This window comes from Bactrocera tryoni, chromosome 1 (genome assembly GCF_016617805.1).
Source record: "Bactrocera tryoni isolate S06 chromosome 1, CSIRO_BtryS06_freeze2, whole genome shotgun sequence".
NCBI classification, from domain to species: Eukaryota; Metazoa; Arthropoda; class Insecta; order Diptera; family Tephritidae; genus Bactrocera; species Bactrocera tryoni.
This window is the reverse complement of record NC_052499.1, coordinates 83,251,409-83,323,497: the sequence shown is the minus strand read 5'-3', so window position 1 is coordinate 83,323,497 and position 72,089 is coordinate 83,251,409. Positions and strand designations below refer to the sequence as shown.

At 37.5% G+C, this 72,089-nt stretch overlaps 2 long non-coding RNA genes across 4 annotated transcripts; one reads left to right on the top strand and one right to left on the bottom strand.

Moving 5' to 3' along the window:
• Positions 1-27,597: 27,597 nt before the first annotated feature.
• On the top strand, positions 27,598-30,800 carry LOC120766251. 2 transcript variants are annotated; one of them, XR_005704586.1, is made up of 3 exons: positions 27,598-27,938; positions 29,028-29,687; positions 30,142-30,800. It is a non-coding gene; the product is annotated as an uncharacterized LOC120766251 (long non-coding RNA). The 2 variants fall into 2 exon arrangements; XR_005704587.1 differs by having other exon boundaries at positions 29,028-30,469; positions 30,528-30,800.
• Positions 30,801-43,345: 12,545 nt separating this feature from the next.
• LOC120766252 lies at positions 43,346-44,103 on the bottom strand. Of its 2 annotated transcripts, none has more exons than XR_005704588.1 (2): positions 43,702-44,103; positions 43,346-43,593 (listed from the first exon to the last, which is right to left on the bottom strand). It is a non-coding gene; the product is annotated as an uncharacterized LOC120766252 (long non-coding RNA). The 2 variants fall into 2 exon arrangements; XR_005704589.1 differs by having other exon boundaries at positions 43,720-44,103.
• Positions 44,104-72,089: the final 27,986 nt, after the last annotated feature.

Here is a 72,089-nt window from a genome sequence, read left to right as displayed (position 1 = left end):
GAAATCTGAAATATTTTGATTAAAAATATGAATTTTGGAATATCAAAGGATGTTTCATTTATTCAAGAATAGAAAACTACTACTAAACATTACGGAGTTTTCGTCTCTTGTTACAAAACCTACAGACTTGTCGGTCCACGGGCCGAACAGAATTACACACCATTAAAAAGACAATACGCCATGTTTTATAACTTTTCCTCGATAAAGGCGAAAACCCAAGCCAGACGACTAATGATGAGATTGTGGTTATGGTGCGGATATTGTTACAGGCAATCACCCGAAATTTCGCTTTCGTCGAACCCAAACCGATAATTGTCATGTCAAATATGTACCCAACTCTAGTAAAAAATTGTCGAAAATGGCGATAAAATAATGAAAGTTGTCGAGTGCATGACGTTCGCAAGTTTCGAGGAGGATTATCTCAGCGGTGCATCGATAAAATTAATTATTAAATTTTGGCGATGAAGCTTTATCAAGGATCAATATTCATAGATGGTATGGTTAAACCAGGCGAGGTCGCAGTTCACTTCCAAATGAATTTCGTGTGAGCCAAGTTTTAAGTATCTTTCGAGAACTTCTTCTGCAATGATTTCAATGTTATGATGCGTTTGCAATAACGCCAGTTCGATCAATCTATCCTGAAGCATGTTCATCCTCATCCTCAGCCACATTTTCACGCTGCGAAGTATCGTAAAAGAGCGTTTAGAGCTCGCATTCATCACAGGAAGTGTGCAGAATATGCGAAGTAAACTATGAATTATGGGGTAGGCCTATACCTCCCATCGCAGTTCCCAATGACGCTGTCAGTGATCAAGTTCACCTTTGTGCTTCAAACATCGCACAACGTTGTCATTATCAAAAAGGCAATTGATCTATCTATCAAGCAATCAATAAGATTTTCCATTTCTTTGGTTTTCAAAGCACATACCTTTTCTGGAAGCAGCAAACTCAGTTGAAATCCATCCAATACTTCTCTAGAAAAGAGCGTCTTCAAATCTTCGCCGATTGTATCCAACAGAGGAATGCTTATTTTCTTGTCTAAATAAAGGGATCGAAAATGTTGGATTTTTGTCTTCGATTTTTGAAAGTCACACGCAGCGTATCTATCATATTTGATGCCTATCTATCTATCTATCTATCTATCATAAGACTGAAATATAATAGAAAAGTACTACCTCCTAATTTTTATAATATACATATCTCACAGATTGTTCGATATTTTCGATAAAAAGTTCGCAATTGTAATTTCGATCCATATATTATTAAATAGTTTTGTTCTGATTTGGACATAAGGTGGCCAACCGTAAACGCACTATTCGGGCAAAGTTTTAGCCCCACACATTCTTTGGTGGTTGATTTTCATACTAGAAATCAGATGGAATTTAAAATTGTGTTAAAATTTGGTATATATGGTCGAGTAGATATCGAGATATGGGTTTTCATCGAAATGTGGGCGGTGCCACAGCCATTTTTTTAACATTTATAGCTCACAAGTGACTTGCTACTGTAATCTCGTCATTCGATTACGCCCATCCACGAACCTGTCTCCACTTTTTTGCTAACTTGTATTCAAGTTTCAGATTACAGCTCATTTTATCATACTGATCATTTATATACACTATACATAACCCTATATCTACTCTATACGAACAACCGTTAGGTGTAGCATCATGCTTCAACAGCACAAAAACAAGAACCAATTTGGTGAAATTGCATTAGTTTTGTGCTCAAAATGTTCTCGCTCATATCTAGTTCCTTTCAGTTCCTGAAGTATATGGCATATGGGCATAAAACATGTCGACAATCCTTACTGTGTAATATTATATTATATACAATTGCAATTTTTATTGTGAAAAATCTGAAACGCAATTTAGTTTTAATTTATTCTTTACAAATAATGATTTTGATGCTTTTAGATGTCATTGGTGGTTGCTGATGGTTTGGCGTGCACTCGAGCAACTTGTTCGGAGAAACTTTTTATTTAGCGAATTAGCATAACAAATGCACACATTTTGACATTTTAATTCATTGCCGTTATTTTATTTTTATAAAAATATGCAAATATGTATTCATATATGTGTGTACAGAATCACTTAACATCAGCGCAGCGCCGCAAAAGGGGAACAGACCATTTGGTGGTGACTTATAGGACTCTCAGTAACATAAATGAGGGGTGAATGTGTTTCTAAAGTTCACCTTGCTTTGGAGGTTATTACCATATTTTGCATATGCCAGGATATTCGGCATTTACGAATGTGCAGGCATGTGCGAGTTTTACCGGCGGCAAAAATGCTGAATGTTAGCTGCTTTGATGGACTGCCGAGTTTGTTGATTATTTTGTGACAGGTTAAATTGCTTAGGGATCATATTCATTTCTACAAATGTTAATTTTTTATACTTATTTAATGCAGTGTTCGTAATGAAATTAATGAGAGGCAGGTTGAGTTTCTCTGACTTTTCATAACTTTCGCTGTATCTTTCTATTCAGCGTGAGGTTTTTGAATTAAATCAATGAAAAAGCGATGCAATAATATTTTTAGCGAGCTTTTAATTAACTTTTCCCTCCCTACTAAAAAATAAAAAAAATATATTGGAAAATTTTACTTATAAATGTGATTTTAGTTTCATTTTTTTTTAGTCCAGATGTGTACTCTTATTGACTTAAAGACTGGTTATGGAATTCAATTCAAATTTGAAATATTTTGGATATTATCTGCATAGATATTTTTTTGGATTTTGTTAGTTTTCTTTAAACAATCTGTGCATACTTCTTTCTATGATATTTTTAATGGAATCTTTGAAAATTTGAATTTTTATGCCCAGAACAGGCGAACTTACTACCGCCGTAAAGTTTGTAACACGCAGATTTTTCTCAGATTCGATAAAGAATAAGCGTATATATTTAGTTATGAGTTGAGCCAATTTAGATGTGTTCGTATGACTATACATACGCACACTTGTCCCTCAATTTTTAAGATATCGTTCTGAAATTTCGACGGTTTGTTTTCTAAGAAGCTGCTTATTTATCGGAATCGACAATATTGGACCAAGTTTTTTGAAGGATGCCGTACTAATTGTTGGCCAGCCATGCTTTCAGATTTATTTAAACATTAGTTGCATGTTTTGATTTTATTCTTCAAAATTTATGTCGTCCCACTCAAAGTAAATCCTCTTGGCCCCAATACCCTTGTATCAACGTTTTTTCCAATTCTCGAAACAGTTGTTAAAGTCAATTTCCGGAATAGTCTTCAAAGCGCTTAGCGATTCACGTTTCATGCCAATTCAAAAGTACCTAATCAGGCGAATTCGGTGATTGTGGTCGGATATTAGTTGAAAATCTGACGAAGAGCTCTCGAAGAATCAATGTGGTATGCGACGGTTCAATATCGTGGCGTAAAAACCAAGAGTAACACTCAAATAGTATTCCTTGTTGACAATTTCGATAATCGAAGACAACTGTCGACATAACCTTGATTTTTGACATGACTTGACGTATTTTTTCGGTTTCGGCTCAACTTTGTGTCGATATTCAGCCGATTGATCGTATGTTTTCAGGTCGAAAGCATAGTTCGAAGACTCATCGCTAGTAATAATATGTAACATGAGTTTCACAAATCTTAACACGGCTCTGTCTTCGTAAAAAAATTGAGCGATTTTGGAATCAATAGTGCTTTCACTTTTTTAGGCCCAAATAATATTTCAAAATGGCTTTCACGTAACCTTCCGATATTACAAAACACTCGCTCGCGACAAACAATTATCACAGCAGGCCATTTCCAACATTTTGAACGTTTCGTCACCAGAAATTTGATTGGCACACAAAATTGAATAGAATTTCTTTGCTGAATAAAATCAGTCATCGTAAAGATAGCCGACTGCACATTTGGCACATACATATGTATGTCGCTGGCAGTCATACCAACCTAGAATAAAAATATTGCGAAAAATGAATATTCGTGTTAAATTTAAATTGCAAAGTATTTTGGTTGTAAAACGCGTTCATGCTCGACTCGTCCCGCTAAAGCTTAATTTTTTTCAAAAAGAGTACGATTGTGTCCGAATTTAAAGCCAAAAACGTAATGAGCGCCATCGTTTAACCCCCGTGTTAACCAGATTTGGCTCCGAGTGATTTTTCTTGTTCCCCAAACTGGAATTGCCTTTTTGTGGAAACCGCTTTCAGTCCATCGAAGAGATCAAACGAAATTCGCTGAAGTAGCTGAAGGGTGTTCAATTGAAAGAACAATACTTTAATTACATTTATAAATTATACATTTATAAAATGGTTAGAGACACGCACCTCATCTATCCTAACTTCTTACTAATTAAATATTTTTGTTTTTTGGTTGCAACTACTATTTTTTAGTATAAGCAAGTTGTTGGAAACATCGTAGTATAATAATGTCAAAAAAAGTTAATTCAAAACTATCAGAAATCGTTTTTAGGCGGTTCAAAACTTGTAGATCACGTCGCCTCATCTGGCAAAAAATTTTTAGACTCTTTAATTTGCTGTTAGTAATTATTCTGAATTGGTTTTTGAAATGTGGTCACTACATTATGATCACTGTATCAGTAGTAATGCGGGCACAAATCGGAACTAATAATTGTGTTTGACAATATTCGAGTCACTAAGCGATTTCATTATTTTATAGAATGCCATTCGAATTTTGCACAATTCGGCACTTGAGAATTATGTAATATTAACCAGTTAGATACTTATCTGCGATGCGGAAAGAGCAATTGTCTCCGAACCAATATTCAATTGGCTAATTCAACGAGATTAAATTGTAATGGCTAACAACCGAGTGGAATTTTCATAAATTAATTACAGTTATTACAAAATGAAAATGCTAATAAACAATAAAATACTTGCTGGTTAGGCTTACACACACACATACACATATATGTACATAAAATAATTACAAGACAAATATGAATAACAGCAAAGGTAATTTCCTAAGTATCTTATCTGCCGATCTTTGTGATACTTGTATTAATTAATTTCATAATAGGCATTAAATTGTATTTGTTGTGCATTGTTATAGTTGTTGTTGTGGCAAAACTTTGTCGCATTTGTCCATTGAATGGAGCTTGCATTATTTAGAATCAACAAATGTGTAATTAATTTTCATTTGAGCAAATAATTCATGCGAAACGCTCGATAAGCGGGCGCTGAAACCACAAAAGTACCGTAGTGCCGCACACAGCACTCCATGTATGTGTGTGTGTGTGTGCTGCTTGTGGCGCAATAACAAAAAATAAATTTATTTGCATGATAATAAATGCATTAATGGAAATGTGTGTTTGTGTGCGTTTCGCTGTAATTAAGCGACATTTAGCGGGCTTCCGCTGCGCCGCTGACGACCCGCAGCGACCGCTTGGCCTCGCACGTAGCTGTAATCATATGCTAACTGTTGCATGCTGACTCTACTGCTGTTGCATTACAATTATTTAGCACAGCGGCGTACGTGCGGCAGATTTGAACTGACACTTCCTAAGCTCTAGCTCTTCTGCTCCCTCTTCCACCAACCCTTTCCGCCATTTGCACTATTTGCCACCATTTGCCCAGCTGGCCGTTTAGCACTTGCAACAGCGCGTTTTCGATGCGCTGACAGCTCAGCTTTAGCTGCAGTTATCTCGCTGCCAGCAGCTGTTGCTTTCACATGCACAAACACAAAACATTGCATATGAAATCGCAAATCGCGGTTCGCAGCGAAGTCAAATTATGATGAAAGCGTCTATTTAAAGTTTTGCAATTGCACACATAATTACACTGATGGCGTGTATTTATTAAAAACAACTATTAGAATGCCAAAAGCAAAAAGTTTATTTAAGTAAATCACTTGAAGTTGAGTACAACTCATTATCTTTTGTAAGCATCCTCGCTTATTTCCGCTTATGAGTTCTCGAGCGGCCTAACTTCTCCCTCAACTGACCGCTAACTACTTTCGCATACGCCCTCTTATAGCCCACTTCAGCAATGCTATTATGCCAGCGCTCTCATTCGGCCATAGCCGTGCACTGTGCGCGCATATTTCTTCGGCAAGCTGACGGCCACCGCTGCGTATACGTAATTTACTTTTCTAAAAACGCCAAGAAATAACAAAAAGCGAAAATAGAAAATATAAAACAGCAAAGCAAAACAGTTATTAATATTGTTTTATAATTTGCGCATGCTGCGTCTATTCACTTAAATGAGCTACAAAATGTAGTTCTAGTCGCTGGCAATTATGGCACTTCTTCAAATTTACTACAAGTACAACAAAAACATAAAACTTTCATCTTTTCCATAAATTGTTTTTGCTGTTTTTCTTCGTTCCTTCCCACCCCACAAGCTGCATTGTGTGCTTGTGTGTGGCAGCTGCAGCGTAAATTGTTGCCGGTTGTCTGTTGCTTTGCTGCTTTGTATGCTGTGGAGCAGCCACATTTAGCCGTCGGCTGTTTTCTTTCATTCTACACAAAAGTTTCGGTGAGTTATTGTCTTTGAGTGGATTCATTGTTTCCACATCTTCGCACACACACACACTTAAAGCTTTGTAATTGCAGCACAGTTATTTTTCTTGCTCGTGGTTGTTGTTTTTGTAATTATATAAATATGTATGTATGTTTGAAAGGGCGCATTAATTTTGAGTACTTTACTATTTATTTAATCTGCATAGGGAAATAAGAAAGCATAATTTAAACACGAGAGACAAAGGATATTGGGTCACTCTTAAGGCACGTCACTCAAGAAAACGTAAAGTGAGAAATTTATGTAAAAATTTTGGAAAATGAAACTGATCCGCCATGGCTAGAACACATAGTATTGCCCGATATATGCGGTATATGTAAAGTCGGCCGGAAGTGAGAAAATCCTTGTATTAGGTATATGGGGGTTAAAGGAAGTATTGACCTCATCCAATCCATTTGTAGCACACAGTCATACTATTGTCAGCAAACGATTGTCTCTGAATTTTAATTATAAATCGGACACATTAACCAATATTTTCGATCAAAAGTCATCTATACCCACTGGACTCCACATTTTCGATATTTGGAGCTTGAGCAGTGTGGATTGGACTTGAACAGCTTTTGGTCATATGCTGGCATACTCGAAAGGGTTTATTCGTGCAAAGTTTCATCCCGTTATATTAATTGTTTGTTGATTTGAACTCTCGAAAGTATGGTATTTAAAACTGTGTTGTATGGAAAAGAGTCCGATTTCACCCATTTTCTTAGTATAATATAAAAATATCAAAAGAATTCCACGTACCAAATTTGTCTGAAGTCGGTTGAGCGGGTCTTGAGAAATGTGATTTTACCTAAAAGTGGGCGGTGCCATAACCATCGTCCGATTTGACACCGGGCCGTATAAAGTCCTCTCATACCATCTCGGGGGTAAAATTTAACGCCTCTGGCGTATTTAATTCTTGATTTATTGCGTATTTAACACCTTATGAGAGGAGGGGATTAAACTTATTAGAGGGCGGGACGACTTTTTAAAAAGTTTTTGACCACAGGTGCTTTTTGCTACTGCGATCCTCTGCGCCAAATCAGAGTTTTATATCGCTTAATGACTTTTTTGGGGACAGTGGTCCCATAACGCCCATTTACGAAGTCGTACCTTTTTTTTCCCAGAAAAGCGCATACCAACTTTCATAAATACATCTCAAATCTCGTGGTTGTTGTAAATATGTATGTTTGAAAGGGTGCATTAATGGTGTACAGCTGCAGCTTTTACTCATTAAAAAACTTGAAAAATACATTTTAATATATTTTAAACCATAACTTTGAAATACATCCTTACCAGAAATCAATAATATTATTAATAACAAGTAAGGAAGGGCTAAGTTCGGGTGGCACCGAACATTTTATACTCTCGCATGATATAGTGATAATCGAGATTTCATTATCCGTCGTTTACATATTTTTCAAATACCGTGTTTGTGTAAAGTTTTATTCCGCTATCATCATTGGTTCCTAATGTATATACATATTATACAGAGAAGGCATCAGATGGAATTCAAAATAGCGCTATATTGGAATAAGGTGTGGTTGTGAACCGATTTCACCCATATTTCGTACGTGTCATCAGGGTGTTAAGAAAATATTATACACCGAATTTCATTGAAATCGGTAGAGTCGTTCCTGAGATTTGGTTTTGGTCCATAAGTGGGCGACGCCACACCCATTTTCAATTTTTAAAAAAAGCCTGGGTGCAGCTTCCTTCTGCCATTTCTTCCGTAAAATTTAGTGTTTCTGACGTTTTTTGTTAGTCGGTTAACGCACTTTTATTTATTTTCAACATAACCTTTGTATGGGGGGTGGGCGTGGTTATTATCCGATTTCATCCATTTTTGAACTGTATATGGAAACGCCTGAAAGAAGCGACTCTATAGAGTTTGGTTGAAATAGCTATAGTAGTTTCCGAGATATGTACAAAAAACTTAATAGGGGGCGGAGCCACCCCCACTTTTCCAAAAAAATTACGTCCAAGTATGCCCCTCCCTAATGCGATGCTTTGTGCCAAATTTCACTTTAATATCTTTATTTATGGCTTAGTTATGACACTTTATAGGTTTTCGGTTTCCGCCATTTTGTGGGCGTGGCAGTTTACCGATTTTGCCCATCTTCGAACTTAACGTTCTTATGGAGCCAAGAAATACGTGTACCAAGTTTCATCATGATATCTCAATTTTTACTCAAGTTACAGCTTACACGGACGGACGGACGGACAGACAGACATCGGGATTTCAACTCTACTCGTCATCCTGATCACTTTGGTATATATAACCCAATATCTGACTCTTTTAGTTTTAGGACTTACAAACAACCGTTATGTGAACAAAACTATAATACTCTCTTTAGCAACTTTGTTGCGAGAGTATAAAAACTAACACCCTGAGAAATTTTAGTTCTTTAAACAACTGTTTCTAATTAGCTGTCGCACTTAATTCACCTCCTATATCGTAATACGTTTATTATTTGGGAAAAAATTAAAAGAACTTTAACTTTACAACTACGAAACTGAGTGAATTTAGTAGTAAATAAAGTAATACGGACAAGGCAAGACTTTTAGGAATATAAATAACGGTATATCAAAAATGTTTATCATTATACTCATCAGCCACCTCCAAAAAAGGGAGCGTTTCTAATTAGCTGTCAACAGCTGTATATATAACCCTATATCAATCTTAATATCAATTGTTTTTGTATCCATTGCTAGAAGCGCTCGAAATTCTATATACTAAAAAACCCCATTCAATGTCTTAACAAAAACTAGGCCACCGGGCATGATTTCAACTTCACTCACTAAGCTATTTATAGCAACGACCTTGGAAAGTACACACATGCAACTTTCAGATTCATAACTTTATCTGTCTTTCCTATTTCAACCTAGAAAACGGTATTTAAAAATAACATACTTACATTCAAATCGGTATCTCAAGTAGGTTTTGAGTTACAGCTATTTAAAGAATAGCCGCTCAGTTCAGTCCGGCCCAGAGGGTTAGTTTTAAACGTGTTTTTCTCCAAACAATTTTTTCGAACTTGCAACCATAATAGTTCGTAAAAAATTACCCGATCATCATTTTCTGCCATTTCTGCATTTATTATTACATACAAGGTGTGTTCCAAAGTAAACAGGACTTTTTGAATCTAGCGCTCCCTGGTAAGGGTTAGTGCGCTAGAATCTGCGCTATATTTATCGATTGTCCAGTGAGAATTTCATGACATTTCGTCAATTGGAAGTGAAGTCATTGCTTTTTAAGTGTCAGTATGTTTTGTTTTTTTTTGTTTGAAAATTGGTAAAACTTTTACCGAAACGTTTCAATTGATGAAACAAGTTTATGACGATAATTGCCTATCCCGTAGCAGAGTGCACGAGTGGCTTCAACGTTTTCAAAAAACTCCATCGAAACTGTGCTTGAAGTCATCAAACATCAGCCGAAATCATCTTTGAAATGGAATTGAACATCTCCAAAACATCGATTTATCGCTTTGTCACCGAACATTTGGGCTTACGAAAGGTGTGTGCACGGTTTGTTCCGCACAAATTGGCTGACGTTCAAAAATTGCTCAGAATCCAACATTCGAAGGACGATTATTTGACCAAAAATTACTTGCTAACCGTTAACCTCTCCCCGTATTCACCTGATATGGTGTCTGTCTGTTTGTCCGTCTGTCTGTCTGTCGGTTGTCCTATATACGATGTCTGTCTGTCCGTCCGTCCATCTGTCCGTCGGTCCGTCCGTGCAAGCTGTAACTTGAGTAAAAATTGACTAGTCCTCAGAAACTTTTTAAGATATCGTTTTGAAATTTTGCAAACGTCATTTTCTAATCTAAGCTAATCATTTTGTCCGGAACTGCCAACGGCGTCGCCCATTTATGGACCAAAAACCATACCTCAGGAACTACTAGACCGATTTCAATGAAATTCGGTATATAATATTTTCTTAACACCCTGATGACATGTACGAAATATGGGTGAAATCGGTTCGCAACCACGCCTTCTTCCAATATAAAGCTATTTTGAATTCCATCTGATGCCTTCTCTGTATAATATATACATTAGGAACCAATGATGATAGCGGAATAAAACTTTACACAAATACGGTATTTGAAAAATATGTAAATGACGGATAATGAAATCTCGATTATCACTTTATCATGCGAGAGTATAAAATGTTCGGTGACACCCGAACTTAGCCCTTCCTTACTTGTTAAGATATCGTTTTGAAATTTTGCAAACGTCATTTTCTCTTCAAGAAGCTACTCATTTGTCGGAACTGCCAATATCGGACGACTATAGCATATAGCTGCTATACGAACTGAACGATCGGAATCTAGTGCTGGTATGGAAAACTTTTGCATTTGACAAGATATATTCATGAAATTTGGTATAGATTGCTTTCTAAGGCAACAATGTAATCTTCGAAGAAATTGTTCAGATCGGTTAACTATGGGATATAGCTGCCATACAAACTGAATGATCGGAATCAAGGTCTTGCATAGGAAACTTCCTCATTTAACGATATATCGTCACGAAAATTGTTATGAGTTATTGCTCATAGAAATAATGTAATATCGAAAGAAATTGTTCAGATCGGATTACTATAGCATATAGCTGCCATACAAACTGAACACTTAGTTACTAAGAGAAATGCACCTGTGAAGGGTATATCAGCTTCGGTGCAGCCGAGGTTAACGTTTTTTCTTGTTTTTCTGTAAGTTGGTAGTACTGTTAATGACATCACGTCAAAATATTCATTAGTATTTAAGATACGCGTCGTTTTGTGAGGCTCTAAAAGTGAATTCCTCGATTTTTGCTATGTCTTTTTATTAAACAAAGAAGAGCGATAATGTACCTTCCCATACTGCATTGGCTGTTCGTGAACATTTCGCCACATTTTTAACTAATATCGTGCCGCAATCACCAAATTCGCCTGAATTACTTTCGTGTAACTTCTGGCTATTCAGCAAATTCACATGACCACTCCGAGCACACCATTTTGACTCAGTTAAGGGTATAAAAGCTGAATCGCAGAAGGCTATGATGGTCATCACGATGGAGGATTTTTCCAAGTGCTATGATGACAGGAAAATTCGTTGGCATAAGTGTATTGCAGCGGGAGATGATTACTTTGAAGGAGATGAAATGGACAAAATTCACCTTTCAATTTGGTAACAGTAGTACATATCTTTAACATACATATATCTTCTACAATCTATACATATTTTTCTAAATCCCAAAAAAAAAAACACGTTTTTAGGCTGTCACACAGGAGTGCCCCATAAGAAGCCGCAATAATGATATTTATGCGTCTATAAAAATACTAAATGTTATAGAATAGATTGTTAATAAAGCCAATTAACCACGAACTTTTTGTTGTTGTTTTACGCAATACAATTCTATACTTCTAAAATGCTGAAATTGAAAGCTCCGAGTTGTTTTAAGTAACCAATTACTAATTTATTAAAGTATTTTTAGTTCGATAAAAAAATATCTCTCAATTTTTTCGGAAATTAAAAATTTTTTTTTTTCACTTTTATAAAACAGACTCACCCCATATAGTATATATGTACATATACACGAATTATACGCTCGTAGGCGATAACAATTACATTTAATGTTTGCCAAAAATTCAACAATTATACTTTGAATTTATTTTCGAAGTGGAAAGACCCTTAAGAGCACTTTGAAAATGAAGCGCGATGGTGGCACTGCATCGCTTGTGAGGGCAGGTGCGCCACCGTGTTCCCATACCAGCCATATACGAGTATGCATATGGACGGCAGGTGACATTAAATTCAATTTGTCGACAATTTTTATGGCAGCCCTTTGGCCCTTTTCGCTGCGTTTCTGCGCTTTTCAATTTAGTGCGCTTCGGTTAACCTGAGCACTTAAAACTGAATTTAACTGAAATCGCTGGCAAATCTACACACACTCGCACCCACACCAACACCAACAACTGTGTAGTGCAGCCACATTATTAGCCATTAAATTAAATTGAAATACACTTTTATGTGTGGCCCGAAGTGTGTGCCGCGTCGATTGAATTTGTACCCATGAAGCCATTACAAGCTACCACAAATTATTGAACACACACACATCCACACATATGCGCGCACGTGTTGGCTGGTAGCAGGCGGTGCGCTGAAAAGTATGCAACGCCATAGAATTTTTTGCTTTATGCTGTAGTTTCACCAATGAATATGGATTGTACCGTTACGCGCGGCGTATGAATGAAATGAAAGGAAAACTATTGAGGCGTCGCTGTGCACAAACACACACATACTACATACATACACACAACCGTTGCAGTTTATGAAACCATTCAGGCATAAGTACACTTTGATAGGTGTGTGTGCGTGTGTGCGTGTGGCCGTGCTGTCTGTCAGACGCGCTGAAGGAGCACACAAAAGAAGGGCTAACGAAGCTGCGGGGCATTAAAATGTGAATGCAAAAAGTGCAAAGCACAACACAAAAGGAAATCGAAGTGAGAATGAGCCGGTGTGGATGTAATAAAATTGCGTGAGAATTTTTCAATTTTCAATTCATCTGCACACGGCTAAAGGATATAATTATCCGTATGTGCGCCTGTGTGCGTAAGCATATTAATAAGCGATCCATTCAATCGCCAATCTGGCATCGAGTGCCTCCATTCGTTTCGCCACTTCTCGCACTCACACTCGCATAAGCGCCGAGCCGAGCAAATCCTCATACTTTGTAATCATTATCATTTGGATTTACGCTCTGCCGCTTCCGCTTTTGTCGTGAAAATTCTTTAATAACATCAAATGAATCGCATTTTTCTTGCCCCATTTTTCGTTATCTTTTCTGTTGTGTTCTTCTATGGATGCCATTTGGGTTAATGGTGATCCTTTTGCGGAATTCGTCTCGTGGGTGGTGTTTGGGTAATTGTCAACATTTTCAAATATTTTTCCCAAAACGGAAATATTTATTTATTTAGCCTTCAAATTCCTTTTATACGTATGCATGTACATATAAGAGTTCTTTTTAGGCTTTGCGTAGACCCAGGTTAGTCATATTTTCAATATTTCTTTAACATATTTTATAATTCAATAATTTCATTCATTTTGGTGGAAGTTATGGAATATTAGTTTAGAATAATTTTAATAAAAAAGAGAAAATGTTGGGAGGTTTTTCAATCAATAAAAAACATTGCTATCCTGTGCCACTGCTGGGAACTGCAGCATTGAATTAGAAATGTTGCTCGTGCCACCTCAAGAGCTGTCCATCAGATGTTTATATATATTTTTTCGGAGAAATATTAAGTTAGTAACTTTTATTTATCGAGATAAATCTAAATTATTAAAAAGAAACATGATTTTCATATAGACTTCTCCGCCTATACTACTGTGAACAAAAAACAGTAAGACTTTCAAACATTTTTTTCTAGGTTGGTATGACTATCAGTAACATGGGTGCCAAATGTCCCACCAAATTACTATTAGTGTTTAGTATACGCTTATCATTCTGAAGTAAATAGGTGCAATTGGGGTGTTTACGATAATTGAAGTTCAATTAAATTTTGTGTGTGGAATCAAATTTCAATATTCAAATAAGATCGCGAACGCGTTGACGACGCGTCACGTCCAGGGTGGCCATCAACATCTTATAGTATGGTGATCAACACGTCAATAAAATAAATTAATTGGAGCTTGAGAATGGACGATTAACAGTCAGCGATTTTGCTGGCATCGTTGGAATATCGGAAGGATTAGTGAAAACGATTTTTAGAGATCATTTGAGTTTAAGAAAAGTGACAGTATTGGTTCCAAACTCCCTAATTTTTTTTAGAGAAATAGCGTTGCGTTAACGTCTGTGAAAAAATGCTTCCCAACTGCCAGGATCTCATGAAACTCATGCTGGCGATGCGTTTTAGATCTATGCTAAGGGCCCGGAAACAGACGATCAAGCGGACGAATATCGCGGAAAAGGTGAGCCGAAGCCGAAAAAAACCACGTCAAAGCAGGTCTTCAATTATCGAGGTGTATTGCTCTCCGAATTCCTTTCGAACGGCCAAACTGCCAACAAGAAATACTATTTGAGTGTTATGCGTCGTTTATCCGTAACTATTCGTAAAAGGAGGCGGGAACTAAAGGCCCGAGAACTCTTGTTTTGCACCACGATAATGCACCGTCGCTTATTGCGTTTATTTTTCGTGAGTTTTTCACCAAATTTTCAGCCAATATCGTGCCGCAACCACTTTATTCGCCTGATTTAGCTCCGTGTGTCTTCTGGCTATTTAGCAAACTCAAATGGCGCCTCCAGGAAAAACCGGTTTGAGTTAGTTGAAGATATTAAGCGTGAATTGCTACGCTCGTTGAAGGCTATTTCAGAAATTGACTTTAACAACTGTTTCGAGGTTTGGCACAAGTGTATTGGGATGAAGGGACCGACATAGATTTTGAAAAATAAATTAATAATTTTGAAATTATGTACAAAGTCTTACTCTTTTTTGCTCATAGTGTATATAGCGCATGCTATATCACAAGAAATTAGAAAGCATTGGTAAAAATAAGTGGCCGTAGACTCTTGCTTCTTTGTATGGAATTTTTTAAGATCCAAATATGAAGTATTTTCACAGAGGATGTACTTTTTCCTGGTTAATGCTCGGTATTGGCTTTGATAATTATTTAAATTGCGGATTACATGATTTTTCTTTAAGTTTTTAAATAAATCCATTATTATTAATATTTTTTCATAATTTTTTTTTTTTTATCATTTTTCCGTTGCACCGAAGTTGTAATACCCTTCACATATACAAACGATTTTTTACACGAACTGTGATCTCGCAGTCTTTAACAGCTACTGCTATAGTTACTTGATCTGAACAATTTTTCGGAGGTCGCGTCGTTGTTTGAAGCAATAGTGGTCCGGTTTCGACTGAGCTCTTCATTCTGATCATTTGTACAGTGAAGTCTGTGTATAGTGAACCCCCGGTATAATGAACACCTCGATATAGTGAACGCCTAAAAATTTACATTGAGTACTCTAAATAGTGAACTATCGAAAACTCGAAATAGTGAACAGAGTTTTAAACGCAACGGCAAGCATAAACTGTTAAAAAAAACTTAAACAGAAATAAAGTCGGGTATTCCCTGAAATTGCTCATTTTATGTTTTTTTACTGGAAAAGCTGCTGCTATGTATTTGGTGCCAGTCTTTATTTGTCTCTTATCGGGTGCAAAGCGCTTCTGAGTGAATGTGTACTGTTGTATGTATTTTTAAAAGTGTTTATGTGATAATAAATTAAGTGTTATCATGCCTGTGAGGAAATTCCTTCCATTAAAGCAAAAACTTGAAATTGCTCAAAAACTCGAGAAAGGTGCTAGTGTTTCATCCTTAGCAAAGATTTGTGGTGTGGCCAAATCAACAGTTTCGGGAATAAAAAAAAATGCTCGTGGTATTATATCCCACCTGGCAGTCGGAGAATCTAAGCGGAAGACTCTTAGAAAAGGCGAGTATCCCCGCATGGAGAAGATGTTATACAAGTGGTTTATAGCTCAGCGAAACAAAAATTGTCCAGTTACTGGGGAAATGCTTAAGAAAAAAGCAATGAAGCTGCACGCTGACTTTAAGGAAAAAGAAGATAGCTTTCATGCCAGCCCCGGTTGGTTATCTGGATTTAAAACTCGCTTTGGAATCCGACTTTTAAAAGTGTGTGGCGAGAAACTTTCATCGGATATCCAGGCAACTGATCCCTTTAAGCATAAACTCAGAAACATTATTTACGAATTGAAGCTTTGCGAGGACCAAGTATATAATGCAGACGAGACCGGCTTGTTTTGGAAAATGCTTCCTGATAGAACGTATGTCAGTCAAACAGAAAAAACAGCTCCGGGAAGAAAAGCGGAAAAGGCCAGAATTACTTTTCTTGCATGTACAAATGCAACTGGTCAGCATAAAGTCAAACCGTTAATAATTGGGCATGCCAAGAAGCCGCGCTCTTTTAAGGCTTATGACATCCCGAAGGACTATCGGAACTCTAAGAATGCATGGATGACTGCCAACATTTTCAGAGAATGGTTTCACCATTGCTTCGTCCCTCAGGTACATTTATAATGCAACTTCTGACATTTTTGCAGAGCATTTTTCGATTTTAATTGATATTAGGTTCATAAGTATTTACTATAGAAAGGATTACCAGGCAAAGCTATCCTTTTGCTTGATAACGCCCCTTGCCATCCTCCAGAAGATGAACTTAAAACTGCTGATGGATCCATATTCGTGATTTATATTCCTCCAAATGTAACGCCTTTAATTCAGCCTATGGATCAAAATGTGATTCGCTTAACTAAGCTGTATTACAAAAAGCATCTCCTGCTTTTAGCTGTAGTAAAGGATGACATCACACAATTTCTAAAACATTTAACTTTAAAGGATGCTATATCAGTTTTAATGCTTGCTTGGAATCAACTGCAGGCAAATGCAATAGTAAAATGTTGGAAGCCTTTATTAGAATGCTTAAATACTACAGAAGCAAATTAAAGCGAGGATGAATACGATGATATTCCTTTGAGCTTACTTCGTCAAAAAATATTGTAGGAAAAATGGAAAGAAGTTCATGATATACAGGGTCTGCAGGGTCTGCAGGGCTGCATTTTGTATTACCGGAGGTAATTTTATTCACCCACTTGACAAGCACCTGTTAATAAAGTTTTTATGTGAACATTATTTGTTTTAGGAAATCTACACTGAACAAGATATTGAGAAGTGGAATTGAATCCAAGTTGACGAAGAAATTGATTTAGATAATTATGCCATGGATACTGAAGAATCTGGTGATGACAGCCAAGGCGAAGGACAGATCGGAAATTTAATAAAAGCTACTAAAGCCATTAAAAGCTTCGATATAGCTATCGCATGGGTTGAAGCTAACACTACTGACTATGCTGGCATACTAGTACTGAAAAGTCTACGCGAAAAAGCGGTCCAAAAGTCAATTTACAAAATCAAAAAGCAAATATCTATTCGTAAATTCTTTCAATAATATGTATGTATTTTTCAAAAAATTACTTTATAAATATAACCTGTTTTGTTTACATAAACAAACATGAATTTAAAGCTAATGAACCAAGTTAAAAAAAATGTTAACCTTAACATAGTGAACAACCTCGATACTGCGAACGGCCTTGCAGAAATTAGTTCACTATATCAAGACACCACTGTATATGTATTTTCATAGGGTTTCCTTTCATTTCAATAATAAAAAATTGAGGAATTACAACATAGTTTAATTAAATTAAAATTGATCCATGCACTTTTTCATTAAAGTTTCCATTTAAAATCTGAAGAAAAAACAACAACGATATTCATACTTCCTTTATAGAAATAGACATTATAATGATTACCCAATGTTGCTGTGCTTATTTTCAGAATTTATCTCATCCTATATGAATCACTAAAAATATAAATATTTGTATCTTCTTTATTTTATTTATAGCTTTGTTGTTGCTTTATTCCGGCTGCAATGTCAACACATAAGAAAACAAGGCAAGTCAAGCACGTAATTCGACACCTGATTATACTCCTCTACATCACTTGTCTCTGCTTCTGGGTTAACGAGCAATTTTGGAGCGACCAGCAGCAACGGCCAAATGGGCAGCCATGACAAGGATAATATAAAATTCCGATGTTAAGCAAATATTGTCTTTGAAGCAAGATAAAAGAGACAAAATATTATTATATGCTTTTAAACTGGTAAAGAAAGCACAATATTTCTGCTGGCATTTTGCCTTAGATAGATTGCCATGGCTATCAACAAATTCGTAAAATGACGCTTCGATTGGCTTACATGTACTTATATGTGCGTGTTGTTACATATTCTTCTTTTATAACCTGGACAGCATTCTTTAAATTTGCAAAAAAGTTTGGACTATAAAGAGATTTTAAGCTCCATTTAATCAAAAAATAATAATAGTAAAATCAGGGAAGTTGAAAAAAGTTACAGCTTTTCGAAAATGAGTGAAAATAATGAAGGAATTCGCTATATTTTGCAATTTTTGTATAAAAAAAGGAAGAATGCCACGCAAGTCACCAACGAAATTTGTGAAGTTTACGGAGACGATACTGTATCAGTTCGTGTAGTACAACAATGATTCGATGCACCTAACTCTGGTCAACCTATCGTTGAAAAAGTCGATGAAATTAAGAAAAAGATTGACCAGGACCGTGACGTAAGCAGCCATGACATCATTAAGGAACATAACATTCATCATCAAACGGTTTTTAATCATTTAAAAAAGGCTGACTACAAAAAGAAGCTCGATGTTTGGGTACCACAGAACTGCCTGTGAAAAATTCAATAGACCGAATTAATATCTGCGATTCTTTGCTGGAACGAAATAAAATCGAACCATTTCTGAAACGAATGGTAACAGGAGACGAAAAGTGGATCAAGTACGACAATAATGTGTGAAAAAGATCATGGTCCATGCGTGGTGAAGCTTAACAAATGGTCGCAAAGCCAGGATTGATGCCTCGAAAGGTTATGCTGAGTGTTTGGCGGGATTCAAAAGAAATCATCCATTATGAGCTGCTCAAGTCTGGTCGAACGATTGATTCTACATTTTACTGTCAACAACTGATAAGATTGAAGCAAGCAATCGAAAAAACGGCCAGAACTGATTAACACAAAAGGCTTCGTCTTCTATCAGGACAACGCTAGACCCCACACATTTTTGATGACTCAGCAAAAACTGGAAGAGCTTGGCTGGGAAGTTTTGATGCATCCACTATATAGCCTTGACCTTGCTCCATCGGCCTGCCATTTGTTTCGGTCAATGCAGAACTCCTTTAATGGAGTAAAGTTGGCTTCAAGAGAAGCCTTGTGAAAATTACTTGTCGCAGTTTTTCGCCGAGAAAGCAAAAAAGTTTTACACTGATAGAATAATGACTCTAAAAAGAAAAAGTAAAAAAGTCTAAAAAGTACATATTTGGGTAGTTAAAGTTCATTATAAATATAAAAAAATAAGTTGAAGTTTGACTAGAAATACAAAAAAACTTTTTCGACTACCCACTACATTAGTTATATATAGTCAGGGGATATTTAATAAAAATGTATATATAGAACAAGTTGAATATGATATATCAGTTCCTGGTCATAATATGAAATGTATTGTAAATTAATATTCTAGATTTGAAGTGAGTGGTAAGTATGTATATGAACGCTAAATATTCCTCTTAAGTCGCATACTTGAAGTTTAGGATTTTAAAGTAAAATTTTAAAATGTTTAGCTCAGTGAATCTTTCAATTAACTGTACTTTTGGTTTATATATGTATATGTACTCACAAATCTGATGCTGATTTGATATATTGACCCGAAATATTAATTTTCAATAAACAAAAAAAATTTATTAAATAATCGGTATTTTACTATTTTTCTTCTTATTAATGCATTTTACCATAATCCGGTAAACTACTGTATTTTTCTTTGTTTTCAACTTATTCAGCAATGCATTACAATTCACATTTGTGTTTTGCAAAGCTCCATTGCGCCAGCGTTGCATATTGCTTAATCTGCTTAGAGACATATGCCGAGGCGAATGAGTAATTAGTGGTTTTTGTGCACTTAAAATTTCCTGGTTCGAGCGAGAAGCTTTGACAGCGAGGCGAGGCATCTGGCCTATCCTGTGGCTGTAAAACAATACTTTTGCACTCAAAGTATCAGCGGACACTGAATTTTCGATGCGCAGCACAGTGGGGCGCTGGGCAAAATTTGGAGCGAAAAAAAGCAAAATTTAGTAAAAAAGTATTTAATGAGCAATGTTTGATTTGTCGTCAACTGTACCAGGTAAGGTCGAAATTTCTTTTATTTAGTTGAAAAATATTAAAATAAATCATTATTTAAATGGTTTCAAAGAATTCATCATCATCACAAAAGAAGAACTTCAGCTAGCAGAAAGCCAAAATATTTAATCCAAAAATGTCTTACTTTATTATTTATTCTATATACAAACATTTTCTTATCGAATTCCAATAATATAAATGCACTGTGCAAGCATAACGGCAGCGCACAACCACACAGTGGCACCAGAGCACCAATACCGACTGAGGCCACCGGTGCAGCAGTGGCATTGGAAATCAAAAATTCTCATTTGCAGACGTCAAAAAAGAGCTTTGCCCTTGTTTTGGTGAAAACAATGGTGCAATGTGTGCAATGCAGTGCAAATCGGCTTAGAGGCGCCACCAACAGCTGCATTCGCACTAACTCCGTTGATGAAGTCACCTTTGGGGCAAAACACAAAAGCCCAAAATGAACTAAATTGTAAGGCTTGTTGCACTGAGCGTACCGTGTGTACAAGTGTTTATGTGTGTGGGTGTGTGTGGGGGTGTTAACAAACACATACATAGATCTGTTCAACACTAAATTTCATTATGCTGACTTATGCTAACCCGGGTCTTGTATGTCCATTGTTGCGAATTTTATACCAGTGCCACCCATGAGCTAACTGTAAACTGACACAGGACACGCTGCGGGCCAAATGCGTTGGTCAGAGTGCAGGTTGGGTTGCAACAGCACCGCAGGTATTGCAAGTATGGCTGGCAGCACAATTTCTACGCAGAAGAAAAATAATTCTGAAATTGAAATTCTCCCATTGGTGCAATGCAGCCAAGCGCAGCCTCAGCCGGTGCCATGGAAAGCAAATTTGCCAGTGAAATAGTCAATGGGAAGAAAGTAGTAAAGTGCATTATCTGCGTAAGTTTCTCCTCTGCTGTTTTCTGTGTTTTTTCCAGATTTTATATAATGCTATTTGAGGTTTTACCTTCGATAGTATTTGCCTGCTTTGCTGTTGTTTTTGTTGCAATGTAACGGCAAGCAAAGCAATAATTGTGCAAGTATTGCAGCAAATTTTTCCTTATTGCATTTGGACTTTGCAATGAGCTAATTGAAAAACACAAGAGCTCAAAGTTCACAAAGAAATTAAGAATGGCAAACATCTGCATTTGTGGTCCCGGTGTGTGGTCTGTGGGAGAAGGTAGGTATTGGATATATGTGCATATATCACTGCATGTATGTATGGATATTCAAGGCAGCAAAACATGCTTTTAATTACAAAAGTTCAGTATTTATATTAAATTCGCAATTATATTGGCATTTGAAGTAATTGCGAGAAGTAAAAATATCTGTTTGTGGGAAAATTTTAAAGGCATTTTATATATACTTAAGTAACCGGTGATTAATTTGATTTGGCTCCACTTGGAGACTTCCGGTCCTTCTCCACCTGGTCTTTCCAACGGAGTGGTGGTCTTCCTCTTCCTCTGCTTCCCCCGGCAGGTACTCTTAGAGCTGAAGTGTTTTCATCCATTCGGACGACATTATCCAACTAGCATAGCCGCTGTATCTCAATTCGCGGAACTATGTCAATGTCGACCTATATCTCGTACAGCTCATCGTTCCATCGTCTGCGGTAATCAACATTTTCAATGCGCAAAGGACCAAACATCTTCCTCAGAAACTTTCTCTTTAAAACTTGTAACTCCGACTCATCAGATGTTGTCATCGTCCATGCCTCTGCACCATATAGCAGGACGGGGATAATGAGTGATTCGTAGAGCTTGGTCTTTGTTCGTCGGGAGAGGACTTTACCTCTCAATTGTCTACTCAGTCCGAAGAAGCACCTGTTGGCAAGAATTAGTCTGCGTTAGATCGCGATGTTGACGTTGTTGTTGGTGCTAATACTGGTTCCAAGATAGATGAAATTATTTACGACTTCGAAGTTATGACTTTAAGAGTAACATGTGGGAGAAGTCGCTTATGCGACGACTGCTTGTTTCATGACAATCCTTTCGCCGCATTGTTGTTCTGCAGACTGGTAATTTTTATTCAAATTCCTACATGGTCGGACAACGGAACGTTTGCTACATCGTCATCGATTGGGGAATCGGGTTCACCTTCTAAAGCTGTTATGTTTTCCCTGCCATTCAGCAGGCTAGGGAAATGCTTCCTTCATAATTTCAGTATTCTCTGGTCAAAAGTCACTAGACCATCACTGGGGTTCTACAAGAGTATGTTACCTTTTACGAGTCTCCGCATCTTTTCATAAAATTTTCCAGCATTACCCCTTATCAAGCTCTTCGTACTCACGCATATTGGCCCCTCTCCTTTTTTGTCTGCAAATGCGTCTCGCTTTCCGCTTCAACTCTCGGTATTTATCCCATACCGCACGTTTTGTGGTCGATCGTAATGTTGCGAGGTAGGCAGTCTGTTTTCTTTCCGCTGCGACACGGCACTCCTTGTCGTTCCAGCTCTTCTTTTTCAAAAGAAAAATCCAAAGTCAATGTTTTCGTTTGCAGCTGTTCGTAAGCAACTTGAAAAGTCCCACAGGAAGGTTTCAGAAATGTGGATCTCGCGGGAGCTCACGACAAAAGTGTATACCGTGACACAAATCGATTGAACGAACTTAAAATTTTAGGAATTGGATTACGAATTGATTACGAATTTTCCTTATTTTCAGATTTTGAGAAAAATCTCGTAAAAAAATTAGCGCCAACGAAGGTGTAAACGGCGAGACTGAAGCCTAAGTTGAATCAAAATACAAATCGAATTATGTACAAAAATTTTATCCAAAAAGTTGGAAGACGTAGGCTGCCATAATTCGCGGATCGTCTTAACTATTATAACTATGATAAAAATTAAATTCTATTTTGTCTAAAAATCTTAAAATTTCTTGAGCTTTTTAGCCAGCTTGCTCCATGCCTATTTTAATTGAAATACGATTAATGACCACGAAATAAAAAACATGTACAAGTTAATTTCAAAAAAATAATGAAAATCAAATTTGAAAGACAAAGCAAAGCACATTTAAAGAGACAACACAATTCACGCAACAAAATTGATGAGCGAAGGTAATCAGGACTCACCGAGGCACTCAAACAGTGGCAGACAATTCCAGAAGTACACATTTGCATAAGAAGTCATAAAGAAAACTTAAAGCAAAGCGCTGCCGGGAGAGTTGTGAAGTAGATTCAATTTATCTCGATTTCCAAAGTGTGTTTCCCTTGTTTTTAATGGAAAAGTTTATTCGAATCGCAGCAGTTGCAAATGTAATTTTCATTAGCATTTGTTGCAGCTATTTGAATGCTAAATTAGCGGTCTAGTGGTGGTGCGGTGTGAAAGGGGAAGTTTGACGTGACGTGACGAGCCATTGCAGAGCATGCAGTTGCTGCGCCGCATTCACCACCTGTCGGTGATTAAGCAAGCGGAGCGAAAGTTTTTTCCTTCTAATGACACTAAGAAGCCACTCGGGATGGACCCACGCTCACTCGACGAAGCGGGCGTGCAGCGCGCCAAAGTCAATTGCTGAGCAAATTAAGCAAATATTTTCGCTTTTCAGCAGCGCTAAAACGATTTTATGCTTTCATTAATTCTTTTCACATTGGTTTTGCCCAGAGTGAGCGCTGGCGCCAGTGCGTTCAGCTCAAATGCAAGGGTTCTCGTCTTCTTTGATTTGTGTAAATACATTTTACAGCACTAAAAACGTAAATTAAATCTGTGCTCTCTCACACCCTCCCGCTAATCGTGCGCTCAAATTAACTTTAAAGCAAACTTAATTAATTTCTTTTGCTGCTGCTGCTGTAAAAATTGTAACTGTGTGGCTGCACATCCCATTTGCTAGCGACTCACTATTTATTATGACAGCATTAAATTAATTAACCGAGGTAATTACTTACAAGCGCTCTTCTAGGCGGCAAATGAGTGAGTGGCCACTCGAGCGGCGGCCGCACAAAAGATAACGGCAAGTATTTGTCATTTAATCGCGTCCAAAGTTGTTGGAACTACATAAAAAAATACATACAGACATACTAGTGTGGTGAACCTACTAAGCAAGATTTGTAGAACTACTCATGCATTGTAAATGTGTTGCACTGGACGTTGCAATTTCCAACTCCACTGGTGCACTCAGTGGCCTTCCGCATTAACGCAGAGGGTTGGCCATCTTCCGGTGGTCCATGTTCGTAGCGCCACTAAGATTTGTTATTCTTCTTGTGAGCTTTTAATTAAAAACTTTAAAGCAAATGTCTCGCTACTCACCATAATTTATACTCAGCGATTCTTCATTTAATTTTTGTATTTCAAAAACATTTATTCTTTCTGTGCAAGTCCGCAGCGGTGTATCTAGGTAGGTTGGTAACGCTTTTAGGCCGCTTTCGTGTGTGTGTTATACAAGTATGCTCTAGTGTGAAAGTAATTTTTAGAAATTACAGAATATTTCAATTAAATGGTTTAACTTAGATATACGTTGAGAGAAGCGGTTGGGTGCGAAAACTTAAATGTATGAAAAATATGTGTCTAAAATTGTTAGAAGAACTGAACAAAATAACCGAAGTGATACGTATGAGGAGAGATCTAGGTTTTTTCAACGCAATTCCATCTAAATCTATAAAATAAAATAATATAATATTAAGTAAGAGCTATTAGCCAGAGCTGATGATAATCGGAGTTCAGCGGTTTTTGACATCAACTTATGGCTGCACGAATGAAGTAGGGAAGAGGAAAATAGAGGAATCTTTATAAGAAATGTATTGCACCTATAAGGGAAGTGAGAAAACCACAGACACATATCCACCTAAGTAACATAAAATTATTAAAGAAGGAGTAGTTAATCGGTGGTAACAAAGCAGTAAACTTTTAGATGTCTGATGGTATGTATGAAAGTTCTGCGTAAGATTTATAATCATTTGAGTATTGGCAACGCTGAATACCGCAGTCGATGGAACGATTATTTGAGATATACGAAGACATTGGCACAATTCAGCGAATTAAGAGACAGCGGCTACTCCGGCTAGGTCATATCGTCCGATTAGATGAAAATACTCCAGATCTGAGAATTCGACGCAGTGCTCCCCTGGAGAAGGAAGGAAGACCTCCACCAAACCATAAGAGATGTCGAGATCATCTGCTATCTCTCTGATGCCAACACGACAATTTGAAAGCACTGTTTCTTTAACTTTTTCTATGTTATTGTCATTAAAAGAGGTAAATGTATCACACGTTTGAGAGAAGTTTTCGTTTTTTTTCGACTTTCGCTGAAAGCTTCGTATCACTCAAATGTATGTATTCGTGGTAAAGTAGAGCTGCAGCTGATACTTTTCTAGCGATTCAGTGGTACAATTTCATTGAAAACATAAGGCAAACTACACTTTGATGATAAGAAACACCAAAAGGCTTACCTTCTCCGCTGTAAAAGATAAAAGGAATAATAAATGATCCAGTTCGACTCAAATGGGAACAGATGGTATAACCTGTTTGTTATTTTTCCAATCACGAAGAAGTAGGTTGCAGAAGTTCTAATTAAAACTTATGAGAGGATTCTTGCAGGGATTTGTCTAAAATTTCAACACTTCGTTTCTCTACCGATAAAAGGAGTTTTGAAGAAAAAGTTAAAATAAAGTTATATCATTGAAATGTTGATGGGCTTCAAAATCCTGCAAATATTGTTTTATATTAAAAATTAACTTTTTCTGGAACCTTCAGAATGGCTTATAAATAACAATTATAAGAATATAAAATCTCTATATGTACATGTTTTGTAATTAAGCTTCTGTTAACTAATATATTCCAACTATCAATCTACACTATTCTCAAAACAACATTTTTATATGACAATAAATCATCGTTTCATTAGCTCCAACCATTCCTACTGGGCACTTACATATGAGTTCATCGAAACGCTCTACAAGTGAAAGCGATAAGGCTGACTGCCAAGCTAAATTATGTTACTGCTGTTCGTGCAACAGTTTTCCATAGCGCGTCACCCGCACAGACCATGTGATTTCCACAAATGGCAAAGAGCACAAACACCACGCGCTCTCACATGGCCCAGCTGTGCTCCGATTCGCTAGCGACTCTCAGTAAGCCGCTTCGTACACTGTGGTGAGTTCGCTGTAAGGAAGCTGATGTGTGTTCGTATGGCCTATAAATATAAGTTGCATATATTTTGCGAAGGAACCGTTGTCACTAATCTGTATTACTAATTTTAACTAATTTGAATCATTTTGTTTCTCGACTCAAAAAATGCAATGTACCAAATTAAAGAGGAATTACGAAATTTTTCGACCCGACGACGCTTGTTGTCTTAAGCTTATAATTAAAATATACTTCTAAAATGGTTTCGATGACAACTTTTGTTAGATAAGTCATTGTTAATCATCATACATTTAGTTGAAAACTCCCTTCATAAATCCATTTGCAGTGTCACTGATTTTTTTTAAATTTTTCTACATAACCTATAAGCTTTGGAGCTCAGAAAATTGTTTTGCAAATCTACGAAATTCCGTCCAAGGTACTTTGAAGTCAAGCAAGTGTGCTTCTTCTTCTCCCTCGGCGCTACAAACATGCTTTGGGTCGGGAGAACACGTCAAACAAGTGTTAGGTCTCTACCATTCATTTTGAAAGTTTTTATTAAGTAGACACATTTTTGAAAAAATATAACAATTTTAAATACATTGCATGCTCGGTGAAACAAATCTAGAATTTTTGGTCAACAACATCTTTTAATAGATTACAACTTTACTTAGATAAATCTGGTAGGCCACATATAGACCAGTGGGGTTCTTTGAGATACCAGATGTAGTTTATTTGCTATGTCCAAGAGTTGTCGTCATACTTAGGATGCCTGCGCTTGACGTGAATTTTAATAGACTCTGAGGCCTCACTATCGATACCTTTTCCAGTGTATCATACCAGATCCCCAGATGCTTACAGCGTAGTCTTTCCAACTTTGTCACTTTTCTTAAGTTTTTCTTCAGAAAATTATTTCTTTCAGTGCTTTTGCCATAAGATTCCAACTTCGGAGAAAAGTGCGCAACCGCTGAGAATCTTCCATAGCGAGAAACATACAAAATATTTGGTAAAACCCAACAGCACACCGCCCTCCGGGAGACACATTTCTGCAAAAGTTTACGCTCGCCAACTTGAATGAGGTGAGTTTATATACACCACGAGAGAGCCGAATGTCAGAGTAAAATATAACAATAATATGCCAGCGAATACAAAGGTAAATACGAATGTGTTGTCGTTGGTTTGGTGAGCGAGCACACAGTGGAAAAAGTAACAGCTGCAGCATTTAGTTCGAATACTGAAGGCGCTGCAGGATTCATGCGGGTTTCATATTGTCAACCGAATATCGCATTTATTTTGTGAATAAATATTCTTAATAATTAAATGGCTTGACAGACGGACACGTTGAAAGTAGCGAAAACAATTTGATGGAAATTAAAGGTGAAGTGTTTTGTGAGCAAAGTGAAAATCTAACAAAAAGCTATCAAGTGATAGCAACAACTACGCGCAGGAAACCAAAAAGTGCAACAACAACAACAAGAAATAATGGCAAACGTATGGTCACAGAAAGCGTCGTGAACAAGTGAGCTCAGTACAAAAACACGCAGAGCGTGAAGTGAGTAGACGCCGAGTACGAACGGGAGAGTTTCAGTGAGTGTATTTTCAGTGCACAAACACACATGCACATACACACACACACAAGTGCACGCGTACAGCAGCAGGTTTAGCGAGGTGTAAGTCCACTGGCGGCCGGGTGTGCGTGTGAGTGAGCTTGTGCACCGCCACAAGCAGCATCAGGCGACGAAGCGTTGACTTTCGCGTTACAAACGTGCATGCAAAGCACAGGCTAAATCTAAAAAGTGTAGAAAAATAAACGAAAATTCACAAACCAATTCATAGGTGGAAAAAAACGTGCGTGTATTTGTGCGGTGTTAGCGTGTTGCGAAGTAATTAACACACGCTACTGCCGAGTGATTTCTGACTTGCCTATGATGCGGCAAGCAAAATGTTAGGTTGATTAGCTGCCAGCGCGCAACAACAAAACAAAAGCACCTGTGCACCAGGCAGGTAATTCGCCACGAAAGCAAATAAGCAAGCAAACCGAGCAAGCAACCACCTCACACACACGCCCAAACCCATCTAACCCACCTAACCCACGGGGACAAGCGACAAACGTGTCAGGTGAGGTGAATATTGAACTTTGCCACAGCAGTGGCGCAACAAGAGCGCGGCCAGCGCTTGCTGTGTACGTGTTGCATATACTGCTGCACGTTTGGATGTGTGTGTGTGTGTGCGCGCGTATGTGTGCAAAGATCCTGTTGCTTGATTGTCAACGTGCATTGGCAGTGAAAATGCCTCAATAGTCATTCGAGGGCGACTCATTGGCATGCCCCAGCGTAAGCGCCGCTTAATGACTACGCGGCCACAAAAGTTCATTTGCACCGTTACGCCCCTGCCGCAGCAAATGAGGTGCGTGTACTGAATTAATTTAATTGTAGCCTGCAATAAATGTAAAAGTATGCATGGCATATTGCTTCAAGGATAAGTTCTACTTGCGTCCTCCTCCGCGCCCGCACCCGCTCGTGTCTTTTTTTTCGTGTCTGTGTGTGTGCATGTGTATGTGCAATAAGTAGGTGAAAGCGAAAAATTGTATTCGTCAAATAATTACGTAGCATATGACGGCAGCTATTTTTCTATTTCTCTACTTTTCATGTTTTTTTTTTTTTGCTGTCGCACAAGCTGACAGTTTCAACACGTTACCTGCACGCACAATAGTTCCACTTACCCACACACAGTTACCTAGACAAGTACAATTGTATGTATGTGCATACGAACATTTTTAACTAAGCATATGCAACGACGACGCCGAACAACTCAAGCGACCACTCAATCATCCAGCCCACCTAGCAAAGTGCGAAGAGACTTGTGAAACTGTCGCGCCCAGTCAAGCAGTCAAGCAGCCAAGCAGTCAAACACCGACCCAAAGCATTTCGTCATAATTGCTGTCGCCCTGTAGAGTAGCAGTGCCGCCTGTCGGCCCGTCAAACCTACCGACCGCCCCACTGACGGCCTCACCAGCTGGTTTAGGGCACGACTCGTCAGTCGTCGGCCGCCGTGCGACACCGTCTGTCGCCGCTAATACTTGCAAGTATAAAAGTCAGCAACAACGGTGACATAAAGCAGTGCGAAACCCACCACAAACACGCCAGCTGAGCGGCAGCCGAGCAAGCTGTAGCAGCAGCAGTGGATTTAACGCTGACGCTTAGCATTCATAGGAAGCCCTAGAAAGGCAACTCACACACGTGTTGTGTGCTTTGTATTTCTCGCCTTCGTTTTCATTGAAAGGACTCTCGCCGTGGCCACACATACTCAACGCGTACACGTTGGCAGCACAGGCAGGTAAGTGCGCTTAATTTGCTTGTGAAATTAGTAAGTCTAAAAATTCTCAACTAATCTGCTCTGTCACTCTACAATCCACTTACTATTTGGCGTAGCATTTTCTCTCTTAAAATGTTCTATTTTGCGTAGTACTTCTTAGTCTCTTAAAACTCTAATGAACTATGTTAATCTCTATACTGAAACTAATTTTTGTACCATGTCGTCTTAACTATTTGTAACTACTGTGTACCTTACTTAGTCTCTAAACATCCCACTACCAAAAACTCTAACTGAACTCTAGAGCTTTTGGTCGCTGTCTTTTTATTGGAAAAACTCTTCAACAACTCTTCTTTACGCACTTATTTATGCACCTACATTTGACTCGTATGCACGAACACACATTGACATATCCGTTCTCTGTAGTCTCGTGTATTACCAATTCTATTTACACTTTCGATTCATTTCCGTTTCCGAGTGTTTCGTTTCCGTTGCGAGTGTCGACCCTTATCAACAATCGAACAGCACAGCGGGCAATAAATAGCCAAGCAGCCAAGCGGCCAAGTGAGCAGCTCGCCCACAAAGGTAGCAGCGCGCAGCGAAAAGCCCAGACGGACGACACATTTAAGCGGCTCAGGCGAAAAGCCAAAGCTACCGGATATCATGTCCTTGCCTATTGACTGGCAAGTGGTCTCAACTTAACTCATTCGTTGACTTTTCGCTCAGTCGGCGGCATGAGACGCACTCAAAGCCAAAGCATAAATGATGAATTTCAACAGAAAACTTACGAAAGTCACAATAAAGTGGTCTGCTGTACGCTCTTCGTGAGAATGACAGTCGTTTTAACTTGTCAAACTGTTGCAGAAATTTCGGCGCAGCCTTGAAGTATGCAATGCGTGTGGTGAAGGAAATCAAACTTGTTAATCGCAGTCCTGCAGGCGTCTAGATTTAGTATGGAAATCGGCAGCAAAATAAAACAGTGCGAGCACAGTGAGAAACAGTAACATTAAAGGATGAGCGAAAAGTGGATATAGCCAATATAATTTCGAAGAATCGGTGCTTTAATACATATATTTGTTAAACCTGCTTTCAAAATAATTGATTGTAATTTTTATTGTATATTTTTCTAAAATAAAAATGCGCTAAACTTTCTAGTTCTTAGTTTTTTTTCAGAAGATATAGGAAATTTTAATTGAAAAGTCCTTCGCATAGATGGCGCTACTAGAATTAGATCCATATCAATTTTAGCTAGCACTAACCTTCAAAAGGCATGTGTATATGTAAATAAGCTGTCGGATCATTAGTTTGAAAAACATATCATTTTGAGTCAAGAAAATTTTGTTTTTATGAAAAAAGTGGATAAAAAGGAATTTCGTGTATTGATGAAATATTGCCTTTTGAAGGGAAAATACAGTTGAAGCAAAAACTTGGCTTGATGACGAGTTTCTAGACACTGCCCCAGGAAAAACATCCATCAATGATTGGTGTGCTTAGCTTAGACGTGGTTAAATGAGCAATGAAGACAGTGAACGCGATGGACGTTCAAAAGATGTTGTTACCGACCATAACCTCAAAAAAGTCCACAAAATAATTTTGGATGACTATAAAGTAAAGTTTTTCGAGATAGCAGGCACATTAATGATATCAACGGAACGTCTGCATCATATCATTCACAAATATTTGCGTATGATAAAGCTCTGTGCAAAGTGAGGGCTGAAAGGGCTCACTTTTGACTAAACTCAACGACAAGTTGACAATTCGGAGCAGTGTTTGGAGATGTTCAAGCGTTATAAACCCTAGTTTTTACGTCGATATGTGACAATGGATGCAACATGACTCTATTATTTCATTCCTAAGTCCAATCGACAGTTACACGTTGAATCCGTTCCAAAGCTTGGAAAAACGCAAGAGTCGGCTGACAAGGTTATGAGGTCTGTAGTTTTTGATGCGCATGGAATAATTGAAATTGTCTTGGAAAAGGAAGTACCATCAATAGCGACTACTAAATAGCATTATTGGACCGAATTCTCGAGATCTGGGCCGAGCGACAATTTTCTGTTCCCGGATAGCAAAAGAATGCACGCTGGGAAGAAAGTTTCGTCGAATAAAGAGGTGATCGCTGAAACTGAGATCTATTTTTAAGCAGAGAACAAATCGTACTCAAAAATGGCATAGAAAAGTTGAAGGGTTCCTTAAAGAGAATAAAAAAAAAATAAGAATTTTGGCAAAAAAAATGATCTGTTATGGGACTTGGTAACCTTTGGAGTATTACAAAGCTGAAACAAAAGCGAGTATATAACTTCTTTCTGAAGAATCGAAGACTGTATGTAATTTCAATGTTATGAAAGGTATAAAAATGAGGCACCAGGGTTTTCGTATATAAAAAGTAAATCTCTCAACACTTTTCTATTCTAAAGAAGGGAAAATGATTAAATCTCTTTCTACTAAAAACAACCCAAATTTGAATACATTGATTAACTAAAATGTAGCATAAATTGCTGGAAAAGTTGGAGAGCCCCATGAAATATGTATAGATATTTACGAGAGCGTCTTATGATCTTTCAAGTATGCCGTTCGTATGTATAAGAAAAGTAACCTAACAATATAAAAGCTAAAATTTCGCATAGTACCAACTTGTAGACAACAAATTTTGGCACAGAAGCCTCACATGACATTACTTGATCCTTCAATTTTGACGGCAGATTTGAGAAAAATCTCTATTCGAGTTATTCGTCCAAGAAGAATAAAAATGATGACTTATATTTTAAGCGCAAGTGCCACAATATTTCTGGTATGACATTCCTAGCCCACAAAACAATGGCTTATCATTGAAATCTGCCCTCGCGCGCCATTTTTCACTTTCAAACATATGTTTTCCAACCCATTGTACAAGTGTTCGCCGAGTTTAACAACATTTGCAGTGTCGAACACACACAAATCGACACAAAAACTGTTACACAAATCCAGCCCAGCGGATCTATGTAATACTTTTGGATATTCACAGTTATTTATTCACCACCATACCCAAAAAAGGTATTTTCCCACCACAAAATCCGGCCAAATTTTTATTATTTCTTTCGGGGTTTTTCACACATTCACTTTTTGCTTCTTTCCCTTCTTAAGTTTCTTTTTATGTTCAACACATTTCTTGTTATTGTTGTAAGGGCTTTCATATGTACATACACTCAAATGCTTCTTTTGTTATTTTTGTAGACTTTTGGTGAAATTTTCCTTCATAAACGATTGGGTTGTCGACATGTGAAGCCAATTTGAGCACTCATTTTCTCGATTGTTTGCTCATTCTGACTTGTGTCGTGATGTGAATTGGCTCTTTATGTGTTGGCCAGTGTGCTTGCGTGTGGTGCTTTTTAAAAGAAATCCCCATTAGAAGTCCATTAATTAAGTTCACTTTCATTCATACCCGATAGGAAAGTGAATTAGTTTTGAATAGTGAAATTTAAATTGGATTTTGAACTAGTTACATGACTTTCTTGTTTGCTTTCAATTCTAGAAAGAGGACAAATATTTCTAAATCGAAAATACATCCAGTACGCTTTTTTAGAATTTCTTACTATGGGCCAAAAATAGTAAGAATTTGTTCGTAATTTTAAAATTTTGAATTTATACTTCAAAATCTATGTCGTCCCCCCAAAGTAATCCCATTTGGCCACAATATACTTCAATGTGCCAAGCGATTCAATCGACTCAGAACGGTTTCCCCAGAGCAGTCGTTAGAGTTTGCTTGATAGCCAGAAGTTACGCGTGGGTAAATCAGGCGAATATGGTGTTTGCGGACCGAGATTGGTTGAAAATTTGGCGAAGAACTCAATGCCGAATTATCCTGGTGCAAACACTAAGGTTTGTCGGTTCATAGTTTTGGTCTCTTTTTACGAATAGCTTCGTGCAAACGACGCATAACACTCAAATAGTATCCTAGTTGACAATTTGGCTGCTAGGAAGGTATTCAAAGTGCTCTACACCTCGATAGTCGTAGAAAACTGTCCACATAACCATGATTTTTGACCAGCTTCGACGTGATTTTTTCGGCTACAACTCAGATTTGCCACAATATTCGGCCGATTGATCATGTGTTTTCGGGTCGTAAGCATAGATTCAAGTCTCATCGTCAGTAATAATATGTTTCATGACATCCTGGTAGTCGGAAAGAATTGTTTCCCAGACGTTAACGCGAGGCTATTTTTCGAAAAAAACTTAGAGAGTTTTCTTAGACCCAAACGATCTTCCAAATGCTTTTTACTGATCCTTCCGATATTCCAATGATGTCAGTAAGATCTCTTACTGTAAATCGTCGATTCTCAAGCACAAATTCCTTTATCTTAGTGACGTGTTGATCTTTAGTTGATGTTGATAGCCTAGACATGGATCGTCGTCAATGCATTCTCGAACCTCTTTGAATAATTTGAACCAATCAAAAACACTTGCTCACGAAAAACAATTATCCCCAAAAGTCTTTTCCAACATTCTGAACGTTTCGGCACCAGAAATTTTCAATAAATCTACATATTTTCTATTTTCTTTTCTTTTATATATGTATGTTTTTGTTTTGTATTTTTTATTTTGTTTTTGTTTATTTTGTTTTGTTTATTTTGTGACTCAATAAATCATAAGTCTGAAATTTGAAACTTACTGTATTGTTTTTGAATATTTTTTTGCGCGTATATTTTGTTATACGCGATATTTTTTATATTCGGATCCAATTCGTCAGTTAATATTGGAAAACTAACCATTTTTACGCGATTTTTATTTACGCGATTAGTGGCAGAACCAAAAATCGCGTAAAAAAAGGATGAGTGTACTTTAAACACAATAAGCTTTTTCGGCTCTACAGTTACTTGTGTATAGAAAACATCTCTGGTAAATTTCAAACATCTTGCAATAGGTCTTTTGTACCCACCCAATATGAAAATTTTTGTGATTCTGAGCGATGAAAAACTTTTAAACTTCGAAAAAATAATTTTGAAACGAATGTGATTGGAGAGTTATATTTCTTATAGACATACGACGATTAAACAAACTTTTAATTGATCTGGTTTATACCTCGGAAACTAATATAACGAGGTCTTTATTTAATTTGCACTGAAAACAGAGTTGCGTTACCAATATATCAGTTCTTTACAGGGAGAATTATAGTATATATGTACATAAGTAACCATAATCTTAAACTATTTTGTAGCAGAACGATTTTAATATTAATGATATCTCGTATAAATAGTTGTCTACATCGACATTTCTATTCCGCTTTTACAATAATTTTACTGAATCCTAAATGAAATGAAAAACCGTTACGTTTTATTTGGAGAGATCAAGCTTCAAAGGTTTTGACTTGGTTTTGTTTGATTCTTTTTATTTATACTGAAGATAGATCAATCGAGAGATCTGTTCTTAGAACTTTAACTAAGCAGTCGATCATACTCAGAAACACAGAACACATAATATAAAAAACTTTTAAGACGTGGACTAATACACAGGCTATCATGAATGAGAGTTAAAGGTATAGGTTTCTAAGAGAAGCCGCTTCCAAGTATGTTTCATGTTAATAATCGGCTGAGGGTGCTGAGGGTTATACAAGGGATAAGCCTTGATACTTGTGTGAAGAGCACAAACTGTCGACAAAACTAGGAGATTTCGAGTACACTATGTATTTATATATTATCCAAGTATATGATACATAACAAATGAAGACTTTCAATGCAAATAATAATCCAATTAAATTTAATTCAATGAAATCGCACACCTTGCAACATTTCCAAACTGATTGCATAATAATAAGAAAATAAAGAATAAACCTGGAAAACTATTTCATTGTAAGTTTTTGTGTGTAGTTCTCATGTTGTTAAATAATATTTATGCAAAACATTGGTCTAAGCTGGAATAATATTTTGTTGCTGTATAAATTATTCGACTACTGCTGATGAGTGAAACGGAAAACGAATGGCATGGCCACGGAGTAAGGAGAGAAGCGACTTTGAATAATCTAAGCTGTGTTATGGGCAGCCAAGATTGAGTAAATGTTACAGATACATGCTATTTATTTACATAGAACCACGGGTGGGTGGGCAAATGTGTTCGCTCGTCACGTGGGCATTGTGAAAACAATGCATGCAAATGGAGACTAAGCACACTTAGGCGCTTGCTACACGAGGGGAGGAGAAGCTGGTGGCGGAGGAGCAGTGTGAGTAGTGTCACTAAATGGAATAGAACATAACCGAGCCAACCACCAACAGTCCGAGACCGACAACGCACCACACACAGCTGCAGACGGGCATAACATGGTCTGCGCGCCAGTGAAAGGGCCCCGGCCACCGTGAGAAGCGCTCAATTTCATAGCTTTTGGGCGCCACGTGCTGCCTTTCTGCCGTTCGGACGGTCAGGCTGTCACAGTGCCACTTTAAGGTTGTCGTGTGTGGCTGGGGTGCGTGAAGCAGGATGTGGGCGAGGACAATATGCGCAAAATAGGGCAACAGACAACAATGAAACCAACACATGTATGCATTTGTATGTGTATGTGCGTTGGTGTGTCTGATGTGTAGTGAAAAAACGAAAACTATTAAAAGCATTGTCGCTGTCGAAATAAAAGGCAGCAACGACTTCGCTGACAACAAACATGCTTACGTATGTTGGCAGCATAAAGCAAAAGCAACAACGACTACATGCGATTGTGCAAATATTGTGGAAAGTTCCACATCGATGACACCATCTCTCACTTCATGCGCATTGATTTTGTGCCAGAGTGTGACTCCTGTTGCGCTTTTTACTTTTGTCTGCGCGCCTTTTTATTTATTTCAGCTGTGAGTTCGTCTGAGCAGTGGGTCTTCACTCCTATTGTATGGCACATATGTGTGTATTCATTGAAGTTTTTATTGAATATGCGTGTGTGTGTGTTGTTGCATGCCATTCAGGAGATGCGACAGGTTGGCCACGGTGTGCACTGTTATTTTATAGCGTTTACGGCGCAACTTACGACACATTGTCATTGTCACAGTTCACTTCCGCTGACCGTTACATACCTGCATATACACATAGTACAAGCTGTAGCTACCCAGCAGTAAATGGGATAATTGCGTGATTAATGTTGGAGTGGAGAGATAAAAACAGGGTTTCATGTATATCTATGTGAGGGCTTAGTAAAGTAGAGAAATTATCGCTATCATAACAATTACATTTTTTGAGAGGTGTTTTCTTTTATTATTTTTTTATATATTGCAGCCCAAGGTGTGACAATTCTAAACGAATAATAACAATAATCACATTGCCTCTCAGTTCCTGAGAACTAATTAATAACTAATATTATCTGTGATCCTGATAAAGCTCTTTTGAGTGAAGCTCCTTTTGGTATTGTGAAAAAATGGTTCAAAAAGATGCGTGTTGATAAGATATTGGTTTTGGAAGTGAAAAAATACATTTGAAGCAAAAATTGGCTTTATGACGAGCTTCCCGACAGGAAAATAAAACCGCTCATTTGGTGAAATGAGCACCGGAGAGGGTTAACGCAGTGAACGCCCAAAAGAGGTTGTTACTAACGAAATCAACAAAAAAGTCCAAAAACTAATTTTAGATGACCGTAAAGTGAAGTTGTTCGAGATAAGTAGTAGGCACTCTAAAGATATCAACTGAACGTGTACACAATATCATTCAGGAATATTTGGGTATGAGAAAGCTCTGTGCAAAGTGGGTGCCTGGAAAAATGGAATCGGCTGGCAAGTTTATGTGGTCTGTATTTTAGGATGCGCATGGAATATTTTTATTGACTACTTTGAAAAAGGAAGGACTATCAACAGCGTCTATTATATAGCGTTATTGGACCGTTTAAAGGACGAAATGGCCGAAAAACGGCCGCATTTGAAGAGAAAGAAAGGGCTTTTCACCAAAACAGTGCATCGTGCCACAAGTCAGTGAAAATAATGCAAAAAAATCCACGAATCGGAATATCGAAAAGTTGGAGAATCTCACTTTCAGAGTGTTGATTAAAAATAGAGTGTTTTACTATGGTATGGTAACTTTTAAGAAACAACACCACACTACATCAAACTGTGTTGTGTGGGAAGATAAGATAATTTTGTTTATACAACGATTTTTATAAAACATAAATCTAAATAAAACAAGTAAGAAAGGCCTAAGTTCGGGTGCAACCGAATATTTTATATTCTTCCAAATATATAATATATAACTCATACACTGACCGACATATTCGGCATAAGCCTTAGAAAAACGAAAATCATTATAAATTTGTAGTATGGGAGAGTTGGGGTATTATCGACCCGATTTTATCTATTTTGCCAATGCTACATATGGAACTAGATGTGTTCAAAAAGTATTCGGAATTTTGAATTTTCGCGGGTTGAGTTGCTGAGGACCTAAACATATCAATTGGCTCGTGCCATTCGATTTTAATCAATGATTTGGGCATGAGACGGGTCGCCGCGAAATTCGATTTTGCACCACGATAACGCCCCTGCTCACACATCGTTGCTTGTGCGCGACTTTTTGGCCAAAAACAACACACTAATGATGCCGCAGCCACAGTATTCCCCAGATTTGGCCCCCTGTGACTTTTTCTTGTTCCCTAAACTGAAGAGGCCCATGAAAGGACGACGTTACGCTTCTCTTGACGAGATAAAGACGGCGTCGAAGGAGGAGCTGAAGAAGATAAAAAAAATGATTTTTTGAAGTGCTTCGAAGATTGGAAAAACCGTTGGCACAATTGTATAATATCTCATGGGGATTACTTTGAAGGGGATAAAATAGATATTCATGAATAAATAAATAATTTTTGAAAAAACACAAAATTCGCGATACTTTTTGAACACACCTCGTATACCCTCAGCAATCATACAGAGAAAAGTCAGCTGGATTTTCTAAAATCCTGATGTTAGTTATGCGGGGGCTGAGTAAAGTGCTCGCCTAATTTTATCCATTTTATGCATAAAGATACACTGATATCAGTCAAACACACTCTTTGAATTTTAATTAATAGTGATAACTTCCGTCAACCGGGAGTTCGAACATCTGTGCGTTAGGTATATGGGGCCTAAAGGAAGTATTGATCACATCAACTAATCAATACATACTCAACTTACAGCTTTCAAGGATGGACAGACAGAGATTCACTCGTGTTTCAACTCTTCTGATCATCCTGATCGTTTATATATATAGATATATAAATATATATATATATGGACATACCATATAGAATATCTTTAATAAAAATCGGTTGGTGAGTAATTCCATGCTAAAAAGTGGCCAGTTAACCCTAGTTGCTTTTGGATATAATTTTTCGTTTAAAAATGTAAAGAGTGTCACGTTGAAGTAAAAAGTTCCGAAGGATGAGATCATATAGCTCTGTTCATTATTCTTTTCCGTCTCGCTATGACATAGGACTTCATCGTCAGAGAAGAAAATATATGAATCTAATAAACCGAGCTGCAATCTTTTAGTATACCAGGTGCAGTGAAATGGTATTTCAAATTTAATGTGATTTCTTGTATGTAAAAATTTGTGATGGAAGATCTTCAAGATAAGGCGATATTTGACCTTCGAGTAGAGAGCACACATAGTTAACGAAAGGAAGTGAAATAGTTTTTTTTTTTGGCCAAACTCTATCTCCGATCTCGAACCAAGTATACCAGTTGTTAAAGCACACGAGCAGTACTTGTAGTGCAACGCTGGGCTAAGATGTCTTCTGACGCATGCGAAATAGTGTTATGATTCTTTCTTTGGGAAGAAATTCCTTTTTTCGTATTAGAAAACATTGTTGTAGCATTTTTTTTTGTTTTTTTTGTTATTATTGAAGATAGCGGCTGTATCACTATGTAGAGGTATTCGTATAGTCTTTTGAATGAATTCAACTCGATAAATTTGTTGTTGCTTTTACATGTAATTGTTTTGATAAGAGAGCAAAAGCGAATAGAGAAATGGTGAAGGCAGCTATTATATTATATAAGTATGTATGCTTTTGATGTGTGCTCCTTTGGAGCAGTTAACAGGAGTCAGCTAAAGGAGAAGTTTTTGCGTACAGCGGGACACGGCTAACATTCGGTTAATTATACTTTGGAATATTTTCAAAATTAATGTACAGAATCCACTTATGAACAACTCAAAGTTGCAAAAAGGGAATCATAACTAAAATTTATGGGTTCCTGAAGAATATTATATAGATATACCTTTGCATCAGTGAGCAATTACAAGAAAATATTTATGTTTTACACTTTTCATGCCAAATACACAGCTTACCCAAATGTGGTAACGCCGAATTCCGCGACTAGAGAGAGCAAATGGAAACTAGCGGACAGTGGTGCACGTTTGCCTGCCACATAGTGTCATAGTGTGGATGCCGTGGCGCGCATATAAATTCGCGGTTTGCTGCGAATGATTGCTTTCGGTTGCATCCTTACCCAGAGCCAACGAGTGGTCGCTTGTTTGGCGTTAGTCCAGTTATGTGAGTGTTGTCATATGTGGCAACGCTGGCGCTTTTCGTGCTGGTGTCATTTGTGGCTACATTTGTTGATGGCTGCTGTTTGAGGCTGTCGTTGTTGTAATTCGATTTCGTTAATAAAATGAATTGTCCTGTTTACAATGCGGTGACAGGAGCACAAGGTCTGCCGTCGAGCATGGCGTCGTGCGGTAGCGGCGGCAAAGGGTGGAAACTGTGTCAGGAAATGTCTGAATAAATGTTGGCAAAGTGTTGGAGATAGCAATTCAGTTATTTTTGGTGCACACTCGGAATGCCATTCCGAAAAGGGAAAGGAATACTAAATCCGAGCAATGCAACAGCAATACAAACTACATATATGGACGGTATATACATACATATGTATATAGAATTATATAAAAAAGCACAGTATATGTGTGTGCTCTTGTTCGGCATTCGTTGTGGATTTGAATTAAAGTTGACATTGACATTTGGATTTGCAGGTTGCCGCTAGTATAAGTCAAAAGTAAACATTTTAATTGCGAAATAATTTTATTTTGCAAATTGTTCTTGTTATCCAGAAAATTTAAATTGCAACGGAATGGTGTTCACAGTTATATTGTGATAAACAAATAAATTTAAGTGAATAAGAGGGATTATTAATTCTAATTTGTTCCCTGTTAAAAACACTGAAGTCACATTTGATAATCCTTATTATATACTGGACAGGGTATATTAAGCTTGTCAGGTAGGAACAGGACTTAAAAAAAAAAAGAACAAATGGCTTTTTCAGCAAAATCAATATATTTTGTTCAAAGTAGTCTCCTTCTGCTTCAATACAGCTTTTTGCACGGTCGGAAAAGTATTTTAGCTCGTTGGCCGGTATGGCCGCCAGTATGCCGGCGCAAGCCTTTTGAATGGCCTCTACGTCTGCATAACGCTTTATTTTCATGAGCAAATACATTTTTCCAAAAAGGAAGAAGTCGCACGGTGCCATATCAGGTGAATACGGGGAGTGGTTAATGGTTAAAATGTAATTTTTGGTCAAATAATCGTTCTTCGAATGTTGGATTCTGAGCAATTTTTGGTCGTCAGTCAATTTGTGCGGAACAAACTGTGCACACACCTTTCGTAAGACCAAAGGCTCGGTTAAAATGCGATAAATCGATGTTTTGGAGATGATCAATTCCATTTCCATGAATTTCGATGATGCTTTCGGCTGATTTTTGATGAATTCACACACAGTTTCGATGGAATTTCCGGTGTTCACGGATTTTGATTGGCCTATATGTTGATCGTCATTTATGTCCTCACGATCACATTGAAAACGCTGAAACTACTCGTGATCTCTGCTACGGGATAGGTAATCATCGCCATAAATTTGTTTCATCAATTGAAATGTTTCGGTAAAAGTTTTACCAATTTTAAAACAATTTCGCACCGATAACACAAACATACTGACACTTAAAACGCAATAACTTCACTTCCAATCAATGAAATGTCATGAAATTCTCACTGGACAATCGATAAAGATAGGAGATTCTAACGCACTAGCGCCACCAGGGGGCGCTAGATTCAAAAGTCCTCTTTACTTTGGAACGCACCTTGTAGAAGCTCAAATTCTAGCTTATTCGGATAATAAATACCATATAAAAGGTGATTCCTTTTGGGGTTCCCTACTTTTTTAAAGAAAAAACTCAGAAACTTCAAAATCAGTGAAAAGTGTTTATTCTCATTCGGAAGAACATTCCATGACATTTATTTTTAGATGATATCCGCGGCTTCGTCTCAGATGGTCCATCCGTTGAGTTCATTTTTCGATGACTCGTTTGAGCATTTCGACTGGTAACTGGCGAATGACACGCGTGATGTTTTGCTCCAAGGCCTGAATCGAAGCGGGATTATCCGCATACACTTTAGACTTTGCCAAAGGAAAAAGTCTAAAGGTGTGATATCACACGATCTTGGAGCTTAATTGACCGTCCCAAAACGTAAAATTATCTACTCAGAGAAGTGTTATATCAATAAATCAATTGATTAATGCGATGTGTGGGAAGCATCAATTTCAGGCATCAAATAGTCGGTTATCAAAGCGCGATAATGGTCGCCGTTGACGTTTACGTTCTTACCGGCATCATTTTTGAAAAAATATGGACCGATGATTTCGACCTACAAACCACACCAAAGCGTTGTTTATTTCTGGATGAAATGGCAGCTCTTGAATCTCTTCAGATTGCTCTTTGTCCCAAATGCGGCAATTTTGTTTGTTTACATACCCATTGAACCAGAACTGAACGTCATCGCATAAAATATGGCTCGAGAACATCGGATCTTCTTGGAACTTTTCAAGAGCCCAAAAAGCGAAGCAACGATGCTTGGGAAGGCCGTAGGCTTCTTGCACAAGCTATATTTTGTACGCTTTTAAATTAAGATCTCGGCGTAAAATGCCCCAAGTCGTTCCATGTGTCCGTCCGAGTTCCTGCGAACGCCGCCGAATCGACTCTCCACGGTCTTCGTGTACACTCTTAGCTACGGCTTATTTGATTTGTCAAACAAAGGCTGGCTATTGAAAAGGTAGAGATACCTTGTATCACCCGTTATTTTGATTTTGAAACGATTAGGAGCCATGTGTTTTTGATTTTTGAACTGAACTTGAATCTCGATTCTTCTAAAATGAAAATAGATTCATTCCGAATTCGAAATAAATAATAATTATAAACGAAATATTTGATATTTTTATTTTGCATCAGGTGGCAACTCCAAAAAGTGTAATTTGGTAATCATACAGTTTGGCAAAGCAGTATTTCGACATTATTGTATATATTTTTAATTGTTAGCATAAAACACATTTTAAATTTAATAAAGGTGGCAACGCCGTTTATAGCTATTAAAGACAGCATAGCAATTGCAAGCATTACTACTTTTGCTAACACAAGATATTTCAAATTTCAACGACTACTTCCTTTCCAAACAATTCCTTACTGGTGGCAACTCTATAAAACACTATTTTTGCCACAAAAATGGTTTCACTTCTTATAATGTATTTATTGGATTTTATACCTTGAAATTTTGATTATACCATTTCTGAAGTGTCAGTGCTTAGCATCACTACTAAGCATACGGTCTAAATATAACACAACACTTTTGCTCTGAAATTTGTAAAAAAAAATTCTGTGGCCACTACTCCATTGCATTTATTATTCTCGATGGCTTATGCTCAAAAATTTCCTGTTAAAAATAAGGAATCTGAATATAGAATCATTCTATAAATACACATTTATTTCTATAACCACTACAAAAACAACAGCAATGCCAACTACTACTAGTCTACTACCTTTTAGCAAGATTTTTCCGCCTCTGGCTCTACTTATTCTACTTAAATCTACTTTTCCGCATATCTGTCCACTGTTTACTGCGCCTCCTTCTTCTTCCTGAGAATTACGTTAAATTTGTTTTTCTTTGCGAGCGTAATGTTTGTCCTTCAGTCTCTGTTTTCACTTTCTGCAGGATAGGAGAGAAAGCGTTAAGTAAATCGCCAGTAGGTAGGCAACAAGAACAACAACAACAACAATATTAGTAACAACAAAACGCTCGTTTTATTTCACTTACAAAAACAATAACACCTACCCACGCAGCCAACAAAGCCAATTTGATGCCGAAAATAGCAAACCATTTGCGGACAGCGGGAAATTTCTGATAAACAACGATGAAAGCGGCTGCCTGAAAAGCTGTTTATATAAAAAACGCGTTGAAATAGTAAACCCAACAGCGCACACACACCCGAACACGCTCACACTTAGTGGAGGAAGGACGAAAAAAAAGCGCGTTAATTGATTTCGTGCGGCAACGACAGTTTTACAGAATCGATAAAAATGGCAACGGTACACGCCTCCTGATGGTGGCCGGCACCAATAATTGACACATACAGGCGGTACGGTGACGCAGCGGCAGCAGCGTGCGGCAGCTGACACTATAATTGCCCACCCGTTGCCCCGAAATGGCACAATAAAAAAGGAAAATCGCCAGCTGGCAGTCTGCGCCACTTCCTGACTGACCTCGCGCCGCTCCACCAGCGCAGCGCCTTCAACTGCTCGAGCATACACCACGTAAGGCGGCGCAATGGCGCTCGGCTGGGTCTGACAAATGGCAAAGTGAATCACACGGCTGCGACTGAAGGTCCCTCTTGCCAATATTGATGGGAAAACGGCGCTGTACGGGGCTACAATTTAACGGATTAATTGCAAGCGTGTGAGCGCCAATAACCGTGCTGAGTGCGACGCGTTGGGTGCGTGGTGATAATAGCGTACGGATCCACCAGCTTGTTTTTTGCTTCTTCCCTTGCACACATAAACAACAAAAACAACAGGAGAAGTAGCTTTTTGGTCATAAAACAAAACCAACAACAACAGAATCGCATAAGCACAGTGTGTAATTGCAACTTAATGCCAGCGTCGACAGCAATAACAAAAATAGCAACAACAACGCCAACGCCAACTAAGCAGCTTGGATTACACAGCGCACCGAGACAAAGCAACCGTGTGTGTAATTTTGGCACCAAAGCATTAAAGTACCCATCAACGAGTTCAAAAAGCTTTATTTGCACTTTGCTGGCAACGTTGACAGCGCAGGATTTGTCACTTCTCCTGCAGTCCCAAGCCGACCCACGTCGCACAACAGTGAGCGATTAGTTGCCTTCAACCGCTCAACAGTCGCAACAACAGTTGGAAAAGTTGACATCCTCGTGCACGCACGCCACTTGCTCAACTTATTGGGATTTTTTGCTTTGGTGCGAGTGTTTTAGTTCATCGCGCTGCAATTAACGCTCAGAATTCATAATGCTGTACATTTTTAAACACCGTTAAACCGTTGATTCGCGCACAACACAACCGACACGCGGCAGCGGAAAGTTCGCGAGCGTTTGCCGCTACCTATCATTGTATTTGTGTGAAAGTGTATGTAATTGGCGGCGGCTCTAGATAGAACTAATAACCCATTTGCTGGTGGCGAACTCTCTCGAAAGTGTTGGTCGCACGGTGCGTATACGTAACGTTTCATTAGAAATAATCACATAGCGGATTTGCTGACGTGGTCGCGCACTTATTACGCTAAGGTGAGTAACGGTAATTTAATCATATATAATTTTTACAGTTGCACAGACAATTAACGGTTTTATAAAGTGAGTTGAGGGAAAGCAAGATTTCTTGTTGTGAGAATATTCACATATATTAACGTTAGTTTTGAAGAAGGTGTATATACACTTTTGGGTTCGCATACGGCTATTTTAAATCTTCCTTGCTCCTCTGAAAGCGATAGACTTGTCAACAGCTTTAATTTCATGACTCAATTGTGTCCAATGAATCAAAGTTATTACAAAGTTAAATGAAAATGTAAGCCAATTACAACAATAAACGATTGCGCTGAACTTTATATAATATGCCAGTAGACTTGACAACGTGATGATCGCATTCGCTGTGTATTTTTAGCCGAAGTGCTGGTTGACACCCGCACCACTGTCGCCAATAAAAGCAAAAAGCGATTGCTATTTTATATAAAGTAAATTTAAATATATAAATTATTAGCACTTACAACTCTCTTTGAAGTTTGGACCAATTTTTCAACTTTGATCAGACTTCTCTTGCTATCATATTCGATAATTGAAGAAGGTACAACTTTTTAGCGACCACTTGTGTTCCAAGTCTGGCATTCACTCTGACGTTTATTTCTTAAAAACAAGAAAAATCATCAACTTCGGATGCACCGAACAGCAGTTGGTAAGAACTATTCTTATAACATAAAAGTGCATAAAAAGTGCCTTATCTTGTTTTTGTTCAATCAGTTTGTATGGCATCTATAACTTCTAATAGTCCGATTTGAACAAAATGTTCGCAGGTTACAGCTTTTCATTGGAAAATAACTCATGCCAAATTTCGTAAAGATATCTTGTTAAATAAAAAAGTTTTTCATATAAGGACTTGATTTTTAACGATCAGTTTGTATGACAGCTATAAGCTATAGCGGTCTGATCTGCAGAGTATGCTCGGAAAATAAAGCTATACTTTATGCAAAAATTTATGCCAAACTTCGTGAATATATCTTCGCAAATAAAAAAGTTTTCCCTACAAGGTCTTGACTTTTTCCAATCAGTTTATATGACAGATAATCCTATGGTGATTCGATACCGGTGGTTATGACAAATGAGCAGCTTCTTGAGGAGAAAGGGGCGTCTGTTCACGTATATACAGGCGGAAGACAGATAGGCATGGATACAGGATATTAATATTTACACCGATGCATACTATTAAGTCGGTAGCATTAAACGAATGTTTATCGAACAATGCAAGAATGTAAGCCATTAATAACTAATCGAATTTCAACCCACTAAACCATATTCTTGAAATTTTGGTTCGACCTTTTAGAAATTCTTGTGATACTTGGGCGATATATAACTGTTAATAGACGTTATGGGAGATATAAAAGTGTTTCGAAAGCGTTCATTCAGTGGGTTTCATAAGATTCTAAACCTAGTAAAGGGGTATGAATATCCAAGATATTTCTGTTAGTGTCAGTAATACCGAAAATTAACTCTAATCTTCAATTTTGTATAAATATTGGCGAAGCTTATAAAACACATTATTTAGTAGTTGTAATACCAGAAACCCGTTTTGAAATACATACAATTGAGAAAGGCTGCCGAATTGACTGTTGTGGGGAAGTTAAAAAATCCGAATTCGTCGAAACGTCCTTCAACGCAGCTTTGTTGTTGATTAGTCATCAAATTTGCATCCCTTTGACCTTTTCATTTGCCGAAAATCATAGATAAGCTTTATAACTAAAAATTGATTTCTGACTAGAAAACGTCAAAGAACTAAGTGTCATCATGATCATGGATTCTCTGAAGTTGCTTTTCTTAATTAGTTGATAATAAACCTAATCTACACCCAACTCCAGACTCTCCACGGAACCACTCGAAATAGAGTAGGTTTTGGTGACTTCAACAGTATCGAATAATAGTCGCCTGTTTTCAAAATAACTCATAAGAAATTGTAAAGAGGCTTGATTTTGTTTGCCCACTTTGCTGAGTTTAAGGCATTCTTCTCATCTGCGGTATTTTTGGTGCACTATCGGGAAATTGCATAAATATTTTTACTTTCTGTTTGAGTACTTTTGAATACTGTATATTTATTTCGGAACAAAAGCTTACTATTAAAAAGCAGAGAGTGGTGTTGATGGCCATTGGCTACGTACGATTTCAACGATGAAGTTAATTATTGTTGCTATTTGTGTGAAGAGTAGGGTACTGGGTGATGACTTCAATGAGGAGGAGGGACTTAATATTTTAAGTCAATGAAAGTAACAAAATATTGAATGAAATATATAGTTTTTCGCTTCAGTCATTGTAAAAAGACCAAATATACTGATATATGTACATAAAAAAGGGTAGAAGTGTTTTCTAAGTAACGACCAGTTCCGCACTGGTTGCCCTTAAATGTTTGTAAACATTATGTTATAGTGAAACAAAACATGTAATAATTTAAACAAATCCACACGCTGGAATATATTCAAGAGAAAATTAAAAAAAAATTGCATAATTGATTTCTTTAGATACCATATTGGTACCTACTTGAAGATACATATTACATGATGATGTAATCCCGAAGGAAACGGTTGTTTTCTAACCTCGATAAATACAGTAACTATTTAAACCAGAAGGAAAGGATTTTCCACATTTTTCTCTGGAATGGATTATGCCGTCATTATATTTTATATATTCAAGTGCTAACAGACTTATGTATAATGCTACCAGTTCCGTAGTGGTTCCACTCAAGGATCCTACTCAGTTGGTAAGCATAATTTTCCATATGTGCTTTTAGACATATAGAGTATATCAGTAGCTGTGCATACCATATAAACAGCAATTTCCGGCAGCGTCCAAACGGATGCAATGCAATTCAATTGATTGTTTTATTGTGAATTAATTTACACGGTAATTCAGCGTTTGTTGTTGTTTTATTCTGCTGAATTGTTCGTTATTGCAGAATTTTTAAAAATATTTGCGAATTAATTTCGTATTTGTTCTTCATATGTTGCTCATATGGTGCCGTGCTGCGCCACAATGCTACGTCGAAGCACGCGTACAAACAGCGAACAAAAGATGCCCGAAATATGTATGTATTCATAAATAAAAAGTGGTACATTTATTGTTTTTTGGCTTTTCAGCGCTTTCATTTGATTGTTTGACCAGTGAAAGGCCAATTACAATTGGCGGAAATTCGTGTGTACAAATGGCAAGTCAATACCGCTGGATATTTTAAATATTGCATATCAGCACGTAGGGTGGCGCGAAATTCGTACCGGATGCAGGGTAATATGAGCAACGGAAATTACTTACTTTCACAGGAGGTTAGAGTGTACACATGTAGTTCAATATGGAAAAAATCGGTTGTTGCGTAGTCATTTGAAGCAAGGAAGTGGTTGCGTTTATGGATCAGCGAACCTTCTTAAAATTTATCGACAAGTTCGCTGTGATTTTTTGAAAGGGGATATTTATAGCGAAATAATAAATATTCCTTAGGGGTTCGGTCAGTCCAGATTTAATTTTGGAGTAAGGAAAAAGGGATAGTGTTATAGTCTCTGAGTACCTTCTTAGCCCGGTTTAAGAAGTGCATTTTAGAGAAAAATGCTAAAATTTAACGCGTGAGCTGACTGAATCGAACGCTTCAGCATTTCTCCGAATGTTTTTCACTACAAGTATTTCACCATTTCAAAAATATTTTAGTACCCTAAGGTGTACTTTAAACAAAAGACGAACGAAGTTTGAACTCAAGATCAATTAGCATGCGTGGAAATTATGAAATGAGAAAAACATATATGAGACGATAAGTAAGTCAAATAAAGAAAGAATGAACAGAGAAGTGTATGACCAACGGTGTCGATTTAGCTAAGTTCGTCTGTCTGTCGATATATACGCGAATAAGTCCCTCAATTTTCAAGCTATCGATCTGAAATTTTGCATATGTAATTTTATCTCCAAGAAGCTGTTCATTTGTTGGAATCGGCCCACCATATTATTGTCCAAGACAATCTTCGAACAAATTATTCAGATCGGACCACTGTAGCCTATAGGTTAGGTTCGGTTAAATAGCAAAGATCGCACGTGGACTGTCATATATGTAGTCCTCTGTGAAGCCATAGTCAGTCAAGAAGGAAGTGTTGAGCTGTTTTCACCTCATCTTTTTCCACACAGCTTCTGCATATGGCGTCTGGTAAGATTCTTAACTTTACAGCGTGGACTCCAATAAGGCAATTGACCTGCTAAAAGCCCCACAACTACGGAGAGGCTAGACTGACTGAGGGCAAAGAGATCAAAATGCTTTTGCGACAGCGCATGTACCGATGAAGGTTCAGCGTTGGCCAAGCTCCGCAAAGCCCCGATATCTTGTAGCAGAAGACAAGAGGATACGAGAGGACCGACCCCGATTTATCCGTTACACCGATAGAGATTTTAGGTTTCCTTTTCTTGCTAGCTTATTATCTCGGCAATTTCCTGCGCTTTCCATACCGGTCTTATCACAATTGATAGCGAGGTTAGGCACTCCTCGACCAACCCTGAACGCACTGTTAATGAGTTCAAGGCTAGTATCGCCTCAGTGTTGAACTTCGGAACAAAAAATCTACTGCTAACTTAATGGCTGCAATCTTGGTTTGGTAGACACTTCAATAGTCAGGAAGTCTGAAACTAGAGTTGATAGAAAGCTCTTGACCGTATACCTCTCCACCAACCTTCCCGCCAAGCTTTGACCCATCCGTAAATACTTGCAAACTTACTGCCCTCCTCCTCCAACGTATTCTTTCACTCACAACTCTCTCCTCGATATATGGCCTGAGAAGGAGCCGCTAGAGTTCGGTTTTGGCGACTCCATGATGCAATTGATCCGGTATGAAGTCGAAGTGTGTGGGGATATCCGAGTGTTAAGATGCGTATTCCTTTAAGAACCCAAATTCTCTGAGTCTGATAGCAACTTTCACAGCCATACACTTTTCGACGATGTCTACGGGCACTATATGCACCACACATGCTGATGAGCGCCAAACGTTGAAGGGTCTCGAGATTCTTTGCAAGTGTGGTCTTTTCTAGAGTCCTCCCCATCCACTACATGAAGACTCTATAGAACATAAATGGTTAATTGACTATGATATCATAGAGCCGGAGGACCACTTTCGATAACATCATTTTGGTAATGGCTCTTCTACGGCAGTATAAGGCAATATAATATTCACATGTACAAATGGATAAAATGGAAATTTTCACCACAAAAATATCAATTTCACCCACTTTGCTAAAATCTTACTATAATACATATTATCAGGGTACCCGGGACGCATAACGGTATTAATGGAGAAAGCTGTAGCGCCGCATTAATTAATCCCCAAATGTGTGATAATGAGGCACTTTCACTGCCGACACGCACAATTGCACAGGACTAAACGAACAATTCAATTAAAAATAGCCCGAACGACCAGCAGCGACCCGATGGATGGCAAACAAAACAACTGCGGTGTTGCTCCCGAAAATATACACACAAAAACAAAGCTAATTTTATGCAACAAAATATTGCTGCCGAAGCAATGGAATATAGATTAGCGGCTGTGAGCCGCCTCGCAAAGCGCTGATGCCACTTGAGGGGTGGGGTGGGCCGGTCAGCAGCACAGCAACAACAACAATGGAAAAGAAACGCAAATATTTTGTATGAGTGTGTATGTGCATATGTGCGATGGTGCAATGTGGTATGTGTGTGTGTGTGTCAGCAATGAGTCGGTGGTACACTTAGGCGACGCGCTCCAACTCCAGTGCTTTTCGTATAAATCAATTTCGCTAATGAATGAACAGGCGCACATTGTAGTCGTAATTCAATAATTAATAATTTTCTAACAACAGCTGGACTGCAGCAGCGGCAACTGCCGAATCAGCAACAGCGCCGAGACCATCTAATTATGAAAGCATGCAAATACATACATTCATACATACACAAATACACACAAGCACACATACATGAACCGTAGGCAAAGAGCCAGCGAGTCAGCCAACCCATTATACCCCTGGCCTTTTTGTTGTTGTTGTAGTTGACTGCGTTAGTTCGACAATACGTTGGTCATGCCGCAGCGCCGAAAATTGGTCATGGCGATTAAAAAGTGGAATCGGCGCAATAAAATATCAAAATTTGCTCCGGCACACATACGCACATATATTTATATATACACACCTATACATGCAAACATTTGGTTTGCTCAATTAGTCACGGTGGTGTTGGTAATTTCATGGAAGGCAGCTAAAACCAACAAGTTGGTTAATGAATGCTACTGTTAGCGGCCATTTTTATTGTTGTGTGTTCTGTGGCCAGCCAATGCTTTGTTGCCTCGACCATTCTGCTCTCTGTTAATTGTAGATTCATTATTTTCATTATTTGAGTTTTTTGCATTTCTTATTTTTGGTTTGTAATCGTCGCAAAATGCATTAATAAAAAGCCTCAAAATAAACACGGCTTCAAAAAATGGCGAGCAATTAAGTTTAAGAGCGTGTGCATATGTGTGCGTAGGCATATACGCTAGGCGTCAAAACTATGTATACACCCAACACAAATGAATTGTATAATACGATAATTTGGCTTGATAGAAAGTGGGCTTCGGTTAGACGTACAGAGACGCACGAGTATATCTACGAGAAAATTTTATCTAAGACCTTTTTCGGGTATACTGATGGGAAATATACTATCTTTTGTAGAAAAAAAATTCACCTTCATCGGAAAGTTGTCTAGCTTTTGTTGAAATAGGAACCTTCTACTAAACCTTAGCTCAAATGCATATCTAAGAGGGTCTTGAATTATGATGTCTAGAGAATATTTATTTTAACATACTACCTCATCTGGGTGTTTGCTCTCTCTACCATGTGTACCGATATGAAATGAGCGGGAAAGTAAAAAAGAAATTATTCAAAGTATTGACCATTGCTTTTTACACATTTTGACCACTTTTCCGGCAATTTGTTATTAATTGAATTGGTGCTCAGCCAATGCGTGTGCCATCGATGAAAACAAATCATCGGAAGGTGGGGCCAAGCCTGGGGAATACGGTGAGGGCTACAGCTCGCAGACAAGTACTTTGATTTTATCCTGAACCCATTTTTCTTTGTGTGCAGGTGCATTGTGGGGTAAAAAAATTACTTCGTCGTGTCTTCTGGTCCATTCTGGTCGTTTTTCGATTAAAGTATGGTTCAAGTTGACCATTTGTTGTCTGTGGCGATTAGTACTAACAGTTTCACAGGGTTTTAGAAGCTCTTCAGCTTTCTGATCCCATCAAATACATAGCCATTGCTTTTTTTCCGAATCGATCTGTTTTAGGGAGTCGATATTGATGGTTGCCAAGGTGTAACCCATTCTCCGATTAGGATTCTTAAAATAAACTCGTTTTTCGTCGCCACTGACAATTCGATGCAAACCTAATTTTCTTGCGTGTATTTAAAGCAAAATTTCAGTGTCTTATCGGCTTTCCATTTGTCTTTCAGTCAATTCATGTGACACACCCATTTTCTACATTTTTAGATATTTCCCAAAGCTTTCAAAACGGTCTTCAATATTTGACATTTTCAATACAATAAAAAATATGATGTTCTTTCTTCAATTACTGTAAGGTTATTGCATATGTTTCGCAGATGACAATTATGTCAACCAAACAGAAAAAAATGTGGTCTCTCACAACAAATGTTCCATTCCAACATATTTGTAGCTTAAGGCTCACTTCATACCGGTACACCTGGTAGTATCACTCAACGCCGACAGTTTTGTTTCAGGTATTTTTTTTTTTTGTTTTTTGCGGGTGAGGGGGTGGAAAATGCCTTCCGCATCATTAGTGCTGTCGTCACAGCAATGTTATGTCTCACGTGTAGGTCACCTCACGCCTCCCCAAACCTTATGGAACCACATTTGCATTACTTCAGGGTGGCGTTAGATTTTTCTCATTGAGAGATTTACATCTGCGCACAAGTGACTTCCTCGAATTTACGGCTTGTCCATATGCCGCGACTCTCATTCTCCCATCTTTGTTGCCTTGTTTTCATTGTGTCCTTCTTTATGTGATCTATTGCGCACTTGTTACTTTCGGATGTTTTCTTTAGCTCCCACAATTTGTGGCATTACCACTACAACTAATATTGCAACACCTTACACTGTTCGGCAGGCTGATCCAACTCTAGAGACTGCCACTTCCTAACGTCAGTTTTCCTTTTTAAGTACATCTGCCCAGATCTCAGCCACGTATAATAAGTCGCTGATTGCCGTCGATATTAGGATCTTTATCTTTCCATGGCTGGTTCCCATTATGTCGGTCATTAGTCTGCTAAGTTGAGAGGTGATTTTCACTGCCCTTCTTGCGACATGCCAGATTTTTACCCAGAAGGTTAATCCGGGGTCCATTCTTACACTTACGTAGCTTTTTGTATATTAAGAATATCTACAGTTGTTTGTATACTTATTTTGAGGGGTATGTGCTTATTTTCCAGTAATAGTAGATCTGTTTTTTTCTGAAGCAAGATGGAGGTTGTGTGAGTCGAGTCATAGTTGCGTCCGTATCATCATGTGAATAAGTTTTTTTCGCGCATCTTTTGTGTCTCGTGCCGTAATTACTGCTGCAATGTCCAAGTAGCCAATTAAGCACGATTCGTCTGACAATCCAAATTTTTGTATAGCGCCGTAGATGATGTTCCACAAGTATGAGCTCAGTCGTGATCCCTTTCTGGTCCGTGTTTGGCATACTCCAGAGTAAAGCGCGTTCTCGAAATGGCTGCGCGGCTTGGTCTAATAGTGCTCAATACTGGAAAGGTAACCGCGTTAGAAGACCGGGATGCGAGGAAGCCATACCAGACATTACACTATCATCAGAACGCATGGCAGAAAGTTTTTTTTTATTAGTCACCGTATTGAGCAGTTTAGGGTATTTAAAAAAATCTTCTAGTGTTTTTTGTTATGTGAAACTAAACTTTTTTGTCGGATTAAGGCAGTTATCACAAGTGACATTACTCACTCAATGGCTTACGTTTTATGTATCTATTAAAGCACTTTTCCATGTTGAAATTTTTCAAAATTAGCGACCCCTTTTTTAGGACGCTCATTGTACTCGCACACACACGCAGTACATACACCTTTAGAAATTCACACGAGTTTCTGCTCCCACACACACACACTTTTGTAAACGCATATGACTATAGTCGCATGTGGCATTAAAGCGTTGCAACGCTGCATCGTCCAGGGATTACACGCGTTGAATATGCACTCGTGCAATGTTGCGAGTTTTTGTTTGGCTTTTGTTATTGTTATTGTTATTGTCATTGAACAATAATTGAATTTTACAACATTTATTGCAATTTCGTCATTTGAGCCCGGCTCAGTGGCTGCAGCAACAGCGGCGGCAGTTAATAGCAACACGACAACAAATTGTTAAATAAATAATATGAAAAAACACAACACTAACAGCAACAACAACAATTAAGCTAATTGTATTTTATTGCATTTGCCTTGTCACCGAGTTATGTAAACCGTTGCAATAAATTCATGAAAACAGCAACCAATTACACATTTAATGCTAGTATGCATACAACAACAACAACTACAACAGCAAAAGACAAAGAAAACAGCACCAGCAACAACAAGTGTTTCAGCTTGCAAATGTGCGGGTGCGCAGCGTCAGTGAAAGGGCCAAAGTGGGCAGAGTTGTTGCTACAATGACAATTTTGTTCAGCTCACACACACATAAATAATTAAAATTCATTTCCACACAAAACATAATGTCATCAATAAACGTCTGCTTTTCGGTGTTGCACAGTAGCGTGCACATAGTTGGCATTCTAGCGAAAGATTTTACTGCCAAGCAGTGAGAGAAATGTTTGTTGTAGGAATAATAAATATAAAATTAAGTAGCTTGAAATGTAGCGGCAAAAGGTTAGGTAATTTATAACTTTATGTTGAGAAGAAAAAAAAATTAACAAAATTTGTAACAACTACAACGTTTTATACAGAACTCAGTTAAGGGTTGTTTGTAAAACATAGTACAAATCGATATTTTGAGCTCTATATCATAATCAGCAAGTCCAAAATATTTGACCGGATTATAGCGAGAAAATGGCATATCAACCAAACTCTCTGGTAACTTTGTCTTTTCTTCTTCCCTATAGTGTTAAAAAATAATTAAATCCAGTTGAATTTAAGTATAAAATTTAATAAAGTGGTAACCCAGAATATCCTCAGCGTTTCTGAAAATGATCGAAATTGGACTACAATCTCTGCCTTGTCTTATTTTCACATATTGCTTGTTAAAATTAATTAAAATATTCCATACATTTCTTTGTGCATTCCCATTATACATTGTGACAAAAAATCACCCGGAAATTGTAGGACTGTTCTTAGTGCAAATATGAGCGCGATCTATTTGTTTACAGCAGCTGCTTAAGTCGGTACACCTCAGTAGTGCGTTGCGATTTTTACAATGGATAAAAATATCAAACAACGAATTTCTTTTAAATATTTATTTATTAAATGGATCTGCCTTTTGTTTTAAAAGCCTAACAATAAGTTATAAAATCTTAAATCTATTTAAAAACTAGACAAGCAAGTGATTGAGCTGTTTTGGTGATAAGTTGCTCTTTAGTATGCAGGCATATTTCTTCTTTTTAGGCGTGTTTGATCGCAGATATGTACCAAAGCATTAGCCAATGTGTTCAATGTGTTTGGGTGATCTCGGAGCTTTGATATACATATATCTACTCTACTTCTTTTTTTACCATAGGAATACCAAGACCTTTAAGGATATTTTCATTACGAATGTACCATGGCGAACAAGTGATTGTTCTAAGCATTTTCGATTGGAACCTTTGTTGTCTAGGCTACGTTTAGAGTTTTCATTTAAATGCCAACTTAAATTTGCAGCTCTTATCTTCATTCAAATTATTTTGCTATATAATGGTTTGTCAAAAAAGTCTTGCAGTATTTTTATTGAATTTTTTTTTTATTGAAATTGAAATGAATTTTTGATGACTCATGCCCAGCTCTTGACTGATGCTACGGCTGCTACTATGCGGGTCTCTTTCGACCAATTCAGCGATTTTATCGCAATTTTCGACGACAGGCCTTCCGGAGCGTGGCGCATCTTCGACCACCTCTACACCAGAACGAAAACGTTGAAACCATCGTTGTGCGGTGGAAATGGAAACTGTATCGGGTCCATAAACTGCACAAATTTTATTGGCTTCTTGAGGTGCATTTCTGCCTTTATCGTAGTTGTACTGTAAAATATCCCGTATTTTCTCTTTATTTTGCTCCATGTTTGCGACGCTATAACTCACGAACGACTTAAAAGAAACGACAATCAATCAAACAAGTGTTAGCGCGTGAAATGAGCTTTCCAAAAAGGTATAACATGGCCCGATGCGACGAATAAACCTAGAACTACGCGCTTTCAGCGCCAACTAGCGAAAATACCGCAAGACGTTTTTGACAACCTAATATATGTTTTCTTTACGTAAGTCTTCTATCTAGGTAAATAACAAGATAAGTTTATACTGCCGGGCACATTTTTGATCTTAGCAAAAAGTAACATGCTTACACTTTTCTTCATTCAGATTTATACTCCAGTTGGGTAGTTATTCTTCGACAGAACTTAAGTGCTCCGCTAATATTCTTGATGCCATTGTGTGGCAATTTGCCTCAAATTTTGTATCGGAAAAGGTTTATGGTAATTCAGTTTTATAAAACAACACAAGCCTACGAGTGGTACAAAGCCTTCAAAAACCGTCGACATATCGTTGAAGACAAGCCTCGTTGTGGACGACCTCTTCAACTGATGAAAGTATCAAAAAAAGTGCTTGGAAATCGTCAAGCAAGTCTTAGAGAGATGACAAGAAAGCTCGATAGCTCTGGTGAGTCCGTTCGAATGATTTTGGTGGGTATTTTGAGTACGAAATGGGTCCACGCTCGACTCGCCCCCATAAAGCTGAATTTTTTTCGAAAAGGACACGCTTGATCGTGCGAATTCCTATCCTACATTCATAGAGAACATTATAACTGCCGATGAGACGTGAGTTTATGAGTTTTGCATGCAAACAAGTCAAAAAATAATCGGAATGTAGGAAAAAAAACGAGCCGAAACCAATAAAAAAACACGCCAAAGTCGCTGAACAATCTAAGTGATGCTCATTGTTTTCGGTAGACGGATATAGAGAGAATATATTCCGATGATCTGGACATTTCTCTCTCTATCCGTCTACCAAATTCGGCTAGCATCTTCCAAGCGAAGGTACTTTGCATAGAGAAGGCCTGCGAAGCTCTATTTAATAACTACGAGAAGATACATAAAGCAAGCAATATATGTACACGGATAGGCAGGCGACTCTCCTGGCTTTGTCGTTGCCCATGACTAATTTCCGCATACGCCGTAACTGCAAGAAGGCACTGAGCTCACTAGAAGACAAGCTCCACCTAGACTTCATCACTGCAACATTTTCGACAACGAAAAAGCAGGCGAGTAGCCAAAGGCAAGAGCTTTCCTAAACAAATCCGAGGCAGAGTTAATACCAAGCCCGCTAGGATCAATAAGGAGAGAACTCAATATACAATGTCAACAATTAGCAAATAACAGACGGAAAAATATAACAAAATGCATGAAAACTATACAGATATGGTCAATATATGACAAGAAAAGAACTAACACTTACTAAATAGGTCCAGGAAAAGTATCCCCAGACTAACTGCTACCATAACGGGTCATTGGCCATTTGGAGAATATACGTCCAAAATGGGTATGCCCTACAACAACATCTGTCGAGGCTGCGAACTAATATGGCATGATAAGAAAACAATTTTCCACTTTCTCTGTGAATGCCTAGCCCTATTACAGATCCGGCACAGAACACTTGGAATCCATCAAGCACAAAACCTTGAATGGATTTCGACTAAAAGCATATCAGACATAAGTAGCTTCATTGAAACCTCACGATGGTTTGAAAGAGAAGGTGAAACGTGATAGCAATAATAAAAAGGTCTACGATTAGTGTATGAAAATGGCACAGCTAGTGCTAATTGAGCCCGAAATACAACAGGCCTTCACTCCTACCTACCTACCCACCACATAGTTTTTTTCGATATTCGCCGTTTGGTGCATCATGAATTTGTTCCGAAAGGAACAGACAGTCAATAAGGAGTTATACTTGGCCGTATTGAGGCGTTTGCGTGAGAACCTCCGTCGAAACAGCCGAAATTGTGGGAGAACAATTCGTGGATTTTACAAGATGATAATGCACCATCGCAGCGTGTAGAATTTAAAGGCAAAAGCGCATGAATACCATCGATCAACCAACATATTCACCAGATTAATTGTAATCTGTAACTTTTTCTTGTTCTCCAAACTGAAATTGCCCCTCCGTGGACCCATTTTCAGTCCATTTAAGAAATAAAACAAAGTTCACTGAAGAAGCTGAAGTCCATCCACAAGAGTGCTTATGAAAAGTGTTTCGAGGACTGGAAGAATTGTTAGCAGTAAGTGTATTACATCTGGTGGGGATTACTTTGAAAGCGAAAGATAAATACTGGAGAATAATTTAAATTAGTAAATTTGTTATCATCTTTTAACGCAATACTAAACTTAAAACTATTTTTATTGCAGAAAGCTCATAGACCAGCCAATAATTTTGGTTGAAAACTCACCTAGAGCCATTATGAGACATTCGACCAAACAAGCTTATTCGCAAATTAAGGGACAGTATTATACTATTACCAAGTCTATGTTATTATTTCTGCGGTATAATAATTTAACTCTCAAAGTAAGTATTCAGTCAAACCTTCAACTAAAGGGGTGATCTTAGATCGATCGTACTGATTTCTCTAATTCTCAAAATTTAATTTGAATTTATTTTAGTAACTAACTGTATACTATTTAGCTTCACTGTTTTCATTGTTTTGTGTTTGGCTAATTTTACCTGAATGGATTTGTACAACAACCATTTGCCGTTTAATCTTTGATTATACGAATAATAATTAACTCACAGTTCTCTTCAGATGACCGAACATGTATTGAACAATTTTCACACTAATCATGCTACTACAAGAATTTTTTTCACTGTATTTTCTAATTATTAACTTTTGAGCTGTTTGATTTTAAGACGCTTATCGGTTGTAAGCCTTAAACGTACATTCGGTTGCTATGCCTGCACATCACCGAAATTATACAAATTCAAAGTTGCAGCAAAGCTTGTCAGAAGCTTAAAATAAGAACTTCATGTTAATAATTTATTTTGATAATTAATATGAATTTGAAAATGAAATAAATAATAAGATTACGAAGAGTTTCACATACAAATAAAATATTTCATATTTAAAGAGCCATTTCGAAGTTTCCCTCGAAGTACCATTCCCATTGACTGAGGATCAAAATGCTTAGCCTTGAAATTAACGCTGAATATAAAGTTGCTTAATTCCTCTCTGCTTTCGAAGCTTGGAGTATTTGTACTTGTTTCTTCAATTAATTCTTGCCACCATTCGCCGTGATTTGTTTGTAATGTCATTTCTGGTGGTGAGTGTTTTCTTTTGCTCGCGGTCCACTAAAAGTAAGACGCTGAAAATACGGCGGGCTTACAGTGTGTAAATGTAAGTCTATAAGTGATCTAAAATGTTAAAAAATTGTCTTAATATATCTTAATACAATATAAATGTTCGATTCGCCAAACGATGTAGATAACTCATGTGAATTATAAAGGGTGATCCATTCCGAGGTACCCTACTCTTTTGAAGAAAAATCACAGAAACTTCAAGTTTCTTGGAGAATGTTTATTATCATTCGAAAGTATATTCTCTGGCATTGATTTTTTTTTGTAGAATATCACTTTCAAATGCTGGCCGTGGCTACGTCTCAGGAGGGCCATTCATTGAGTCCAATTTTCGATTACTCGTTCGAGCATTTCGACTGGTAACTGGCGAATGTCACGCGTGATGTTTTGCTCCAAGGCCTGGATAGAAGTGGTATTATCCGCATAGACTTTAGACTTTGTATATCCACACAAAAGAAAGTCTAACGGCATGATATCACACGATCTTGGTGGCCTATTGACCGCGTTAAAACTTTAAATTATCTTCTCACCGAAGTATTCTCTCAATAGATCCATTGATTGATGCGATATATGGGAAGTTTTGAAACCAATGTTGATGAGATCACGAGACTCAATTTCAGGCATCAAATAATCGGTTATCATAGCCCGATAATGGTCGCCATTGACGGTTTTTTTCTCACCGGCATACTTTTTGAAGAAATATGGACCGATGATACCATCAGCCCACAAGCCACACCAAACAGTTTTTTTTCTGGATGAAATGGCAGCTATTGAATCTCCCAGGTTGCTCTTCGCGTCAAGTGCGGCAATTTTGCTTGTTTACGTATCCATTGAATCAGAAATGGACCTCGTCGCTGTACAAAATTTGGCTCGAAAAATGTCAGATCTTGAAACTTTTCAAGAGCCCATTGAACGAAGGATGTTGCTTGGAAAGGTCGAGAGGCTTCAGTGCTTGCACAAGCTGTATTTTGTACGCTTTAAATTTTAGATCGCGACGTAAAAATATTTCAATACGTCAGTCCGCGTTGCTGCGAACGGCACTGAATCGACTCTCCAAGGTCTTCGTATACACTCTCGGCTACTGCTCAATCGTGATTTGTCAAAAAAGGCTATTGAAAAAAGACCTCTACTTGGATCACCCGTTAAATGATCAGAATGACGAGCTGAGTCGATTTAGTTGTGTTCGTCTCTCTGCAAAAACGCGAACAAGTCTTTAAATTTTGAGGTATCGATGTGAAATTTTGCTCACGTCCTTCTATACTCTAGCAGCTTCTCATTTGTAAGGATCGCCGATATCGGACCATTATAGCTTATAGCTGCCATACAAAGTGAACGATCGGAATTTAATACTGGTAAAGAAACTTTTTTATTTGTGAAGGGTATTATAGCTTCGGCGTATTCTGGGTAAATGTTTTTCCAAGTATCTTACCGAAAAGCTATTTTTGATCACTGTGCCTGCTGCTAGCATGGCGGAGGCAAGGTTGGCTGTAGCATGAATCGCATTGAGACGCTAATTTGAATGAATTTAATTAATTAGCGCCAAAGCAAAGATTGCGCCAAACATTTGCCAATAGATTTGAGTGTTCGACAACAACTACAAAAACAACCACAACGACCGCAATATCAAACAGCAACACGAGCACAAGTGTTTATATATGTATTTGTGTGTGTGTGGCAATTTTAGCTGCCGCATTGGGCTCCCACAACTAAATAGCAATGATAACTTCGATGATTGTCAATCAGTGGGCGCTGTGGTCGCGCTGTGGTTATGCGGCGGCTATGACAATACATTAGCGACGCCGGCAGCAGCCTTTGCAGCGGCGAGCTCAAAGACACTCACCATGTACGAGTTGCAGTGTGGTGGCGAGTAGTCGCCGCCACCGATTAGGTTGATGGAGCTTAGAGCGCTCGTGTCCGTGTAATTTGCGTTGGCGGGCGGATGTCTCCATGATTGCTGCTTGTTGCTGTCCGAGCACCGGCTAAAGCCATAACAAGCATACACAAATATCCCTGAAGCGTGGGTGCGGTTGAGCGTTGCATGCAACATATTTGGTACAGAGGCACCGGGCAGGAAGCATTTTGCTAATGCAGTCGATAGTTTCAACTTAAGCGGCTTTGCACAACAAATCGTTGGGAAGCAAACACGCTTGATTGGCTCTCGCCAGAGCTGCTTAAGCGGAAAATTACGTGAACCGGTGGAGCTGGTGGCAAGCGTGCCGTTTAATCGCCGCTAATCGGCGCATGTTAATTGCGTACTCAGTAAGCGGATATATCGCTTATAATTATTCATTGAACGTAGCAAATTTTAATATGCGACTTACGAATGGAAACACAACTACAACTCATGTATTTTTGGCCGTAAATATCTGGATGAAGGTGTAAAACAAAATGAAATTGGTATTAACTTTGATTATTTGGTCAAGTAAAGAATTTATTCCTACTGACTAGTGAAGAAGCATGCTTAGAATCTAATTATTTACTAAATCTTTATACAAGTACATTAGACGAATACAGGTAATGACTGAAACAAATTCCTGAAAAAAAATTAGAGTTTAATTGAGAAATTTTATATATCAAAGTAGCTGAAAAGATGGATATTATTATTAAAATTTTTCTTCGATCATAATCTTTCAAATCTACATATATTACAGATTAGTTCAAATCGAAAAAGTTTTTTTCCACCGACTCTGAAAGCAGCGTTTCGAGAAAACGGTCCAAGACATTATAGAGATGTCACTTATTTCTTCGAAACTATTTGCTGTATCAACTTCAAAATTTTGAGAGATATTTTCAAATATATGTATGTATATTACAGTATTTACTTTTCGTAATTAACATATGGTGAAGCCCATTAAGATAGATGTAATTCACTCAAGGAAAGAGATTAGGTGAAATCTTAGATATCGAAAAAATTTGAAATTCTGTCGAAAGTGTAACAAGAAATCTGCCGAAAATCTGTAAATTTGGAAAGATAGCAGATAAATTCAAAACTAGCAAATATCCTCGTCCTGCTGTACGGTGCAGAGGCACTGACAATGACAAGATCTGATGAGTTGGCACTACGAGTTTTCCAGAGAAATGTTCTACGGAAGATTTATGGTCTTTTGGGCATGGGCAACGGTGAATACCGCAGTCGATGGAACGATAAGCTGTACGAGATATATGTATGACGTCATTGCCATAGTTCAGATGGATGAAAACACTCCAGCTCTGAAAGTATTCAACGCAGCACCCGCCGAGGGAAGCAGAGTAAGAGGAAGACCTCCACTCTGTTGGAAATACCATATGGAGAAGGACCTGGCTACACTTGGAATCTCCAATTGTCGCCAAATATCGAAAAGGAAGAGCGATTGCGTTTTGCGTTGTTGTAAACTCGGCTATAACCTCATAAGCAGTGTTTATGCTAATAAAGAATAAGAAGAAGCAAATATTTACCTTATTTGTGTTTTGTTTGTCAGTCACCTTTAAAAGCTTAGCTGTTAGATATTCTGAATATTAACCAATTTTTATAGATTTTAGTAGATGAATGGTTCTCCTTAAATCCTAGTTCCTTTCAGTAAGACCTGAAGCGGCCAGAGAAGATTTCGATGTATGTATTATAAAATGTATATCGAATGGCAAAGAAACGTTAGCAAAAATATTCTTCACATTTATCATTTAAATATAAATAATTTCCAATCAATATTCAATTAAAATAATGGCGATATATTATATACTATGAAGTATGATCAACAGTCAGCCGCTTAAAAAAGTATTTTCCCTTAAATAAGTGCCAATATCAATACATATACATATACACTGAACACATACCTTTATACATATTATTTATTTTGATATATGTGGTAAATAATCAAACAATAATCTTTTTTTTTTTTCTAGTCAATACAAAAATTGTAAAAAATAAATTGTTTTATTTGCTGCGGTCGCCATTCAAAAGTGACAAAGAGCATATTTGAATTAACGGTCACGCTGTTTGCCATTTAGTTCACTTATTTGCCTTTGTTTTCAATGCCTAGTTGTGTCCAAAAAAATTTAAATCAATTGATTTACCAATTTGCGGACAATTTTTAATTGAAAGGCATTTAAATGAACTAATGGTATTTCTGTAACAAAAGCCAAACTCGTGTGTGGGATGCCGTTTAGGGCTTACATAAGTGTCTACATAAAGAAACATATGGTTATTTCGCAGTATTTAGTGCAGTTTTTGATCTCTTTGTAAACAAAGCTTGACATTTTTATATTCTCGCAACAAAGTTGCTAAGGAGAGTATTATAGTTTTGTTCATATAACGGTTGTTTGTAAGTCCTAAAACTAAAATAGTTAGATATACCCAGGCCACCCAGGCTTTCTTTAAAAATTGAAAATGGGCGTGGCCTCGCCCACTTATGGACCAAAAACCATATCTCAGGAACTACTTCACCGATTTCAATGAAATTCGGTATATAATATTTTCTTAACACCCTGATGACATGTACGAAATATGGGTGAAATCGATTCACAACCACGCCTTCTTCCAATATAACTCTATTTTGAATTCCATCTGATGCCTTCTCTGTATAATATATACATTAGGAACCAATGATGATAGCGGAATAAAACTTTCCACAAATACGGTATTTGAAAAATATGTAAATGACGGATAATGAAATCTCGATTATCACTTTATCATGCGAGAGTATAAAATGTTCGATGACACCCGAACTTAGCCGTTCCTTACTTGTTTCAATTGCTGTCGCTTCCTATACTAATTAGCTCATTTGTTTGGCATTAATATGCGAATACTGGAGGATCTGGCATAATAAGAGAGATCCCAGCTATGTAGTCGTACTGGTGTAAATAACAGTGTTAAAATTATAAAATGTTTATAATAAAATATTAAAATGTTTAAAATATTTCTCATATTCACATATTTAAATTGTAATATCGTAATATCATCGGAATTTTTCCATATATTTACTTAGCCAATTTAGTAAAATAGTAAATCCTACTTGATTATGTATTTTTATGTTTTCTTAATTCTCTTTTGCAGAAATTGACAATCTTCTGGACATTATAGTGGCATACAAAAATAATATATAATAGCGGATGGAAAAAATGTAAGTACCCCTTTTTTGGAAGCATTTTGGATTTTTTAAAGCTTTATTTTGTAAAAAAATTTTTCCTTGATTATTTGACGAGACATCTTTATGAAATTGTTCGTGGATTATTGTGGAAGGTAACTACAAGTTGCAAAAATGTTGTTTAGGATATTTAAAAACGTGTCGTGAATTTTGCATTTCTTAAGAAAGTGTATAGTTATTCAATCATATCTATTTTGTACCCTTCAAAGTAAACCCGATCCGATAAATTGCATTTTTGTCAATGCTTTTCCAATCCTCGTAACAATCGCTAGTAGCATTTTTCCGTAGAGCCAAAAATCGGACGGAGACAAATCAGGCGGATATGCGGCTAGATAAAGTTAAGTTTTTGGCAAAAATGTAGTGAAGAACCAATGCAGTATGTCATGGTGCATTTAAGCGATTGCGACATCACTCGAGACTTGATGCGTTTGAGACACACAACGTCCAGAGCGCAGTTCGTCTTTAATGACTTCTTGGACCATTTTAACCTAGTTTTACCACTTATACTCGTATGTATAGAACGAAATTTTTGGTGCGCGCATTATCTCACTTTGTGCGGCTATGACGTGGCCTACAAGATCGTACGATTTAACACCTGAAGCTCTAGGCGATTGTTGCCTTGGAAGAAAGTATTCGGTATATTATTGCTGCCATATTCCCCAGTTACTGTAAAAAGTGGTTGAAAATCATCCCTCTCGGCTGGAATTTATTCGAGACGCGGTGGTCACATGCACGAAATCATGTTTAAAACAGAATGTATACCCTTATCTTTTTAGTAAAACTAAATTCTTGCCCAGAACATTAAATTGTAAGTGTTTTATTTCTTCTTGAAAACCACAAGCCTTGCTGAAGTATGATCTTGAGTTTTACAAAAAAAAAAAAAAACTTGAATAATTTCTTAGATTAGCCATATGTCCGTTATCAAAGTACCGCGATTGATGATTTTAGTGGCAACCGGGTGTCTGGTAAGAAATTATCGTGGCATTCTATCAAAATACTCAGTGACAAAGCGTGGAGAAAGTAAGTTATCAAGTGCAGTAATTAGTGGTTTTCAGATTAAAACATGAAAATAAATTACAAAAAAGCATTTTGAAATTGAATTGGTAAGTAAAGCTAATTTAATTTTTTGAAATATTGAGACGATTTCTTACAGTGAATTAAAAAAATGCTGAAAATGGTGAATTTTAAACAACTAACGAACGGGGTGCGTTATATGTATTGCTGAAATCGTAATAAAAGCCAGGGAAGTTATTGCCGGTTGCAAGAATGAACATCGAGTCATCAGGAAGAAGAGACAATGGCGCCCAAAAATTATAACGAAAAGAGTTGATAAGCATGTTGGATGTTTCCAATTCTGATACCTTCAAATCACTTCCAAAAATTCGTGCACAGGACATAAAAGAAGGCAAGAAAGCCCCCTCTGTGCACACTGTGTGTAATAGATTGCGCCAAGCCATTATTCACGGCAGCGTTGCAAAAAAGTCTCTTCGTTACTCCCTCGCGCTCACCCGAACAAGAACTATCATACAAGTGCACGCTACCCACAGTTAAGTTGGTGAAAAGGGCTAAATGGTTTGGAAATGCTTATCAGCCAATGGCCCTAGCAATATTGTCGTCCTGGAAGCAAAACTTACTTCTTTAATTTATTTAAATATTTTAAAGGAGCACGCCATCCCCGAGGGTCAGCGACTAGTTGGACCGGATTTGCTTCTTCAACAGGACAACGCGCCCATTCATACTGCAAAAGTCATCACAGAATATCTAAAAAAATTGAAATGATAGTGTATTGAAATGTTAGTGTATTGAAATGGCCTCCTCAAAACCCTGACTTGTCACCAATTGAAAATTCTTGGGCAATCCTTAAGATGCGTATAGCGGAAGAGAAACCCCGAAACCTGGCTGATTAGAAGGACTGCTTCTATAACATTGGGAATAAATTTCCTCAAAATGAGTGTTTGAAGTTTTTCCACTCCATGCAACAACGATTGGGTCAACTAGCTACACGAAATTGCATATTAAATAATTTGATAACCAATTTTTTTACATGCAACTTACTGTATGTGTTTATGTTTACCTTTTATAAAAGCAACTAACTTATTTATTGATTTAAAATTACTTTCATTAGATACTTTAAAAAATGGTCTCAATAAAAAATTTTTAGTTTGAAAAATGTAAACTTTAAAACTTTAATCACTTCGCTGATTATATTTCACTTTGCTAACTTACTTTTTCTACCTATTGTATGTATATGTGTATATAGCAGGTTGAATATGAAATGTCAGTCCACGGTATGTCATAATATTATATTTAGACTATATTTAGAGGGTCAAATTAATATGGTTATTATTGGTAGTTTTTTTGTATTATCTCATGACTTGATTTCACGGAATGAATTTTATGCTTTCTCTACTCATAAACACCATCTATGTTATTTTAACAACAGTTTGAATTTCTTAAAAACACCAAAATACACCTAAATATATTGCCACATATCAAATCGCATGACTATGAAAGTAATACAAACAATGTGCTTGTTAAAATAATATTTTACACTCACATACACAAAATAGTGGAAAGCATGCATGTCGAGTTATTTGTATCTTTCCGGTAGAATATTTAGTTAATGCAATTAAAACACAATAAATATATCTCTTCCCTTTCCTCACATTACTTATATGCCTTGCATATTAGAATATATTCGCACACATATACATTACACACATTTAACACAGGAAAAACTAGCCATTTTAAAAGCTACGCTTGCGGCACTTGTCTTCCGTCTTCCGCTGTTAGTTAAATAAATTCAATGCCTAAGTACCCAACAATGCAGTCTATTCAAATTGTAACAAAATGCTGGCTAAAATCCCGAAACAAAGCACTGCAACAACACCAGCAACGCTAACAAGTGCTTAATAGACACTTGTTCGTGGACACAGACACACGGACACAAAGAGTTGCATGGCGAGTTCATTTCATTGTGCGCCATCCTCAATGTTGCACTCGCTCGTCGCAGCCATAAAAGCGCAACAGTTGCCAGTCCGCATACACACACACACACACATACAAGCGCACAAGCGCACAAACACAAGTGCGCAATTTACGAATTTCGTGCAGCCAGCAGCTAACAGATGGCAAAAGGAGCGATGGTAATAAATCTTAACTCGAAAAGTTGTTACCAAACTTTGCTACAAAAACAACAGCGACAACAATGCGAAAGCCAACCGAGCTAGCAGGCGGCTTACCAACACAATCTATTGTACTGGTGTATGGTATTGGTGGCTGGGTGACTACACCATCGCACAAATGCAGCGGTCCAAATATTCACTGTCCGTCCGTCCGTCTGTACGTCCGTTGTGTGTCTGTTGGCCCGAAAATTGTTATTGTGTTAAATTGCAATTTGTGTGCTGAGGCGCAACGCCGAGCAAAGGATTTTGCTGGTTGTCGGTAATTTTCGCACATTTGTACCAAAACAACGCTGCCGACATGGCGTATACGTAACGTCACAGTGAGCGCTGCAGATGCGCCTTGTTTGTATGGACAAACTGTTGAATGTTTTCATAGAGATGTACAATTTAGTAGTTATTATTGACGGGATTTGCGAAATTAGCTTGTACATAATAAAGCATGTGACATAAGAAATGATAAACAAAAATTATAACCTAAAAATAGCGAATTTGAGTGATTTTAGAAAGGTAGAAAGAAAAGTACTGGATTTGAACAATCCACAATGTGGCTTTATGTACATTAGCGTTGTACATATTTAACATTATTTCATTAATAGAAATGGTAAACCTTGAGCATCTTCAAGAGTCGTTCAAAATCCGCCTCGTCGTCCTATCTCCAGCTACACAAATTGTAAGGGACCGGCAAAATCCTAATTTTTCTTCACAAAAGTGATGCTAGAATGGCCTTAATATTAGCTGTAACTTTAGAATAAAGAAAATTATGGACAACAGTGACATGTTTTAATTTTATTTCGGGATTTTCGTCTACATCCAACGCCAGTCTAGAGTTTACTCTATTCCCTTACATTACAATTCTCCTCTTCACATTACAAATACAATTACTTGTATGCTATAATAGCATTCAGCGTTGTAACGGATTTCTTTTTAAGGTGATTTGGCTTAAAGTACACGATGCTAATTGAAAGCATATTGTTAGCCAATTATGAATATAATTGTAATATGCTGACCAACGATGGCTGTTACCATTCTAAATTAATGAGCAGCAAAAATTACCAAATTATGGACAATAAATTATTTTGTTTGGAAACTCAAATAAGTGGGTCAAAATAATTACGATAGTTTGGTCTAGTTGCTTTGAAGTGTATGGGTTGTAATATCATTTGTAGTTAATTGCGTTTGGCGCTGGCTTGGATAATGGCTCAAATTTCGCAGAGATAACTTGCCAGATAAAAAGGTTTTTCATGCAAAGGCATGATTTTGAACAAAAGTATTGCGAATTTTAAATATATTTTTAGGAAGGCAGGCACATTTTTTCTAGATAGATAGAGCAGCGTATAATTAATACAAAGCGTCTGTTTGACAAACTCCGAAAAAAGTACTGAAAATCAGATGTCTAAAAAAACCGTTATAAAACTCATGTTGCCAATTTAAAATTAGTCATTTTTAATTATAAATAAATCCACAGTCGTAGCAGAGATTGTAAAATGTCTGGATATTAAAGATTTGGGCATTTCTGAGCCTCTCATAGGCCTCGAGAAGGCGTGATATCTCCACTTTTCTGCATCGCAATAATGAAGAAAATGTTAGTGGAACTGGAAAAGCATATGTTGACTATGTGGCAGTTTAGCTAAGTTCCTGAATACCTCCGCAAACCTTATGCGGACAATTCTAAATGATATTAATTGATGGGAAAGGAGCTGGTATGTTCACCAGGAAACACAATATTGCAGAAATTTTGAAGCCAACTCTAAATGGTACCAGGCTAGTAATAGGAGATAAGGCAAGTTAGCCTTAGCAGTTGTACGGTCAACTATAACTTACGACTTATTGGCATCATGGGCAATAACGGCGACAAAATTCGCGGTAAAACGTATGGAAAGTATGCAAAGAACAGCCATTACCTCTATCAGTGGAGCTCTCAGAACAACGCCAAGTCAGGCACTAATCGCAATTCTACACTAACTGCAAATGGAAGCGAAATCAGTTCTAAAACTGAGGGAATCTTCCCTGTTATGCTTTAATATTTCTGCATGAAAAAATTACCTTTCACAAGAAAGTCATTTTTTTACCATGAAAATTTTAAATGCGTTCCCCAATATTGCTTTCCCTTCAAGAGAAGAGTGGGGAAGAGACAAGGTGGACAGGAGTATGCATCTACACAGATGGTTCCAAAATAAACAAAGTGGAATGTGGAGTGTTCTCAACAAAGCTAAATATCAAAATCGCCTTGTCTTCCACGCGGAGATCACAGCAATAAGTTCTTCTTGTTCTGTCAAGGAGTGTGCTCACAACAAAGAATACTTTCATATATATAGATAGTCAAGCGGCTTTCAGATCACTAAGGCTCAAAGAGTCTCTTCTAAGATAGTCGAGGATCTTGATCTCTTAGTGGATCTAGCATCCTACTTTACGATCAGCTTACAATGGGTTCCAGGACATAGTGATATCCCTGGAAACTGTGAAGCAGATGAACTAGCCAGAAGAGGCACCACTCTACATTTAGACTTGTCGATATTTAATCGACAAACATGTTATAGATATAGCTGTTTCACGGTGGAAACAATCCCTGGCTTGCTTAATAAGCAGGCAAACGTGGCAAGAATGGCACATGCCGACCATTAAAATAAATAAGGAATAATATAATGCTAGTCCTGATGGTATAACAATGGGCCTCCTAAAGGCCTAGTTGCGACGTAAGACATTCACTCTACCTAAACTCACCTAACATAGTTATAAATTGCAATAGTACATACGTACCATATAGTGACTTATATTAAGTTCACTTCCATCCATGAATGCAAGTAAGTACTCAACGAAGCCAAAGAGTTGTTTAAGTACTCGATTATTAGCTCGAAGTTGTCCAAAGTATTGAGTATTGTATGTCCCTTTTTATTTCCATTTCTAATTTCCTCTCTTTTCACCTTTATATTCATCTCCATGTTGATAGTTCAAAGAAAAAGCTCAAATGTTTATTCCCTCCTTCTTACAATGTGTCATAAGCGTTAGTTTCTTCAGGGATTCGCTAAAAATTGACTGAACCCAATTCGCAGTAAACAGCTGTACAAATAGGCAGACCTTCAAAAGCTTTTTTGTTAATGAAAGTTTTTTGATATTCGAGGATTCAGGTAATGTAGATACGAGCTATACTAAGATTGAGAGTAGAACTTCTGCTTGCCCTTATCTTATTACGGAAATATAATATTTTATTAAAAGCCTTCGGCTTCGGCAATGACAGCCACTCTGGATCTTCAATGAAGCTATTATTGTGCAATTATCCACCAACTAAGAAAATCTGTAGTTTAAGAGGTCCTCTCCCTAAAAATAGATTGAAATTATATTATCCATTTGTCTATTCTCATGAGAGCACAAATCATAATTTTATATTTTATTTTGTTAAATTTTCGTCAAAATTCAACCTTTTCGGTTGATTTTGCATGACTTTCGTAATCTATTATAGTCCTTTATGAATATAGCGCAACCAAAAAACTTCGATAATTACTTTGAAAGCCCACGTAGCGTACATAAAAAATAAATAAACAAATAAAGTAAAGAATTCATTTAAAATTCTGCTAATTGAAAATTTTAATTAGCCCGCTACTCATTTATCATTTAATATCGACATTAAGCACAATTCGCAAATATAAGTATATATGTATATTTTACTCTACACGCAATAATCAATTCATTTAGTTGTTGTAGATACACTGCAGTTCAAAAGAGTAATAGCCTTGACAGACGGCAGCGTTAATCCGGATTAACTGCGCACTTAATCAGATCCAAATTCGTAGGTGACAGACGGCAGCTATGCGAGTTTGAAACTCTCATAAACAGCTCATTGTCCTTTTTATAATACTTTCAATGAAAATTGATAGAAGATAAACATTACGGTTGTTAGCCGACCAATTTTTACCAAACCATTTTTTATTACAAAAGCATATCAACACATTATTTTTCAAACTGCATCATAACATAGAAGTTTTATTGATATTATATTGAGAATTTGATAAACAGCTGTCAGGGTTGCTTGTATTTCATTCACAATAGATGAAA